Source organism: Cyprinus carpio, chromosome B4, assembly GCF_018340385.1.
Source record: "Cyprinus carpio isolate SPL01 chromosome B4, ASM1834038v1, whole genome shotgun sequence".
NCBI lineage: Eukaryota > Metazoa > Chordata > Actinopteri > Cypriniformes > Cyprinidae > Cyprinus > Cyprinus carpio.
Genome location: NC_056600.1, coordinates 35,162,121 through 35,234,209, shown reverse-complemented (window position 1 = coordinate 35,234,209; position 72,089 = coordinate 35,162,121). Strand labels below are relative to the sequence as shown.

At 40.5% G+C, this 72,089-nt stretch overlaps 1 protein-coding gene across 2 annotated transcripts; it reads left to right on the top strand.

Annotated features, from left to right (window-relative positions):
- The first annotated feature begins 45,466 nt into the window (after nucleotides 1-45,466).
- Nucleotides 45,467-50,647, top strand: LOC122137090 (gastrula zinc finger protein XlCGF7.1-like). 2 transcript variants are annotated; one of them, XM_042722528.1, is made up of 3 exons: nucleotides 45,467-45,559; nucleotides 46,184-46,343; nucleotides 48,938-50,647. In XM_042722528.1, exons 2-3 carry the CDS (start codon nucleotides 46,256-46,258, stop codon nucleotides 49,732-49,734), a joined length of 885 nt encoding a protein of 294 aa, XP_042578462.1. In that variant the 5' UTR covers nucleotides 45,467-45,559; nucleotides 46,184-46,255; the 3' UTR covers nucleotides 49,735-50,647. The 2 variants fall into 2 exon arrangements, with proteins under 2 accessions (XP_042578462.1, XP_042578463.1); XM_042722529.1 differs by lacking the exon at nucleotides 45,467-45,559 and adding an exon at nucleotides 45,692-45,913.
- Nucleotides 50,648-72,089: the final 21,442 nt, after the last annotated feature.

The window sequence follows — 72,089 nt, the reverse complement described above, 5'->3', positions numbered from 1 at the left end:
TCATGTGTTTCTGTCCTGAGTCTGATGTTTCTGTCTGCAGCTCCAAACTGTGTGATTATTATATCTGCTCTCATGCCTCATTTAGCATCACATCATCCTTAATCACGTGTTTTTCTGTTTGTTTGTTTTTTCTTTCTTTCTTTCTTTCTTTCTCTGTGTTGGCCTTTGTTGCTGTAATTCTCTGGAAGCATGTTCATTTGAATGTGGTAGAGACCTGAGGGTATGTTTGTTTCTTAATGCACACAAAAAAAGTGAAAGTGAAGTGAAAGTGACGTGACATACAGCCAAGTATGGTGACCCATACTCAGAATTTGTGCTCTGCATTTAACCCATCCAAAGTGCACACACACAGCAGTGAACACACACACTGTGAACACACACCCGGAGCAGTGGGCAGCCATTTATGAAGGTATGTCACCTTTTTACACTATGATTGATGTTATTTTGTATGGAAACTACAGTGTAAAATTAAAACACTAGGAAACACACAGAAATGAAACGTTTTATCTCTGGAAAGTTGCTGGTTATTACCAGAGCGGTCATGTAGTGATTATTTTTTACCAACAGAGGCCGCTGCGAGCTACACTGATTATTAAACACGCCGCTATTTCAGCCACGAAGAACTGAACATGGAAGAGAGCGGAACATTATTATCATCAGTTATCAAAAAACACCATTATTGGTTTCAAGGTATAGTCACATAATAACTGTTCTTAAATTAAATTAATACTGTTTGTATGTACTATATAATAGGGTCTGAAGAGGATGCTGGATTTACACAGTTTCTAAAATTAATAAAAGTTTTAATTTATTTTTTGTAATGTTTATGTGAAGTCATAATCTTGTTATAATGTAGTACTGTTTTGATTTGTTTGCTATTTGAAATGATTTGTGTTTAATATTTTTCATAGTGTGATTTTTGGTGTACTGTATTAAAACTAGTTAGTTAATTAGAATAATATATGAAACCCACAAAATCATAAAAAAACCTGCTCACTCTGTTTCAATTGATAAATAATAAGAAGCAAGGTTTTTATTATATTTTGAACACTTAAGTAGGAAATGCTGTCTTATGTTTGAATTTGTTTGTATTCTTTGTTAATTTTAGATTGCTCTGGACTAAGGTGTATTATACCCACATGTCAGGGATGGATAGACTTTTAGCTCTAAAGGGCATGGGTCTCAACATATAATCACATATTGCAAGACAAAGAAGAGAACCTAGGAACTTCCGGATATTTCTTCTGGTGAGAAAATCCTGTTCTGTATTTTCATGCCAAATTGGAATATTTTACATTATGGACTGACAAGCACAGCAACACACACTTAAGGCCAGTTTTACTAAACAGGGCAAATTAGTGCGAGAGCGCAATTCCAAAACAGCGCAGATAAGCGTGAAAATTTCTGCGGGTGATTTACTGACAACATGCAAAATAAAGAACACAGACACAACATCTAATTTACATATCAACCAATGCAATATACCAAGCGCAGCGCAAATTAGCATAGTCGCAAATTTATATTTTAATAAAGATATAAATAAGCCACAGTAGGCTACGTTGAAAAGTACTGGAGGCCAAAAAATGAAGGGGTTGCAAGATGTTCTGATAGAGCAGGTATTGTGTGACTCCTAGTTGAGGGTTCCAAGTCATCTTTTATTTCCTGAAGCAAATTAAAAATAACATTGCTTGGCAAACGATATGTTCGGACAATGTGTTCCGCTGACATTCCAAATAAAATTAATGTGTGAAAAAAAAATCCTCCTCCTTCTACCACACGATCTCTGTTCTCTGTGGTGCCTCGTCCTATAGCAACAATAATTGTAGCCATTTCAAGCGCAAAATTGTTTAAAGGGAACAAAATGTTTTTTTCACCTAAAAATTTTAATTCTGTCATTAATTTTCCTACCCTTGTGTCGATCCTCCCATATACAGCAAGGGAACTACCACAGTCAAGGCACAGAAAAGTACCAAGATGATCGACAAAATAGTCCATGTTACATCAGTGTTTCAACCATAATGTTTGTTTGTTTATTTGTGAATTTTGTAAACTAAAACAATTGCAAGCAACCTAATGTGATAAGGAAGTGATTAATAAGACAATTTCAACCAGTTATTTAATTTAATTGGGGTTTTTGCAACTTTACTACCCAATCCATTGGGTTAAAAAAAATTAAAATTCTGTCATTAATTAATCATATCATTAAAAAAAACTTCCACCACCCTTCACTTTACTTCTTTTCCTCTTCCACATGCTGCTCATTTCAAATGACAGTAAATAAATAGTAGGTAAGTATTACTTTAAATGGTTTGGAAAAATGACAAGATGTAGAAACACTACAAAGACACTGCACTAAGAGCAAATATCAATACTACACATGATAATCATGAGTGAGCAAAGACTAACCTGACTTTCAAGTTGTAAATAAATGTCCTTTCCTTCCCGGCCTATGTATATTTTATGATATTGAATATGGAACACAAGAGAAATGTTGATGTTAAATCATTTTAGGAACGATGCACTAAATAAACTGTACCAGCACATCAGTGAGCAGCAGACAGCCCACTCTGATGCTTTTCTCATCATAGCTGGGGATTTCAACCATGCAGACATAAAGAGTGTATTTCCAAGAATACACCAACACATTAACTTTCCAACAAGAGGTAAAAACATTTTAGACTTTGTTTATACCACACAGAGAGGAGCTTACAAAGCCACCCCCCTCCCCCACCTTTGTGCCTCAGACCACATCACTGTCATGCTAATGCCTGCATACAGAACGCTCATTAGAGTCACCAAACCAGTTCACAAACAAATACAAGTGTGGCCGGAAGGGTCGTCAGAGGCTCTTCAAGACTGTTTTGACATAACTGACTGTAATATGTTTAAGCAGGCTGCCACACACAATAACACCACAGACCTCCAAGAGTACTCAGAGACTGTGACTGCCTACATCACCAAGTGTATTGATGATGTAACAGTCACAAAGACCATCACTGTCCGGGCCAACCAGAAACTGTGGATGACAGGGAGGTCTACAGACTCCTGAAGACGTGGAACACTGCCTTCAGAGCTGGAGATGAGGCGGGCCTGAGGATAGCTAGGGCCAACCTATCCAGTGGCATCAGACAGGCTAAGAGACAGTACTTCAGGAGGATAGCCCATCGTTTCAGTGACAGCAGAGACACTCTGAACCTGTGGCAGGGGATACAGACCATTACGGACTACAAGCCCCCACCACGGACCTGTGACAGTAACATCTACCTGCTGAATGCCTTCTTCGCTCGCTTTGAAGAACAAAACAGCACCACTGCACAGAAGACTCCACCTCCTCCCGGTGACCAGGTGATGACACTGACCCCAGACAGTGTGAGGAGATCCTTCAGCAGGATCAATGCACGCAAAGCTCAGGGTCCTGACAACATCCCTGGGTGTGTACTGAGAGACTGTGCAGTGGAACTCACTGAAGTCTTCACAGACATTTTCAACATCTTGCTTAGTCAGGCTGTTGTTCCCACATGCTTCAAAGCTACCACCATCATTCCAGTCCCGAAGAAGCTGTCTCCATCCTGCTTCAATGACTACCGTCCTGTTGCACTTACTCCCATCCTCATGAAGTGCTTTGAACAGCTAGTCATGCACCATATCAAGTCTGAGCTCCCCCCTCCCTGGACCCCTTCCAGTTTGCATCAGTCCAACCGCTCGACCGATGATGCCATCGCAACTGCCCTCCACTCAGCACTCACACATACAGACAAAAAGGCTCATACTTTAGAATGCTGTTCATAGACTTCAGTTCAGCATTCAACACAATCATACCTCAACAGCTCATTTACAAACTTGTCCAGCTGGGACTCAACACTTTGCTGTGCAACTGGCTGTTGGACTTTCTGACTGGAAGACCTCAGGCAGTACGGGTTGGCAGCAACACATCCAGCACCATCACACTGAACACTGGGGACCCCCAAGGATGTGTGCTGAGCCCCCTCCTCTTCACTCTGCTGACCCACGACTGCACACCATCACACAACTCCAACCTCTTTATTAAGTTTTCGGATGACACGACTGTGGTGGGTCTCGTTAGCAACAGAGACGAGACAAACTACAGGAGCGAGGTGAGCCGCCTGGCCGGATGGTGTGGTGACAACAATCTCTCTCTGAACATGGAGAAGAAGAAGGAGATTGTTGTTGACTTCAGGAGAGTGCACAGTCATCATGTTCCTCTGACCATCAATGGTGCAACTGTGGAGAGAATGAGCAGCACCAAGTTCCTGGGTGTGCACATCACAGAGGACCTCTCCTGGACCGACAACACCGCAGCACTGGCCAAGAAAGCACAGCAGCGTCTCTACTTCCTACACAAACTGAGAAGAGCCAGAGCCCCGGCCCCCTTTATGTGCACCTTCTACAGAGGCACCATTGAGAGCATCCTGACTAGCTGCATGACTGTGTGGTATGGCACCTGCAACGCGTCCTGCCAGAAGACTCTGCAATGCATAGTGAGAGCAGCTGAGAAGATCATTGGTGTCTCTCTCCCCTCCCTCCAAGACATTTATGGAACCCGTCTCACTCGCAAAGCCCTCTGCATTGCAGGTGATCCCACACACCCGTCACACAGCTTCTTCAGTCTGCTGCCATCAGGGAGGAGACTGCGGAGTCTCCAGGCTAGGACCAGCAAACTGAAGGACAGCTTCATTCATCAGGCTGTCAGGAAGCTGAACTCACTCCCGAATTTGCCCCCGCTTCCCTCTTCTGACCCAGGCACCACTGAACTATGAACCCCCCCCCAGGTCCCACATCTCCAGGTCCTTCCTCTCCCCCCTCCCACTAACATACGATAACATGCACCAGTCACTTTGTGCGGCATAGGTCTGCTCACTACCTCATTCAGCATAGAACTGACATCATTCTACTACCTCTTCAGTCAGTTAAATAAAAGAACTGCTGTAACGCCACGCCAGCAGAGGGAGCCCTCGCACCGAGTACTGACTGTGTGCCGCTCCCTCTGCTTCACCTGTCATTTCCTGTTTGGTGGACATTTAAGCATGGCCTATGCCACGGTTACTTCGCGAAGTATTGCCAGCCTGTCTGCCTTACCGAGTGTTATTCCCATTGCCATTGTTTGCCTTCTTGTGTATGATATTTACCTGGTTACCCTGTTTTCTGCCTTTTGGATTGCCCACTGTTTTGTTGCCTGGATTGGACTGACTATCTGTGTATGTACCCCTGCCTGCCTCACGTTTCTGATTCACTGTCTGCTGTTTTGGATTTGTTTGCTGTGGATTTCATTAAAACACTGCACATGGATTCTAACGCTGCCTCAGCGTCCTTACAACTGCTCTCTGAGCCCTTTGTCACTTTAATCAGACTGAATAAGCTTTATCTGCACTGTTTGATCACCTCACTGGTTTGCACTATATCTGCCATGTGCCTTGTGCTGCTTTATTTAACTTTATTTTTATTATTTTTTTTACATACCCTTATTTGTATAGTAGTATTTTAGATTTTAGATGTTATCTGTATCTATCTGTATTTTTAGGCTCTAGTGTTAGTGTTATCTGTATGCACCATGGGTCTGAGAGTAACGCAATTTCAATTCTCTGTATGTATGTACTGTACATGTGGAAGAATTGACAATAAAGCAGGCTTGACTTAACTTGATTTTATTTGTCAGTTATGGTGAAAACATGCCATAAGGTCTTCAATGTACTTCAATGTGATTTATCATGCTCTGTATGGTTACCAGTAGCGCATGCTGATGACGTTCAGGAAGGGCTCCTGATCCCCAGTTAAGCCCAGCGCCGGCTCCAGCCCCAGAACTCACTCCAGTGCCGGCTCCAGCCCCAGAGCTCGCTCCAGTGCCGGCTCCAGCCCCAGAGCTCGCTCCAGTGCCGGCTCCAGCCCCAGAGCTCGCTCCAGTGCCGGCTCCAGCCCCAGAGCTCGCTCCAGTGCCTGCTCCTAGAATGTGTCCTCCAGTGCCTGCTCCTAGAATGTGCCCTCCTGTGGCCGCTCCTCCAAAATGCCCACCCTCTCACCTGCTCCTGTCATCTGGCAGCCCCTCTGCTCACCCTCAGCCCACCATCACTGTGGTGCAAGCTCCGCGGGACTGCCATCCTCCAGCGTCGCCATGCTCTGAGTCTCCTTCACCTCCGCCTCCAGCCTCCGAGGCCTGGACTCCACCACAGCCCGTTGACCCGTCGGCTCCACCATGGCTCCTAGCCTCCCTCCTCTCTGCCGTGGCCCGGGAGTCCACAAGCTCTGCCTGGCTCCCTCGTCCCTCCAGCTCCGCCTTGGTCTGGCGTCAACCATCCTGTGCCTCGGGACTCCACTCCTCCGGCTTCGACTCTTCCCTCTGTCCCTCTGGCTCCGTCAGGCTACTTCTTCCCCTCGGCTCCACTTCAGTCCTCTGTCGCTCTGGCTCCAGAGCGGCCTCCCGGATACACATCTCCGCGTCAGTCGCCGGCACCATCGGTTCCACCTAGGGCGCACCTTCCGGGAGGGGGCGAAATGTCAAGACTACGAACCTGTTTGTGTGTGTTTTCATCCCTGTGACCCAGTTTCTGTCTCCCGTGGTGTTTATTTGATTCTAGGTGTGTCTAGTTTCCTCCCTATGTGTTCCATGTCTCTGTTGATTAGTCATTCCATTCACCTGTGTTTCCCTCGTTAGCCTGTCTTTAAATATCATAGTCTTTCAATTTAGTTTTGTTTTGTCTTTGTGTTATGTTCGTTTGTCTTCCTCCTGTATTCCATGTTGGATTTACCCCGTGTTGGATTAATAAAGACTCTCTTAATTATTCTCGACTCCGTGTTCCTTCCGGCAGCGTAACGTGACAGCGCCAGGAGTGACGCAAGTGTTTTTTGCTAGTTTAAGCCTGACGCAGTTATCTTTTTATGTCCAGCGCCATGATGTTTAAAATGCAAATGTGTCCATCTGTTCATCCATGGGCGTGCTGGTCTGTAAACAAGGTTTTGCGCCATTGACGCAGGTTTTTTTTTTTTAAGGGATGCACACTGCTTGTTACATGTATTTAATTACAGTATATTATTACATATGACAACCTTTCAATTTTGAAACATTTAACTCTTGCGCCATGTTCTTTGATTTAATAAATTATGAATGCATTTTATTTATATATACGCATATAAAACATATACATGAACTAACTGAGAATTTTTCTTAGACACACCAATCCATATTAGAACTAAGCTGACCTCCAGCGTATATCTTAGGAATCAAACCCATGACCTTAATACTGTTCATCATCTGCTGCTACAGCAATGTACACAACTGACTTACGCAGCAGCCAATCAAGAGCAACAACCCGATTGACAACATTTAATGAGAATCAGTACAAAATATTTAAAAACCACCTCTAGAACGTTGCATTCATTCTTTCAACAAGTGCATTGGTCTGCGGGTGGTACAGTGTGTAGAGCAGTGCTTCCCATACTGTAGGCCGCGGTCCCCAGGTGGGCCGTAGCGGTATTGCAGGGGGGGCCGTGGTTAGGCTAAATCAAAATATTAAAATAATTAAAATATTGGAATTGTTATAAAATGTGACCCCCCCCCCCCCTTTATTAACTATGTCATCAGTGTGGGTATTGTACCAGACACTTGCATTTAATATGAAAAACAAGCTCAAATGGAGTTAACAAGGTTTTTGGCTGGTGAATGAGGAGATCTGTTTTGTCTGTCAACAGAATGGCCGCATCTGAGGCAAGTGCATGACATTATATGCTTTCATCAACTTTTACAGGTTATATAACGTTTATTGTTGCTATATGGGTGCTTAGTTTTTCTTGTTGTTTAAGACACTTGGCCAAAATCTCATGATATAAATGATTATGCGTTTATACACAGGATCTTAAAACGTACTAAGTATGGCTAGACAGCAGATAATCTACTCCGCTCTTCGAACACACAAAAACATTAGCCTTTGAAGACAGTGTTTGAGTAAAGAAAAACATCAGTTATTTATTTACCCTTGCATTGCAAAAAAAAAACAAAAAAAAAACAAACGGAGATCTGTCTCCTTCAGGCTGTGCGCTTGGATAATTTTTCACGGCACACCTGACTGGGCTAGGCAGAGGCGTCGTGCCCATTTAAAGAGAGGAGCACGTACCCCCTCAGATTTTTGAGCCAAGCTGATTTTGAATGAAGCTTCCAAAAGACAAAAAAATTGCAGATGAATATTTTCTATATTAAATACAGGTCCTTCTCAAAAAAATAGCATATTCATTATTTTCCATAATGTAATGATAAAAATTAAACTTTCATATATTTTAGATTCATTGCACACCAAATTGATATATTTCAGGTCTTTTGTTGTTTTAATACTGATGATTTTGGCATACAGCTCACGAAAACCCAAAATTCCTATCTCAAAAAATTAGCATATCATGAAAAGGTTCTCTAAACGAGCTATTAACTTAATCATCTGAATCAACTAATTAACTCTAAACACCTGCAAAAGATTCCTGAGGCTTTTCCTGGGCTTTTAAAAACTCCCAGCCTGGTTCATTACTCAAAACCGCAATCATGGGTAAGACTGCCGTCCAGAAGGCCATCATTGACACCCTCAAGCGAGAGGGTAAGACACAGAAATAAATTTCTGAATGAATAGGCTGTTCCCAGAGTGCCGTATCAAGGCACCTCAGTGGGAAGTCTGTGGGAAGGAAAAAGTGTGGCAAAAAACGCTGCAACAACGAGAAGAGGTGACCGGACCCTGAGGAAGATTGTGGAGAAGGACCGATTCCAGACCTTGGGGGACCTGCGGAAGCAGTGGACTGAGTCTGGAGTAGAAACATCCAGAGCCACTGTGCACAGGCGTGTGCTTTTGAACCAGAAACAGCGGCAGAAGCGCCTGACCTGGGCTACAGAGAAGCAGCACTGGACTGTTGCTCAGTGGTCCAAAGTACTTTTTTTGGATGAAAGCAAAATTTTGCATGTCATTCGGAAATCAAGGTGCCAGAGTCTGGAGGAAGACTGGGGAGAAGGAAATGCCAAAATGCCTGAAGTCCAGTGTCAAGTACCCACAGTCAGTGATGGTCTGGGGTGCCATGTCAGCTGCTGGTGTTGGTCCACTGTGTTTTATCAAGGGCAGGGTCAATGCAGCTAGTTATCGGGAGATTTTGGAGCACTTCATGCTTCCATCTGCTGAAAAAGCTTTATGGAGATGAAGATTTCGTTTTTTCAGCACGACCTGGCACCTGCTCACAGTGCCAAAACCACTGGTAAATGGTTTACTGACCATGGTATTACTGTGCTCAATTGGCCTGCCAACTCTCCTGACCTGAACCCCATAGAGAATCTGTGGGATATTGTGAAGAGAAAGTTGAGAGACGCAAGACCCAACGCTCTGGATGAGCTTAAGGCCGCTATCGAAGCATCCTGGGCCTCCATAACACCTCAGCAGTGCCACAGGCTGATTGCCTCCATGCCACGCCGCATTGAAGCAGTCATTTCTGCAAAAGGATTCCCGACCAAGTATTGAGTGCATAACTGAACATAATTATTTGAAGGTTGACTTTTTTTGTATTAAAAACACTTTTCTTTTATTGGTCGGATGAAATATGCTAATTTTTTGAGATAGGAATTTTGGGTTTTCATGAGCTGTATGCCAAAATCATCAGTATTAAAACAATAAAAGACCTGAAATATTTCAGTTGGTGTGCAATGAATCTAAAATATATGAAAGTTTAATTTTATCATTACATTATGGAAAATAATGAACTTTTTCACAATATGCTAATTTTTTGAGAAGGACCTGTACAGTTTGAATACAATCACACCAGTGTAATTAGATCATTCAGCGTGTCATATCATCAGCTGCTAAATTCAAATCTGCGTTCATTCCCTGGCTGGTGCTGAGCCAGATACAGATGCGTAGTTGCAGTGTTTTCTTAACTCACTTGCTGAATAACTCATTCTGCCGAATTCTCTCATCAGAAACAACAAAGTGCAAATATGTGTACAAATCTGTAAGATTTTAATTTCACTTTATAAACAGCTTAAGTGATTTTTTTATCAACTTTTTATTATTTTTAACATAGCCTATAACAAATAACCTAAAATATCCATTCAGAATAATACACAAGAACAACAACGGACATGTAATCAATTTACATATTCCAATGAGAGAAAAAAAGCTTCAGTGATTTTAATGGGAGTTTTTGAGAGTGCTCGAACTACAGTCAGTGAAAATGTTCTTTGATAATGTAACTTGCAATGTTTTTATTCGCATTAACTTGCAATGTTAAATTCAAATTAAATATAAACTCAGTCTTATTAAAAATGTTATGGCATGACATCCATATCTTTTAAGTAAACAGACAGGTTTTTTATGCATATTTCATTATGAGGTTACTTTGACCATCGTCCACTATAGATCATAATCTATAAAGGTGAGAATTAAGATATTTCATGATCCAGTTTGAAAAAAAAATAAATGCATGGAGCTTTATGTTTTTGGGGGGCCTTACCCCTCTGAAGTTTGGGAAGCTCTGGTGTAGAGGGACCTGTTAATGTTAAGCCCCTTGCAAATGTGTGTGTATATTTGCGTATGCATGCAAACTAACCTGTATGCGTGCAAATAATATTTATGCATGCAAACTAACCTGTATGCGTGCAAATAATATGTATGCATGCAAACTAACCTCATTGACAACTCTTTGCCTTGTTCAGTGAGTACACTTTGAGTTGCCTCAAACTGGAGATATATGGATATATTTACTGATGTTTACTTCATATTTCTTCAGACAGAATCATAAATTCTATTCATTTTCCACTGATTTATGTGATCTGATGATAATTATCCGCTCCCAGCGCTGTCTCTCTGTGTTTACTCTTCTCTAAAAACACACATGACATGGTCTTAGAAAATGTTTCATAAAATTCACAGTTTGTGAGATTATGTTCTGAAATATCAAAATGAAGCATTAGTAGACTTGTGGCTTTAGCTTCATTATGTTTCTAAAATCATATCCTCCATCAACATTTTTTTTATACATTTAAAAAATATGTTTAATATTTTATTTTTGTTTTCATGTTTGAGCTTAAATATCCCTATTTTCATAAAAGCCTGAGTAATTCTGATTCCTGAACAGTAAACTTTGAAGTGTCAGCTTTGTGAATATATGTTGATTATGTATCTAGTAAGAAAGACTCATGAGCAGCAACCTTTTAATTTTGGGCATGTCATTTTTGTCTCCATGCTGAAAATGGGGGGTAAGGGGTTAAATACAGGAGTGAATACTATTCCTTAAAATATCAGAGTGCAAGATTTGCACGGCGTGCATGATGCTGAGTGCGATGTGCAACATTTATTCTTATTTATTATTCTTATTTATATGTATTTTGTCTTCATTACAAATCTTGTTTGGTTTTGTATAATTGCATGTAAAAAATAATTAACTTTGTAATGCATATGCTGCAATCTTATACGCAGTCTATAGCATTTTATAATTATTTGTACAATAATATTTAACTTCAACTGCTTTGTATCTTTATTATTTAATGCAAAAGAGATTTATTAAAACAAGTTTATGAGAGTCATGCATTTGTTTAATTTTGATCAAGAACAACTAATGATCAATGATTTGGAGCGACATCGGCTGTTAGATTATTTTAAAACTTCAAATAGCCTTCATTTTACAGATTATAACTGCATCCGTCTCTGTTGTAGACTTGTGAAGATTTATTTTTAATTTAGATTACATACTGTAACCTAAAAGAAATGTGCTCAATCACTATTCATATTCAAGTGTTTATGCGAAAAATTATTAATGTGCATGCATTACAGGGAGGTGACCTCGTGATCACTTGAATTTTTTCCTGATTATAAAATAACTTAAAATTGGGGTGCCTCACATACATGAGAAATATATCAACAGAAATCTTGAAATGTCTACTTTTAAATGAACAAATTCAAAATGAAAGCAAATACTCCCTGATTATGTAATCTGTGAAGGTTGCATTTCTCTTTAAAGGCACGTACAGTATACTGTGGAGATGAGAGTCAGCACCGTGAATGTCATCTTGCAGTCGACAAGAAAACATTAGTTTATTAATAAATAATTAAAATTACTCCTTTTTCACAATTATGAGGCTACTTCTGCCTGTGCTTTGTGGCAAATTTAATGTGTGTGCTTGAGCGCGGAATTAAGGCTTATTATGGATTAGACTGTTAATTTAATATAAACGTGTGATTAGTTGAATAATGACCTAAATGAACGACTACTAGTCACTAAAAAAAAATCTTACATGGGGAGCAGCCCTATTAAATTCCTTCTAGACTTCTCTGTTAAAAGTTTTTAAAGCATTTTTCCGTGATTGCATATACAGGTGCATCTCAATAAATTAGAATGTTGTGGAAAAGTTCATTTATTTCAGTAATGAGAATAATAAATGAACTTTTTTCCACAACGTTCTAATTTATTGAGATGCACCTGTATTCTGCTTTCACAATGGAGAGATGATTTTTCATCTGAAACACAAATTTTATGTTTTTGTTTATATTTTATGTTTTGAGAATGGTCAACCCTTCTCCATTCTGCAGATATTGTTGCTTCTGGTATGTGCATTTTAAATCACAGAAACTCTACAAAATATGTTGTCTCACAAAAAACATGGGTATTTTTGGTCAAGTCCGTTTTGATTGAATGTCATGTCAGTAATGCTGGAATTGCCCAATAATGAAACTAAAAATGTCTCGGGATGTTTCTTATTAATGCAATATATTTTTACATTTGTATTGCCAAAATGACTGCAGCGTTGCCGTGTACAATTAAAACAGTGCAAAACTGAATATATTACAAAGCAGCACATTAACCCTCTGGGGTCTAAGGGGTTTTGGGGGCCAGGAGAAGTTTTGACATCCCCTGACTTTTGTGCTTTTTTCAGTTGCTTATAAACATATACATAGCTAAAGTCTAATAACATTGTAATCAGTACAAACTGGGCTACAATAATATGTAAATAACATGTATGTACATAATTGTGTTTTTGGGAAAACAATGTTTATGCGTGGTTAGTGAAAAACTAAAATTTTAAAGTCAATGAAATAAGGTCATAAAACATACAGAACATTTGTTCACAAGATTGTCAAACATGGACCTTGTAGCCTAGATTTTTTGCTTCAAAATGATGTGAAAATCATCTTGTTTACTCACTCACAGAAAACAATACACTTATTTAAAAATTTCTAAGACACTTTTTGTTTCGAACCAACCTCAAAAGCCTGCCATTTTCCTCTAATACATTAGAATGTTCAGCAGAAAACATGTGTTGGCTACATAAAACCAATGTGTGAAATTGTAGAATTATTGTTCTTTTCAAGAAAAAACCAAATTGATTCAATTGGAACCAATTGACAGTACTCTGGCCAAAATCCGCTGTTCAGTTGCGCGCTGCCTCCGCTGCCGGTGTGAAAGCAAAATAGCCGCACGCTGCTTCCGCTCTGCCTACCTGCTGCTAACGCGCTGCTTCTGCTCTGCTGCAGCTTGCGGTGTGAACCCGGCCTAACTAGTAAAATGTGTACAAGTTATATGAAAACTAATACAAGTAGTTTAATAATAAAAAAGACTTATATTTATGATCTCTGCTGGGTCTAGCTGTTTCATTCTTCTTTCTGAGGTAACCCAAATCTTAGTCCTCTCAGCACTCTTATTGAGGTGAATTATGTCTTATTCCTCTCAGTGCAGAGCGAACAGTAACATTTAAAAAACGTGAGGTACAGTCTCGTTGCTTTATTTGCTCTGATGTGGGCGGTTACCCGCCGCAAGCTTCACGTAGACGATTGTAATATCAATAGCTCGCTTGGCGCGTGGGCATTTGTCGGATTAGATATAATGAAGGAAGATGTGAAAGACTGGACATCGCGTTGTTTTCATATGGATTACTTTATCACAAAATATTTGTTTTCGATAAGACTTGCTCAGTTTAAAAGTAGACATGTCAACCTTTCTATAGATCTATCTCTCATGTCTCTGTTGAGTATTTGCTGAGTTACAGTTCAGTTCATCATGATGCATTTCTAAATGAAGATCACGCAGAACCAAGGCAGCAGACAGCGCACTCTTTTTGTTTTCTTTATTCTATAAATGAACAAAGTTTTGTTGTTATTATGTGTATACAAATAAGGGCTGTTACATAGTCAACGCGAGCAAGCAACGCAAGTGACGTGCTCCCTTTCACGCAAGCGTCACAGGCGATGCGTGTATGCAATACACCGCTCACGCAACAGGGGTAGTAGAGTCGGGTGATATTAGTAGAGTCGCGTCATGTGATATTCAGATCAAAATGGCGAGGAGTGCATTCTATTGCTGATTTTACATCGGCGGCAACAAATGCAGCGCAGAGATAGGCGGTGGTATGTTCGCCCTTTAAATCACGGGCACTTTTCTAGTCCGTTTTCACCATCGCAGTTGCAACCTCTCTCCAGGCATATTCCAATGCTATTTTATTGGAGTGTGATTTCGATGAACTAATATATAAATGTGGATGTTTACCTATAAGCTCGCATAATTTTTCCTCTTTGCCCGCCATTGTATTCAAATCTTCTTCTTCTGTAAACAAAATATACTTGAATTAATGTACAATACTTGCAATGTCGCCCCCACCAACAACGCATGGTATTGTGTGCATCGGCGCGTCACGTATCAAAAACTAGGACGACACATTTGGCTACGCACCGATGCATAATGGCGGCCGAAGCGTAGCGATGCATAGCCTTTTGGACACGTATGCATACCGATGCGTTGACTATGTAATGGCCCTAAAACTAGACCCTTTACAGATTCGATTGATCTATTGCTCTTTTCGGTACGATCAAAACTGAAAGTGTAATTTAAGTTCTTTTCAGTCTTATCAGGAGAATATGCCACAAAACGTGTATAGGCATTAGTTGACTCCAGAGGGTTTAAGAACAAAAGTTTTTATCTCTTTGGCAGATGTGCATCTCTTTCGGCCAGTTTCTTTGTCTCTCTCTCAGAGGCGTCTCATGTCTCCTGAGAAAAAACAAAACCATATTATGTTGTATGTAATACTCTATATGCCGTTGAAAAAAAATGCAAAAGCCAAACCAAACGATGCATTTGTCCTAAAACAAGCACTTTGCCTAAACCTGCTCTAGTTTAAAATGCAAGTTTAAAATGCTGATCAGACACTCTCCATATGAAAGAGCAAGAGATTCACACCTTTATTTCAACCCCCACAAGCTATACAGAACTAACCCCAAACCCCAACCCTCTCCAGCTGGACTGAATTCAGTCACACTACTATTTGCTTAGTGTAAAATGGACGCGTTCTATCTAAAACTTTTATCTAAAAAAAAACAGCGAACTGCAGAATACACACATCTATAGTAATCATTTTTATATATTATTTTATTATTATAAAAAATAAATACCCCCCCCCCTTATATCAGGATGTCTTAAATCACTTCTACCACTGGACCATGGATTAACTTGATAAACCAAACATCCCATTTCCATTGTTTCTTTGCGCACACCGTTTATTTTTCAACCTCACATAAAAATTATTAATGGAACAAAACACAACACACATTTTACATCTCCTACATGGTTAAACTCTGTATACGAAACCATATTATTTATTTATTACATTCTTTTAAAAATCGATTATTATTTAAACACTTTTTAATTAAAAGCTTACGGTGCTGCGGGCGAGGCCGCCTCTGCCCTGCATGCCATGACTATCCTGCAAATACACCAAGCCAAGACACTAAAACAAATGCATGAGGGTGGTACCAAACCTGAGGTTGATGCATGTCCTGCACTCAGCGACTGACTTTGCCCTCCGGCTGACAAAAGTCATGGTGCGGTCCATCAGGAAGGTGATGTCCACTCTGGTGGTCCAAGAGCGCCATCTCTGGCTCAACCTGGCAGAGATGAAGGACATCTACAAAGCACACTTTCTCAACACTCCCATCTCCCAGGCTGGGCTGTTCAGCAACACTGTTGAGGGCTTTTACCAGCAGTTCTCGGCAGTGGAGACGCAGACACCACCTGCCACCACTGCCCCGCGGGTTAAGCCCCAGTCTGCTCGTTGCCGTGGGTGCCCTCCTGCGTCCTCCAGAGCTGCTCTGCCTTCTGCTGAAGCAACACCTAGGCTGGCGTATTGAGCCTCTCGCAGGAGCGTGGCACCCCCCGTGTCGGACCCTAAATTGTCGAGCCGGACCCTAAATTGTCCAAGAGGGTGATGAAGTGTCCCTGGCAAGGGCAACCCAGAGATGTGGGAAGCTGCTCTTTTTCAGGAGACGGCGAAGACATCGCCCCTCCTTCCCCTGGAGGAGGGCTAGGTTGAGAATCTTCAGTTTTGTTTTATTTCTGTTCCACCACTGGTTCAAAGGCTGGCGGTAACCACATTGTCAAAGAAAGAGCAATTTCCTTTTTCTCCAGTTTCTTAGGCTCGCAGGCCTCACTCTCACCCGCGATGCCTCCTCTTGCCAGCAGCCAAGAGACTGTGGTTTGGGAGTCGCGATTTCTCTCTATGCATTTCTGGCCAGTCCCCCTGGGATGTTCTGCGTGGATGAGTTAGAATGCAACGCCTTCTGTACCATCCAGCTCTGCTCTCTGTCGCTACACAACTGCAGGTACATCGATTCCTCCTTTGGTGCCACTTGTAGTAGTAGTAGTACACGGTAGGCAATCCTGGATCTGCAAGTCTTGAATCGTGCCCTTCACAGGCTTCTTTTCAAGATGTTTATGCAGAAGCACATCATCAGATGCATCCAGCCCTAGGATTGGTTTGCAGCGGTCGACCTGAAAGATGCTTACTTTCATGTCTCGATTCTTAGTTGACACAGACCGTTTCTACAGTTTGCATTCGAAGTTCGGGCATGCCAGTACAGGGTCCTCCCCTTCGGGTTTTCTCTGTCCCCTGTGTCTTTACGAAGTTGCAGAGGGCGTCCTTGCCCCGTTATGGGAAGAGGGCATCAGGATCCTCGACTACTTCAATGTCTGGCTCATCATGGCCAGGTCACGAGAGCAGTTGTGTGATCACAGGGACCTGGTGCTCCGGCACCTTAGCCAGTTGGGCCTTCACTTCACCTGGGAAAAGAGCAAACGTTCCCCTGTGCCGAGGACCTCTTTTCTCAGTGTGGAGTTATATTCGGTGAGTATGATGGCATGTCTCACCAACGAGTGTGCCCAGTCAGTGCTGGACTGCCTGAGTTCTTTCAGAGGCAGGAGCACTGCTACAAGGCAAGCACGTGTTGGTCCGCACAGACAACATTGTGGCTGTATTGTACATCAACCTGCAGGGCCATCCCGCCCACCATCTCCTTCTCTAGAGTCAGACGCAGCTCAAATCCCTGCATGTTGTCCACATCCCGGAGGAGCTCAAATGTGCAGTCAATACACTCTCACGGCAGTTCAAATTCCCCGGAAAATGGTGACTCCATCCAGAGACGATCTGGGTGGCCACGTCAATTCGGGGAAGCCCTGGTAGACCTGTTTGCCTCCCGCGAGTCCTCGCACTGCCAGCTGTATTACTCCCTGAACGAGGCCCCCCTCAGCATAGATGCACTGGCACACAGCTGGCCTCGGGTTTTACGCAAGTATGTGTTTCCCCCAGTGAGCATTCTTGCACAAACACTGTGCAAGGTCAGGGAAGACGAGTAACAGGTCCTGCTGGTTGTGCCATACTGGCCCACCCATACCTGGTTTCCGGAACTCATGCTCTGTGCAACAGCCCCTCCCTGGCACATCCCTCTGAGGAAGGACTTCCAGGGGCTCTGCACCATGTGGCACCCACGTCCATATCTTTGGAATGTCCATTTGTGGCTCCTGGACAGTATGTGGCAGACTTAAGTGATCTGCCACAGGCAGTGAAGGACACCATCACTCAAGCTAGAGCTCCCTATATGAGGCAAGCCTATGCACTGAAGTGGAGTCTGTTCGCAAACTGGTGTGCTTCTCGCCGAGAAGACCCCCGAATATGCACAACTGGAGTGGTGCTTTCTTTCCTGAAAGGAAGGTTGGAGCGTAGGCTGTCACCCTCCACCTTGAAAGTGTATGTGGCTGATATAGCAGCACATCACAACACAGTGGACGGCCAGTCCCTGGGAAAGCACAATCTCATTGTCAGGTTCCTGAGAGGTGCCAGGAGGTTACATCCTCCTAGGTCAGCCCTGGTGACCTCCTGGGAACTCTTTATCGTCCTGGCTGAACTTCAGAGGGGTCCCTCTGAGCAGCTGGATTCAGTCAAGCTTAAATTCCTGTTTGCTAAGACAACACTCCTGACCGCACTCACTTCCATCAAGAGAGTGGGGGCCTCCAAGCATTTTCAGTAAGAAAAGAGTGCCTTGTGTTCGGTCAGGCCTACTCTCATGTTGTTCTGAGACACTGGCCTAGATATGTGCCCAAGGTTCCCACCATGCCTTTTCGCGATCAGGTGGACCTTCAAGCACTGCCCTCGGAGGAGGCAGATCCAGCCTTGGCGTTGCTATGTCCAGTAAGAGTGCTGCGCATATATGAGGACCACACCCGGAACTTCAGAAGCTCTGAGTAGTTCTTTGTCTGCTACGAAGGCTGCCTCCAAGCAGAGTTTGGCCCACTAGATACTGGATGCCATTGCCTTGGCATACCATTCCCAAGGCGAGCCGTGACCCCTGGGGTTGAGGGCTCACTCCACACATAGTGTTGCCTCCTCCTATGCGCTGGTGCACGGCGCCTCGCTGGCAGACATCTGTAGAGCTGCTGGCTGGGCAACACCTAAACCTTTGTGAGATCTTACATTCTCCGTGTTGAGCTTGTTTCTTCCTGTGTGTTGGGTAACAGTTTAGTGCAAGTGGGAAGAGCTGGCCAGTGTCATGCTTGCTGCGCCATTCCCCCTCACCTGGGGATTTGAGCTCCTTTTTCCTCTTCCAGTAAAGTTCCCCAGACAGCGAACCCTGGTTTGGTTCCTCCAGCACCCCCAACAGTCAGACTGGGTGGATCAGTACTGGGCTACGTGTCTATATGGCTTGATTTCCTTTGGGTGATCACGTATGTGTTTTTCTCCATGGTAAGGTTTCCCTCTTGGTAAACCCATGTCTTCCTTTTGACAGACCATTCTGTCAGACTCTGCTGGCAGCTGTTCCTCCCTTCTTCTAGGTAGGACCTGCCTCAGAGGCCCATTCCATATGTAGTACCGCCCCAGGCCTGGGTCAGTTCATATCAGTGTCTCCACATGTTACCTCCCTTCGGGAAGGATGTGGCCTCCGTAGCACCCTTCTCTAGAAGGCTCACTTCCCAATCAGTACTGCCATGCTGTAACAATAAATAGGAAAGACTTGAAACTCTTTCATTGAAGGTTGAAATCCCTTCTGTTTAGAAAATTCTGTGGCGAAAGGAACAGCGGCTTGGCTATCACCAGCAATGTTATAATCCCATCTGGTCCCTGTGGGTACTAAGGTCAGATAATTTTCCCTGGGGTGGTGGGAAGGTTACGACCTTTGTGTAGAATTTGTCTGACACATGGCTGCTTGTCAACATTTACAGTGCACAGGGTTGTGATGGGGTTCAGATTGTGGCGCTTTCCATGGACCCCATATGTCGTCACAGCATTATTCATAGTGACCGACAGATAGGGAACGTCTCATAACCCTCGTTCCCTGATGGAGGGAATGGAGACATTATGTTTCCATGCCAAAACCTCAAACTATCACTGGTTGCATTCGTAATCCTCGTTCCCTGATGGAGGGAACGGAGACATTATATCCCCATGCCAAAACCTCAAACTATCGCTGGTTGCCAGGGACAGGTTCTCGGCTCTTCAGCGTATAACCTGATGAGTGTATGTGTCACCTAGTGACCAACATTAAATAATTGACTCAGGTCCCAGCCACAGAAACCCAACAGACAGTCAAAGGTTGAAATACAAAATACACACTTTATTAATGGGCCAACAAGCACTAACTAATAAATACTAATATGTAAAGGAAAGTCCTCTAAGATCAAGTCTCTAAAACACTTTGAAGAGTTTAAGGTTCAGTGACTGGAGGCTTCTAGGTAGTTCGCGACAGTGGTCCTCCCTCTACAGTTTAACGGACACGTCCAAAGGATCACAGCAGTCATCAGACCCACAGGAGAACGCTACAGTACTCCAGGCAGCAAACAGCAAGCGTTGACGAAGATTCCAGCATAACCAAGGAAGTCTTCACAGCAGCACTGGGCCCAGAACCCCAAAATGGATCAGCCAGAGGCTAGAAAAGAGCACCAAAAATGACCACCAACGTCACAGATAGCAGAGGTCACACACACAGCAATGTGATAAAATCTAGTTACGGCCCTTCAGGCAACATTAGCGAGCGTTGAGGAAGGTTCGAGGACAGCCACAATCTTCAAGACAGCACCAGACACTGGAACCACAGGATGGATATTGCCAAGGCTAGAAGCAAGCAACCACAATGAACACCGACACCATAGATAACAAAGGGACACACATTCACACTGTGTGGTAATAAAAGATTACAGCCCTTCAGGAAACATTAGAGAGCGTTGAATGAAATCCAGCTGCAGTACACCGGTGTTCAAACAGAGAGGCCTAGGAACCTGGGCTTCATTTGCTGAACGGGAGAGTCCTTTGACACAATGGCAGCAGATCAACCACCACCAGGCACACCCTCTCTCCTAAAGAACCAGATTTTATCTCCTTCCACCAAAGCATGGCCAGCTGTTAACAATTAATCGCCAATTTCAAATCATCAGCAGCAAGGCAGAGGCAATAATAAGGTAACTCAACGACAGGAAGTATCGCCCAAATATGGGCAGAAAGGTGGTGCATGGTAACGAGTTCTAATAAACAGATTAAATCACATTAGCAGGGGAGGAAGCACAGTCCAAATATGGGCATAATAATAAAAAAGGAAGCAGGTTGCCAGGTTTGTCCATGAGCAGGTGTCTAAAAAGAGTCAAATAGGGCAGATTAAATAATAGCAACAAAACCCACTACAAATTTGATACACACACGATGAATAACCACAACAATTCAGAGTGCAAACGTTCATGCACACAGTAAATACCACCACACATTAAGGCCCAAATGTCTCTACTAATTAAAAAGATTCCTTTTTTAAAAAAAAAAAAGGTAAAGAGTCCACCGGTGACATATGCACCTGTCACCTATTCATACCCATATGCATGGGGAGTGGCTCAAGTATGCAAAATCCACTAGCCAAAATTCATTGGCATATTCTCTTAAAATCAGAGATGAGTGGGGCTTCTAGGTAAAACCCCATATGTCTTCACAACATAACGTCTTCGTTCTCTCCTACAGGGAACAAGGGTTACATATGTAACCGAGATGTTCTCAACTGAGAATATCTGCACAAAAAAATGCTATCAGTGTTTGCAGCGGCAATGCATTTATATTAATGCATTTCATTTCTAGCAAATTTAAATGTACTAATGCATACAGGTTGGAAGAGGTTCAGACTTTAAAATGAAATAAAGTAACATTATTAGAAACATCCATATGTAGGAGTGATATTGGATGGTTATTTTTGGTTAAGTGTTGATATAAATGATGAATTTTGTTTTATTTACAGGTGGAGCAGTGAAGGGAATAGAGGCAGTGCTCAGAGCAGAGAGGATTAAAATTTCTCAATGGTAGTGTAAAACAAAACCCTTTTTACCCTGTCAAAAACAGCTCTGTTAAAAGGTTAATTGAAAAGAATCAGTTAGTTTTTGAAGCAGACACAGTTTTCTGTGTGTCGGAGCACGTGATATATTATGTTTTATGAAATGTAGTGAAGTAAAAAGTACAACCTTATGCTTTGAAATGTAGTGAAGTAAAAATTACTCAATATAAAACTACTCCAGTAAAGTACAGATACTTGAAAAATGTAAAGCTACTCCGTAACTGTCACTCACTGTACATTTAATATTTTATATACAGCAAAATGCATATGTTCCATCCAGAGTATGTGAGCTGAGCGAGGAGTGGAGTGGCGTGATTTTGCCTGGAGTTAGGAGCGGACTTTTTGAAAGTCGGAGAGTTGAGGTTTTCACTCGCTCTGAGAACACTCCGCTACCACTCCGTCACGAGCACAAATTATGCCAACTTACGCATTGAACATAATTAGTTAGCTTGACAGATACATGGATCACATACGAAGGTTAAAATGGCGATGGACGAGTGTGGGAGGTTAAAGCATGTTGTAAGTTGTACAGTTTGTTAATCTCTGCTCAAAACTAATTTGCTGCTACATTGCTGCACATGGAAAGAGCACACAAGCTCGCACATAACATATAGATCACGTGCATACATTCAGGACTGAAGAAAAATGGAAAAGTTACAGCATATTCTTTCTGTTTCTTAAGTAACAACCCTCAGCTTCACCATAGTAGAGAGAGACATTGCACACACAAGATAAGTGAGTTAAGCAGTCATTTAATATGGACTTGGGCTAACTGTAGTGTTCCAATAAACCATGTTAAAAGTATTCTTCTAGTATTATGCATTTATTTTTCTTTTAATATTATTTCTGTACAGAAATTTGATTTTTTTTCAAGCATAGTGAAATAATTTAGCCGTGGAGCGGTGTTTCTGATCAGTGGAGCGAGGAGCAGGAAATGGTGAACCCGGAGCGGAGCTGGAGCTAGAGCTGGAGTGGAGTAATTACTGAATGCTTGTGCCTTGTCCAAATACCCACACTTGCGGTCTTGGCCACTTTAGAGCGCATGCGCGTGACAGGAAGTAAGTGTGCAAGACTGTCCAGATCTTAATAATGCCAGAGCGCAGTGCCCTTAACACACACTAAATCCACACTATCTCAATACCACTTTAGAGCGCTATTCAAGGCTTAGTGTATCCCATCATGCATCATATTCTGGAAATAAATCACGAGACTTTTGGCTAAGATCTCGCGAGAGGTCATTTAAACCTTTCCAATGCAAGTTAAATATTAAAAATAATTAGATTATGATGGAGAGAGCAGAGAGAATTAATAATAATTAGATTATGGTGGAGAGAGCAGTCGCGGTGCACCTGTGCCAGCAAATTGCCACCACTTGGAGGAATCTTCCATGTCTCCCCATCCAAAGCCTGTAAGCTGACGGCCGCTCTCGAGGCCAAACCTTACAGTGCTGTGGGCGAGGCCGCCTTTGCCCTGCATGCCATGGCTATACTGCAAGTATACCAAGCCAAGGCACTAAAACAAATGCACGAGGGGTAGTACCAATCTGAGGTTGAGCTGAGGTGCTGCGCTCAGTGACTGACTTCGGCGCAGTCCCTCGGGAAGGCGATGTCCACTGTGGCGGTCCAAGAGCGCCATCTCTGGCTCAACTTGGCAGAGATGAAGGACATCTACAAAGCGCACTTTCTCGACACTCCCATCTCCCAGGCTGGGCTGTTTGGCAACACTGTTGATGGCTTTGCCCAGCAGGTCCCTTGGGAAGGCGATGTCCACTGTGGCGGTCCAAGAGCGCCATCTCTGGCTCAACTTGGCAGAGATGAAGGACATCTACAAAGCGCACTTTCTCGACACTCCCATCTCCCAGGCTTGGCTGTTTGGTAACACTGTTGATGGCTTTGCCCAGCAGTTCTCAGCAAGTGGGAAGCAGACACCACCTGCCACCGCTGCCCCGCAGGCGAGGCCCCATCCTGCTCATCGCCGTGAGCGCCCTTCTGCGTCCTCCAGAGCAGCTCTGCCCTGTGCTGAAGCAACACCTAGGCCGGCGTGTTGAGCTTCTCACAGGAGCACGGCGCCCCCTGTGTCTCAGCCGGCACCTAAATGGTCCAAGAGGGTTACAAAGCGGACCTGACATGGGCAACCCAGAGATGTGGGAAGCTGCTCTTTCTCCTGGAGGAGGGCCGGGTGGAGAATTTTTCCGTTTTTTGCTTTATTTCTGTTCCGCCACTGGTTCAAGGTCTGGTGGTAACCACATTGTCAAAGAAAGAGCAGTTTCCTTTTCCTCCAGGTTCTCAGGCTCACGGGCTGACAGTGTGCGATGCACTGCCTCCTCACTCTCGCTCGTGATGCTCCCTCTTGCCAGCAGCCAAGAGACTGAGGTTGGGAGATGCGATGCCTCTCCACGCATTTCTGGCCAGTCCTCCTGGGGAGTTCTGCGGGGATAAGTCAGAACACGATGTCTTCTGTACCATCCAGCTCTTCTCCCTGCCGCTGCACCACCACGGGTACATTGATTGTTCCTTTGATGCCACTTGTACGGTGTCTGGGGGCATGGCTTGCGCTGCCCAACCCATCCTGCTGGCTCATTCGCACAATTAGACTCGGCTATGCGATTCAGTTCACCAGGCGACCTCCCAAGTTCAGCGGCGTTCTTGATAATTCGGTGGCAGGCTGAGAAGCTCCTGTCTTGTGTGAAGAGATTGCTGTTCTCATGGCAAAGGATGCAATTGAGCCGGTCCTTCCAGCCGAGATGAGGCAGGGGTTTTACAGCCCCTACTTCAGTGTACCCAAAAAAAGGCGGTGGTCTTCGGCCAATCCTGGATCTGCGAGTCTTGAATCGGGCCCTTCACAGGCTTCTGTTCAAGATGTTGATGCAGAAGCGTATCATCAGATGCATCCAGCCCTAGGATTGGTTTGCAGAAGTCGATCTGAAGGACACTTACTTTCATGTCTCGATTCTTCCCTGAAACAGACAGTTTCTACGGTTTGTGTTCGAGGGTTGGGGGATGGCAGTACAGGGTCCTCTCCCTTTGGGATTTCTCTGTCATCCCGTGTCTTTACAAAATTCGCAGAGGGGCACCCTTGCCCCGTTACTAGGAAGTGGGCATCAGGATCCTCAACTAATTCAACGACTGGCTCATCATGGCAGTTGTGCGATCACAGGGGGGACCTGGTGCTCCGGCACCTCAGCCATTTGGGGCTTCGGGTCAACTAGGGAAAGAGCAAAACGCTCCCCTGTGCAGAGAATCTCTTTTCTCAGTGTGAAGTTAGACTCGTTGAGTATGACGGCTAGGGTTTTCAAACAAATTATTATTTTTGATAATCCATTAATCTAACGATTATTAATTATGATTAATCAACTAATCATTGATTATTCCACCGATTAATCAGCAGAATTTTCTTAGCTTTTGCAATTAGTTAAAATATTGAGTTATACATATTCTAAAACATTTTATAAAAGTAATCACTTCAGCTTTTGAAAATCATATGTAATTACAATTATTATACAGTTTAATATATACAAATAAATATATTTGGCACAAAATGAGATAACAGACAGATAAACTCTCTCATTCACCATTTAGTTTAGCCATATGAAAAAGTCACTGAATAACATCATTCTGCCTGACATCTCCTTTTGTAAGTCACTATGGATACGAAACAAAATAGAGGTAAGTGATGAACACCTTATTTTTGGATAAACTATTTTTATTCAAGCACAACCTTCACAACATAATCTCTCTTAAAATACCTTATAGGGTTATGATAATCAAAACAGTCAAGCTTTGATCTCTGCAAACCAACCTATCACTTTAATTAAATAATATTTTTTTCCCACTAATAAAAAGATTTTATCATTACCTACCTAGCTACACACTGGAGAGCTGCTTTATAACAGAAAATCAGGTTGTAATGTAAACACTGACTCTGGTTTTTCATGTTTAATACTGTAAAGGTGCTTGATTTAAGACTATCTATTCCATAAAGTACTAACATTATATAAATAAATGTGACATGATTTCACTGGAGTACCAAACTGCAGAGCTTGTAATCAGATGTGTCTTTGACTGCTGCTTTCACACCATGGTCAGTTTTTGTTGTGTTTATTTCAATATTGAGAGCAAAGCACGCAGCATATGTTTACATAATCATCCAAACGCAACTCAGCAGCCCCAGGTTCGGCTCCTCTGCGTTTGAAGTGCTGTCTTATCCTCTTGAATTGCATCCGGGAGGGCTGAATTAAAGTCTTGCGCTACAGCACCACACTGGTCAAACTGCGTTATTGCAGGCTCTTATATTGGGTCATATGAGATAAAATGACTACTCGATAAGTAAGGAATAACTGACGATTGGCTGTTGAATTATTAGAAAAATAATGCACACCCGAGGTCTAACGGCCACTCCGCTTTATTACACCTTGGGTGTGCATTATTTTTCTAATAATTCAACAGCCCAGAGTCAATTATTGCGCTTATACTACGGTCACCACATATATAGCCTTTAAGTTGCTACACTATATAGGCTAACTGCTAAAATCATCAGGGCAGCGCTGACAACATCTTTTTGTGCAAACTGCGTGACCGTAGTGTATGTGTGCGAGCACGTGTGATTACTGTAATGAGACAGAAAAGCTTGTGCATGTATATTTATTAATTTCATTATTTATTCGTTCATTGCACTTTTCTAGTTTTTGCAATAAGAAATTAAACACAAAAGTCCTTAGGCATAGGCTATCTATATTGTTTGTTGTACCTGCAATAATAATGGGAAAAATCATGCAGCAGGCCTACCAGCTTGTATTATAAATTTTCAATTCATGCACTACAACTTAATTTATCTATACCTACATATTTTAATTTATAGAATTTAAACTTGCACTTTTCTGTTAATTGTTAAAATTAGACATAAAAAATGGCAGATCAAGTGCAGGGAGCTGTGTGTTAGCAGAGATGGTTTTTTTTCCTGTTGATCCCAGGCTTGATTTTCTGTGGTGTTTGAAAGTTGTTTGTTTCCTGAGAGGATCAGGCTCCATTGTTTTCTCTTCTTCTGCCGAAGGTGCCGGTAGATTCTCAGGCTTGTTTCACACTTGTGCCCTGTGGAACAGACATGATTTGCCCTGCCCTCCAGCCCTGCTTCAGACAGGATTTTGAACTGCGGTGCTTCTCAATGAATGGTTGTGGGTGTATCTTTGGATAACCCTTGACTGATGCCGCAGATGCGAGGAAGCATATTTCCGAGGTAGTTCACCACCCATGGGTTCGCAGGAGTACCAGAACTCTCGCCTGTCAAGCTCCTCCTGTGTCACTTTCAGAGGATGAAAGATAGAAGGATCACTTGTGTGTGGCATCAGGTGGGCAGTTTAGTGAAGTACTTTTGAAACTTTTAACTGGGCAAGGGGGTCACTTGTGTGTTGGCAACATAACCCTCGGAAGCAGTCTTTGTTGGGATCGGTGGCTTTTTGTGGTTGTTTGTTTCTGCATTATAAGACAAGCAAACATAATCACCTCCATTTTCATCTTTTTTAATAACAAATGAATCTCGATTTCCTCCACACCCCCTCCTCGCCAGGTTTAGCTGAATGTCAAACCAGTCCTTGCGAACCAGTCCGGCTGCTGTGTCTGGTGACAGATACGGAGAGTCATTGGATGACTTAAATTCCGATTGACCAATGATGTTGTTTTTGGATATGTAGCGGTTCAGTCCAGCTCTTAGGGAAATAAAACATGACACTGAAAACTGCACCAGATGCGTTTTGGACAGTGGCATAGAAAGCTCGCAGCTGGGTATTTAAAGTGTCTGCCCCTCTCTCTCTACCTCATCCAGAGACGTATTTTTGGCATTGACCAATCGTTAAACACATTAACTGCCCAAGGTGTTGTTTTTTTGGTGTTTTCTTCGTGTTTTTCTCCCTCAAGTATGTCTAGCTGTTCTTTGCTAATCGTTTTATGTCTTTTGTTGTTGCCGGCTGCCTTTGATGTCTGCTTCCGTTTATGTTGTTTTTCATCTGGACTGTCTAATACCTGCTGTGCCCAGTTGTTGAACATTTTATATTCACCTTAAATATTAAAATTTACTTTCGGAAAATCATCTGTCACGTTGTTGTTTTTGTTAGTCCTGTAATTTCCGTTATTACAGTTAACTATGCAAAGTTATATGAAACTGTAATGCGGTCAAGAGAGCTGCCTGGAACTACGTTCGCCGTGCGTTTCCCAGAAAATAATTGCACACCTCAGAACGTTCGTCAGCCAATCAGATTCAAGCATTCAATGTCCCCGTAGTATAATGTTGACTAATCATTTCAGCCCTAATGGACAGCACATCTCACCAACGAGCATGCCCAGTCAGTGCTGGACCTGTCTGAGTCCTTCAGAGGGCAGGATGGTGGTTCCACTGAAATAGTTTCAGAGGCTCCTGGTGCATATGGCATCCACAGCCGCAGTCACACCACACAGATTGCTTCATATGAGACACCACACAGATTGCTTCATATGAGACCGCTACAGCACTGGTCACACTCCCAAGTCCCGAGATGGGCATTGCACTGTGGTACATACCATTTAACCAACACCAATATATCACCGCTCATTCAGTCCCTGGTCAGACCTTGCTTTTTTATGGGCTGGGGTGCCCTAAGAACAAGTGTCCCTTCATGTCGCTGTCACAACAGATGCTTCCAGTACGGGCTGGGGCACTACATGCAATGGGCAGGCAGCCTTGGGGTCCTAGACGGGGCCTCGACTGCTTTGGCAAATCAACTAGAGTTGTTGACAGTGCATCTCGCCTTGCGGCAATTCTGGCCACTGCTACAAGGCAAGCACATGTTGGTCCGCATGGACAACACTGCGGCTGTACCATACATCAACCTGCAGGGAGGTCTATGATCATGTCGCAACTTGCCTGCCATCTCCTCCTCTGGAGTTAGACGCAGCTCAAGTCGATGTGTGCTGTCTACATCCCGAGGGGAGCTCAACCGTGCAGCCGATGTACTCTCACAGTAGCTTACCTTCCCCGGAGAATGGCAACTCTATCCTGGCCTCTGGCTTTAGTATGTGTTTCCCCCAGTGAGCCTTCTCGCACAAACACTGTGGAAAGTCAGGAAGGACAATTAACAGGTCCTGCTGGTTGCGCCATACTGGCCCACCTGGACCTGGTTTCCGGAACTCATGCTTGTCGTGACAGCCCCTCCCTGGCGCATTCCTCTGAGGAAGGACCTCCGGTTCTTTGGAATGTCCATGTGTGGCTCCTGGACAGGACACGGCAGACTTAAGTGATCTGCCACAAGCAGTGGTGGACACCATCACTCAGGCTAGAGCTCCCTCTACAAGGCAAGCCTATGCACTGAAGTGGAGTCTGTTCACAAGACCCACGAAGACGCACGTTTGGAGTAGTGCTTTCTTTCCTGCAAGAAAGGTTGAAGCGTAGGTTGTCACTCTCCACCTTGAAAGTGTATGTGGCTGATATAGCAGCACATCACAACGCAGTGGACGGCCGGTCCCTGGTAAAGCACGATCTCATCGTCAGGTTCCTGAGGGGTGCAGGAGCTTACATCCTCCTAGATCACCCCTGGTGCCCTCCTGGGATCTCTCTATCATCCTGGCTCGACCACTTCTATCAAGAGGGTTGGGGACCTTTTTGTATATGTGCATATATATATATATATATATATATATATATATAAATATATATAATATATATATATACACTCATATATATATATATATATCTATTATATATATATATATATATATATATATGTGTGTGTGTATATGACGTGACGTGACATTCAGCCAAGTATGGTGACCCATACTCAGAATTTGTGCTCTGCATTTAACCCATCCGAAGTGCACACACACAGAGCAGTGAACACACACACACTGTGAACACACACCCGGAGCAGTGGGCAGCCATTTTATGCTGCGGCGCCCGGGGAGCATTTGGGGGTTCAGTGCCTTGCTCAAGGGCACCTCAGTCGTGGTATTGAGGGTGGAGAGAGCGCTGTACATTCACTCCCCCCACCCACAATTCCTGCCGGCCCGAGATTCGAACTCACAACCCTTCGATTGGGAGTCCGACTCTCTAACCATTAGGCCACGACTTCCCACGACTTCCCTATATATACAGTAGTCAACATTTGAAGTGGATCAAAAACATTCATCAAAGTTGTCCTAAGACAAGAACGCATTTTGGTTTAAGGACAACTTTGATGAAAGCTTTTGATCAACTTTAAATGTTGACTAGCGTATATATATATTAGGGCTGTCAATCAATTAAAACATTTAATCTAATTAATTACACCCTTTTTCTGTGATTACTTGCAATTAATCACACATTTCATGAAATTAAGCATAGACCATTTATCTTGTTTCAAATGTTTATTTTTGTCATCATTTAGTATATCCAGCAAAGTAAACCAAAAGATTGAAGGGTGATTCTCAAAAATCTGTATTTTCTGCAAGCTTTTTTCAAGATAAGATGTCTTTCCAAAGAAGGACACTTAGAAACTCCAAAAGGACACCAAAGTATCAAATGATAAAAGGAGCCCATATAAGAACATGAAAAAATAAAGAAAATCTGAATTTTATGTATGTGTACAGTGCAACAGCAAAGAGCTTTTTTAAAAATTTTAGAGAAGTTAGGTTGATACCAAAACAGGACCACATGGAGATGCCCACAAAATACTCTATCTAGAGGGTTGGGGACTATTGTGTATTTGTTTTATGCTGGTTTAAATTTATTACCTTGAAAATTAAAACATTTTCCTTCATGTTTGTTTTATCATTACTGGAATCACACAAATATTAAAGAAAGCATAAATAGCTCTCTCTCTCTCTCTCTCTCTCTCTCTCTCTCTCTATATATATATATATATATATATATGTTTGCTTGTGTATAAAAGTCTTTAAAGGGACTTTGATAGTGATAGTATGTCAATTTCTAGATTATACAGGTCCTTCTCAAAAAATTAGCATATTGTGAAACTGAGCAACAGACAGCAGAGACAGCAGAGAGCGAATACGTCTTTTATTTTGGTGTGGCGACATGACGTCAGAAGGTTGCGCCGACTCCTGCATCTGTTGTGGTTTGGCTGAAGAAAGGTTTGTGTTTTTAAGTGTTTAAAAAAAATGTGAATATAACATTTGGATATATCATTGATCGTTATTTTGTGTAAGCAGCATAGCGCATTCACACACGAGTAACAGAGAAGCTGTGTCTCATGTTGTTGCTCCCTATGTAGTGAAGAAGTTGATGTAAACATGAGCTGGCACATAGTGAGGAGAGAAACAGAGCTTATTTCGAGTCAGTTTAACCGATTGATTCACAAAATGATCACAGATTTAAATCTGATTGTTGATTGATTGATTGAAACATAAACATGAGTAAAGACAACTTGTACAAACCAATGGCAAATTTGTTCATAAAAGTGTCATCTATTAAAGTATCTTTACACTATGTTCTCTTTGAAATCTGTAGTGCTAGATTTTTTGTTATTTATTTAACGTTATTTATAAGTAATCAGACCATTGGAGGCCATTAACTATCTCAGCTGACTACTGAACTAGGAAGCTGATTGAGACGCACCCAGAGATTTGGGTTTATATTACTTTCTGTTAAATATTTTCATCTCAAACAGGACAAAGTGTCCAAACACAGAAAACTCCTGTTGACACACAAAGATGGAGTTTATTAAAGAGGAGAGTGAAGACAGAAGGATTGAAGACACATGAAGATACTGAGACACAAACAGGTTGGTTTTCATTCTCAAAGCTGAACTCACTCAATTGATGCTTATTGAAATGTCCAGCTCTACAGAAACGAATGATGTTTTTTTGAAGAGTTTCATGATTAAAATATGGAACATTGCCTTTGGCTACTGCATGCTGTCTACATTTGTTCTTCATTAAAAGGGATTTGGTGAGCAAGTAAGACCGCAGGTGGCTACTAACTTTATAATGAACTGCCACTTGATAGATGATTTAAATCAAACCATCTGAAGGTTTGTGAGAGCCCTGCAGAGTTTAGCTTCAACCCTAATTAAACACACCTCGTCCAGCTAATTCTTCAGGCTTATCTGAAAGCTGCAATGGATGGGGTGTGACGATACACCAATGCTACGGTTCGGTTTAGTTCAGTTTTTGCTGTGGGGGGTAGAGTTCATGGCATGGCACCAGCAATGCTAATAATGCTTAACTGAATCTTTTATTAACTTCATACATTGGCTTCACATTCCTCTTTATTGCAGTCAGCATACCCGAGTAAACTAAAATGAAATGGATATCTTCTGTGTAGACTACTCAAAAATAACCATTCGTCTTTAGTGCAGTCAGCTTACCAGAGTAAACTAAAATAAAATAAATACTAAAAATTCATATCTGACACACAGAACTACTACTAAAAACAAAGTGATGCTCATTTCTGATGATCGGAGTTTCTGTTTAATTAGTTAAATGCTTAAGCTAATATCACCCAAAAAAAGCTCTGCAGACAGAAGTTATTCTTTCTAATGTTGTTTAGAATATGTGTTTGTTGCTTTCTTATGTTGAACATAAAAGAAGATATTTTGAAGATTGCTGGTAATCAAACAGTTGGTGGTTCCCGTTGACTTCCATAGTAGCAAAGAAAATACTATGGAAGTCAATGGGAACCACCGTTCTCACTCTGCCTAAAAGCCGTGACATCTGGTTTACATAAGGTTATATTCCCTTCTGTGATGCCAGATTAACGGTGTGTGCAAAACATCGAATGTTTGGTGAAAATCCGACTGCTTCAACTGCATTCGCAATATTTTTAGTGATAGCTGTTGTCACAGGAATAGTGGCGTTTTCGGTCAGTTTTCCACTCTGCTACAGCTCCTGTAGTATTTTCAGACAGATGATCACTTGTGTGGCTTTATAGACAGCGAGAGTCTGCAGAACAGGATTTGCAATTACCCAGTTGTCAGTAATGTAGTGCGCTGGGATCATAATGAAGGACTAAGTTGCACGGGAGGTCCACCCATCCATAGTTAAAGTAATGAATTTTGAATTGCTCAGGTCCTCTACCAGTTTGGCTTTAAATTCGCTGTAAAGTTGAGGCTGCACTTTCTAACTGAAATGCGGTCGGCTCGGTAATTCGTATCTGGGCTCCAACACACTTAGCAAAGGCATGAATCCATCGTTCTCAACAACTCAAAACTGGTGCACATCCAGGGTGTGAATTATGGATGGATGGATGGTGAATCCATCGTTCTCAACAACTCAAAGATGGTTTGATTCCCTGAAGAATGTCAAAACTAGATGTAGGGGGGGTCAGATAGAAATAGGCTAGCCTACGCATATGGAGATTTACTTGTAAATATTAATACTGACAAGCTACGCAATATCACGTTCATAATCGAAGGCGATTCATCTGTTATCATTTAACGTGATATTGCGTAGCTTGTCAGTGATCTACGGCTCTGTGAAGCGGCGCTGTGCAGACCGATCAGTGTATGACATCAAAGTACTGCATGAACTGTAGAATATAAAATTTAAAACAAAATACATCTCTTTTTAGTTGTTACTAATTACAATTTATCAAATGTTTAGGAAGAATAATTTGTTTTGTGAGATAACGTAAAGTGATACCAACCTCAACAATGGGCAGCTGTGGGAGTGAGTACTGTGATATGAATCGTGGGTGGTGTATGGTGATTTTTCGGTTCGGTTTTTTTAATATCGTTACACCCCCCCACAATGGTGGAGCAGGGTTAAAAATAATTACAGTTACATTGGGTTGCCCTGGATGTAGTAATGATCAGATGTCAAAAGCAGGTTGTTTTTGCAAATGAGAGTGAAAGAGAACAGCAGAACAAAACAACAAAAACAAGTCAAGTCTGCTTTATTGTCAGTCTTCCTCATGTAGAGCACATGCATACAGAGAACTGAAATTGCGTTACTTTCAGACCCATGGTGCATACAGATAACACTAACAGTAGAGCATAAAAATCCAGATAGATACAGATTAAATATAAAATACAACTATACAAATAAGGGCATGAGAAAAAAAATAAATAAATAAAAATAAAGTTAAATAAAGCAGCACAAGGCACATGGCAGATAGAGTGCAAACCAGTGAGGTGATCAAACAGTGCAGATAAAAAGATTGTAATGCAAAAATGCTTATTCAGTCTGATTAAAGTGACAGAGGGCTCAGAGAGCGGTTCTTTTATTTAAACTAACCGAAGAGGTAGTAGAATGATGTCAGTTCTATGCTGAATGAGGTAGTGAGCAGACCAATGCTGCACAAAGTGACTGGTGCATGTCACCGTATGTTAGTGGGAGTGGAAGGACCTGGGGATGTTGGATCTGGGGGGGAGGTTCATAGATCAGTGGTGCCTGGGGCAGAAGAGGGAAGGGGGGGCAAGTTCGGGAGCGAGTTCAGCTTCCTGACAGCCTGATGGATGAAGCTGTCCTTCAGTCTGCTGGTCCTAGCCTGGAGACTCCGCAGTCTCCTCCCTGATGGCAGCAGACTGAAGAAGCTGTGTGACGGGTGGGTGGGATCACCTGCAATGCAGAGGGCTTTGCGAGTGAGACGGGTTCCGTAAATGTCCTGGAGGGTGGGGAGAGAGACACCAATGATCTTCTCAGCTGCTCTCACTATGCGTTGAAGAGTCTTCCAGCAGAACGCGTTGCAGGTGCCCATACCACACAGTGATGCAGCTAGTCAGAATGCTCTCAATGGTACCTCTGTAGAAGGTGCACATGATGGGGGCCGGGGCTCTGGCTCTTCTCAGTTTGCAGAGGAAATAGAGATGCTGCTGTGCTTTCTTGGCTAGTGCTGCAGTGTTGTCGGTCCAGGAGAGGTCCTCTGTGACGTGCACACCCAGGAACTTGGTGCTGCTCACTCTCTCTACAGTTGCACCATTGATGGTCAGAGGAGCATGCTGAGTGTGCACTCTCCTGAAGTCAACAACAATCTCCTTCGTCTTCTCCATATTCAGAGAGAGATTGTTGTCACTGCACCATCCGGCCAGGCAGCTCACCTCGCTCCTGTAGTTTGTCTCGTCTCTGTTGCTAATGAGACCCACCACAGTCGTGTCATCCGCAAACTTAATAAAGAGGTTGGAGTTGTGTGACGGTGTGCAGTCGTGGGGTCAGCAGAGTGAAGAGGAGGGGGCTCAGCACACATCCTTGGGGGTCCCCAGTGTTCAGTGTGATGGTGCTGGATGTGTTGCTGCCAACCCGTACTGCCTGAGGTCTTCCAATCAGAAAGTCCAACAGCCAGTTGCACAGCGAAGTGTTGAGCCCCAGCTCGACTTGTTTGTGAATGAGCTGTTGAGGGATGATTGTGTTGAATGCTGAACTGAAGTCTATGAACAGAATTCTGATGTATGAGTCCTTTTTGTCTATATGTGTGAGTGCTGAGTGGAGGGCAGTGGCGATGGCGTCATCGGTTGAGTGGTTGGAACGATATGCAAACTGGAAGGGGTCCAGGGAGGGGGGAGGGCAGACTTGATATGGTGCATGACTAGCCGTTCAAAGCACTTCATGAGAAAACAAAACAATGGCATAAAAATTAACATCATATGTTATATCTGAGCGGCAACCTCGCGCTCTCTCTCGTGAAGCCAATAAGGAAGTGACTAAAACTGCAATTCATCAACTGGCCGCTTGAGGCTGGCTGCAAAAGGGAGTCAATTCCATAGACTCCCCATGTTAAAATGCCCAACTTTACAGCAGACAAAAAACATGTTTACAGCGTGGTTCAAAAAATTATTTTGGTCTATGTAGCTGATTTTGGTCTATATAGCTAATTTTGCTCTTCATGATAAACTGTGAGGGGGTGAAGGAGGGTGATTTTTAATTTTTGTTTAAATTATATTAAGCCTTAAAGTTCTGCATAATTAAGGGGGTGGCCACTTGAGTGACAGGTGGATTGCCGCTGCTGACAATGCCATTGCGCTAGGTGGGAGTGGCTTTAGTAACCAGCTCCCGCCTTTTTGCCCATTTTCGATTATCCGGGAGAGACACATGGTGACGTGCTGCCAAGATGGTGACGGCCTGCTTGCCCACTTTGCACTTCAAAGACGCTCTTCAGATATCTACGGGTGACGTCACGGACACTACGTCCATGTTTTTATACAGTCTATGGTTATACCACCCCACCACTAAAAAATCAGTGTAACACTAATTCTAAAGCTGATTACTGGCTGACAGAACAAGACAAGGCATCTCATCTTGTCCTGCGCTGATTAGAATATGCATCATGAAAGTGCATAAAAGTGGCTTGCTATCAGTAAACAATTTGTCATCTTTATGTATTCTCTCTAAATTTGTTACATTTCATCTCAGAGTAGACATGTTAAATGGGATATTTAGATCAGTCTATAACTAGATCTTCTGGCTCAAACTGCATTTAAATAATGGTTTAACAGCCAGCTTTAAGGTTTCTGGGATGTGTCCTAAAGAAGGTTAAGAATTAGCATTATTATGAAGATGTTCTCAGATAACATGTAACACTGCTTTCAGTTGCGTAGTGGACAGAAGTGTCCAATCCTGCTTCTGGAGAACAACTCTGTTGCAAAGTTTAGCTCCAACCCCAATTAAACAAGCCAGACCTGAATCAGCTAAACAATGTCTTTAGGCAACTTCTAGCAGATTTTTATTGGGGCAAGGAGGAGCTAAACTCTGTAAGACACTGTCCCTCCAGGAGCAGGTTTGGACACCCCTGTATTAGGATCTAGCATACATGTTTTTGGTTTTGATGCACTACATATGTTTTGATGTCTATTGGTTTGTGAATTATAGCTATTGGGGTTAACTTTTATTTATTTTTTTCACCGCAGACCTAATGGCACTGAAAGAGGACAAGGAAGTACTGAAGGAAACTGAAGAGAAAGATCAGTACGAGAATCTAAATGATTTCATTACTGGAGAAAAATCCCTTTGTTGCTCACAGTCTGAAAAGACTTCCACACCAGAGGAAGCTCAAAAGACAGAAAATGCAAGTAATTTCACTTGCATTGAGTGTGGAAAGGGTTTCAGATTTAAAGGAAGCCTTAAAAGGCACATGATGCTTCACTCTGGAGAGAAGCCTTTCACGTGCCTTCAGTGTGGAAAGAAGTTCAGTATACAGCAAAACCTTACTTACCACCTGAGAGTACACACTGGAGAGAGACCTTTCACCTGCGAACAGTGTGGATCAAGTTTCATTCAAAAAGTATGCCTTAAGAGGCACATGAGTTCACACGGGAGAAAAACCATTCACATGCCAACAGTGTGGAGAGCATTTCAGTCAACCTGGAAACCTTAAAATACACATGAGACTTCACACTGGAGTTCACACGGGAGAAAAAACCATTCACATGCCAACAGTGTGGAGAGCATTTCAGTCAACCTGGAAACCTTAAAATACACATGAGACTTCACACTGGAGAGAAACCTTACACATGTCCTCAGTGTGGAAAGAGCTTTGAACAGAATGGAAACCTCACAGTCCACATCAGAATTCACACTGGAGAAAAGCCTTACACATGCTCTCAGTGTGGAAAGAGTTTCGCTCAAAAAGGAGTTTGTAACAGGCACATGAGTTCACACTGGAGAGAATCCATTCACAAGCTCTCACTGTGGAAAGAGTATTGATCAACATGGAAACCTTAGCATCTGCATGAAAATTCACACTGGAGAAAACAGATAGTTTACACACCTGCCAACAGTGTAGAAAATGCTTGAAGCAAGAAGAAAACCTTAAAGAAACCATGATTGAAAAGAAGATTGACTTGAGAGGGAACTGTTTTAAATGTCATCAGCGAGGAATGAATTTTACAGACAAGAAATATCTGATAGTCATGCAGGGAACCCGGGGAGAAGTCTCCCAAAACAAATTAAATTGAATTTTACATAACCTGCATTAGGGGTGGGCGATCTTCGCAAAATATCATATGATTTTATCACAAAATCACGATCTGAATCACGATCTTCCCAACTTTGAGACATAATTATCTAGAATATCTAAGCCTATGATTTATCTTTTTGAACAATTTAAAATATTATTACATTAAACAACCAAAAAGGTCACTGCATGAATTATTGCATGAATGGTCACTGTATGAATCAAATATATATGAATTCCTATTGAAGTCATAAAGTGATTCAGTTGAGCATTCTTTTGTTGTTTGATTAACATTAGGAAGACAGCAGGATTAGGCTTTCAGACAGATCTAATACACTGACACGTGCCATATATCTTTCCCAATTTTTTTATGTTCACTTAAAGGCACAATATGCAAGTTTTTGCCACTAGAGGGCATGTATTCAAAACAAACAAAGAAACAAAGGCGTAGTTTGATGATGCCATGACTGAATGTGGAATCATATTACACAACATATTAAAGCGTCTTTGGTGTTTCCATGTTTTTTACAAAACAAAACCGGATATCAAGGGTGTATGACGTCATTGGCAAGCGACGCAACGACCAGGGATGAGCCATTATTTAAAATTGCTATTTCCCTGGATTTATTCTTTGAAATATTTGGGATAATGTAAGTACACAAGTCAGCAAAATATATAACACTCCCACATGAAAAAATACTAGGGGTGTAACTATTAACCACGAGCCGGTTGAAAATCAATTCAAATATGTGACGATTCAAATCATTTGAGATTCTAAACATCGCGATTCATTTAGGTGTGAGGAGTTTATATGAATCCAACTTGCTGTCTTTAGAAGAGTTTAGATGGTAAACTTTCTGTATAATGCATATTAAAGTTCATAAGTGCAGTGCTGCTTTGTTTACAGCGGAAACCAAGGAAACGCTTTAAGCGCCACCTGCTGGCAGAGAGTGAATCTGCGTCTCGTTCAGCTTGTCTGCTGTTTCATGCAGATATTTTTTAAGTCAAATCGTTCTGTTTTTGCTTCAGATTTCAAAATAATACAATCTAATTTAGATTAAAAACTGCTCGTGTTGCATGTATGCAGCATCTTTGTTTGGATCATGATTAAAATGCAGTGGTTGCCTCTAATTTTAAATTAAAAGAGCACAGACAAAGCCAGATTTTGCTTAAATGAAAATATTTATTTTATTGGTGTTATTTATTTGATTTGGGGCTTGTTTTCAAATTTCAATTTAGTTTTGTTATTTACATTTACATTATATTTAAATTTTGTCATTTAGCAGATGCTTTTATCCAAAGCGACTTACAAATGAGGACAATAGAAGCAATCAAAACTAACAAAAGAGCAATAATATGCAAGTGCTATATTAGTATATTATTAGTGTTTTATTTCAATTTCACAAAGAAACATGCAGCATTTTGTCCAAGCAATAATAAAAGAATCCAGTCAACACATTTAATGTATAATTTGTCTTCGAATCATGAAATCAAAATCGTGAATCAAATCATGAGTTGAGTGAATCGATAACATCCCTATTTTCAACCATACTATAGTAAAATATATTTTACTGTATTTATTATAGTATTTACAATACTTTGTTAATAAATGCTACAGCATACTGTGTAGTGAACTGATAAACTGTAATAAATACTTTAGTATACTTTAGTTTATACTATGGTAAACTGTAGTGTATTGTAGTATGATATACCCTATAGCTTTAGAGAACATATACAGTATTGCGTGAAGTAATTTGTTTATATTACTAAAGTTATGTTACCATATCAACTATAGAATTACCACAACAAATTAATTCAAGTACTTTAGTATGGTTTGAAAACACTGTAGTATTTACTATAAAATACTATAGTATTTTTTTCATGTGGGTTCTAGTGATTTTTTTTTTTTTTTTATAATGATTTTTTATTTTTATTTTTTTACATATTTGTGCCTTTAAGACTTAACTGTCTTAATGTAAATACTTGCCAAAACATACATTTGGACATATTTTCTTGTGTATATTTGACCATTTATACGCACACCTGAAACCCCAAGTATATTTTGCTTGATTCGCATTCAGCTCTTTTGCAGTTAATGCACTTTTAATAACTTTTTTAAATGACTGTACTGATCTGGACGTTAAGTTTAGGAGAGGCAAAAGAGCACTATTGTATAAAGGAATGGAAGCATGTGGCACAAAACAAAATCTAAAATTTGATTCATTGCACGTTAAAGACACATGATAGAGTTGCCTGATTTCATTTGGCCAGCCACAGTCATCTAATACGGAGTCACTGCTGTAGTTTTAACATTATTATGAGGACATAAATGATCACAATATCTGCGATTCACTTGAAAAGTAGACCATAGATGTTTTCAATCAATCAATATATATATATGATATAAAATCATCAGATCGCCCACCCCTAAGCTGGATGATGAAACTCGGTTCTTTTTCATTCTCTTGGGAGTAAAAAAAGAAGTTGGAAATACCTGAGAAGAGTGGAGTTTAGATGAATATGTGCCATGTGTTTTTCATTTGAAATCTGAAATCTTTAAGATTTGAATTCTGAAACAACTTACTCAGTTAATACATTACTATGAAAGTAATTCTTTAAAAAGGGGAAAGAAGCAGGTTTTTGGACATTTTTATATTTTAGCATCTCTGTTTATACACTGATAATTTCAAACAGTTTTCTCTGAATTTTGCTGTTTTTATTACTTTGGAATGGACCCATATAGTAGCTATATGCAGTCAGGCCAAGGCAGCTTGTAGTTATTTGTATATGAAGAGTTCAATTGCAAAAACAGACATATGCCACGTAAAAAAAAACAAATTGTGTATTTTTTGTAATTATTGCTGTGCTATTCTCCACATAAAGCACGTTCTTAACACGTTTTGTCTAACTGTTGTGGAGACTCTGTAATTGTTGTAGTGAAATCACAAACTAAAATGCATACAAACTATCACTGATGAACATTTGGTATTAATAAATGAAAAAAATACGAGGGTGGATTAGAAATGCTAACTTAGAAATTTCTTGGTTTTGTTTACCTCTAAAACATTACATGTGGAGTTACTTGCTTTTGCTAAAAACAAATTTTTAATACATAACAAAACATACTTTCAGTGAACTTTATTTCTGTAAAATATCTTTATTTATTTATTTATTATTACCTTATCAAAACAACCCAACTGCAGGTTGACTGATATTATGTTGGAATGCACTATTAAGAAAACAACAACATATTATGTTGGAATGCACTATTAAGAAAACAACAACATGATTTATTAAATTTTACAAAAATGGAGTGTTCTGTTTTTGCAAATAAACTCTTCATATAAGTAGCTCTAAACAAATATAACTTTTTATAGTGTAATTATCTGGACAGCTTTCAAACAGAAGGAAAAAAACGTTTTCCAACGCAAAGCCATATTGTTGTCGCAAACGCCTGAGGGAGCAGGCCACTATAATCAATTATCTGGACAGCTTTCAAAAACCATTTTATTCAATCTTTTTTTTCTCTTTTGCATGTCTCTGTTTTTATTACTTGTGAATGGATCCACGTGGTAGCTATATGTAGTCAGGTCAGGGCAGAGCATAGTTATTTGTATATAAGAGGCTCTAAACAAATGCAACTTTAATAGTGGAGTGAAAGCAATATTTAAGTTGCTTGGCAAGTATATAATGCTACATTTTTGAAAACTTTCAGCTGTGGGTGATTAAAAGATATTACTCCTAATATCAACCCAGAGTTTACACATTACAGTGATCATTGGGTTCAATGTTAGTTGCTTTATATGTTTTATAGAGAGGAATATTTGAATGTGTTTGTTTGTAAGCATATTTCTTTATTTGCCAGAACCAAAGAACTCTTAATTGTGCTACACAATAAAAAAAAAAAAATCAGGTAATTGTAGCCTTTCTTTAAGAAATGTCTCTGAATGTTTTTTAAGCCAAGGATCACACTTTAAATTATACACGTGAGTATGGTTATGGTGTTGTTCTATATGCACATGCAAAAGTCTTCACAGATATTGAATTATATGATGGATCAGGGTTTACAGTGGCTTACTAAATCATGTTTTCACAATGTTTTTGTTTTTTTTGTTTTTTACTAAAAGGGCATATGAGGATATAGAAGCAGATATGTTTGTCTAGGGAGGTAGTATGTGAATTTAAATATTATTATTATTTTTTTAAAACGTGAATAAAGTTAACAGTGAAATGTAATTTAGCACATTCTATCAAATTATGGTTTATTAACATCTACACCTACCACAATCCTAAACCTAGCCCTTACAGTAATGCGAATACAGTAATTATCATTGTTTAGTATGAGAAAAATTAAATACTGATGTGTGAATGCACAGTAAACCCTGGTAGGAAAACAGTCTGTGATCAACTTTCCCCAACGTGTTTGTAGCCCTACGTATATTTTTGACATTGCCAAGTTACAAACTATGAAGGAGAAAGATCATTTTCACAGATAGCTAGAATTAAAGAGAACTCAGAACAATGCACACACAACAGCGCCTCTGATGGCCGTTGAATCTCAGCTGGTCAGGGACTTGGACTTTGATGACATTGTAACTGAGTTTGATAACAGGAAAGCCAAGAAGAAGCCTTTCTAAGGGCAAGAGAGCCCCTGAGGAGGAGAGAGAAATGTTTATGGTTTCCAGCAAATAGTACCATATAATTTAACTCAGGAAAAAATGAAGTATACTTGAATGCACTAAAAACCTAGCTAGTAACTTTTTTTTTAATGCACTATAAATACACATTTACAAGTATATTTCTACTTTAGAAGTGCTTCGGTGCACTTGGAAAAAGTATACTAAATACAACTAATACTTAAACAGATTTAAGTGCATTGAAATAAAGTGTACTACCGCCGAAATATACAGAGGAGTTTTATTAGTGTATTTCTTAAAAGTGTGCTTTGAATGCTTTAAAAAGTAGTTTAATCTTAGTAGACTTTTATATAGTATTCCTAAATTTAAATTACATTGATTTTATTACAAATATTTTACTAATGTACTAGTTATAAGTACATTTTCCCAACTGTGCTACGTAACACTTAATATAAATGCACTAATTAGCACTAACACTTAAACTGATTTTAAGTGTAATCAGATAAAGTAGCAGAAGTGTTTTATAACTGCATTGCTTAAAACTGTGCTACGATCGCTTTACATAAATTGTTTGTACATGATATACCACACCTGTGCTGCATTGTTGTATCTGTGTGGGTAATCTGTGTGGTAATCATCCTTTCTATCTATAGGTGTTTACATTTGCAGTCAATTTAATCAAATGTATTATTTCTAACATTCAAATAGTTCATTATGTGTTTTTGGTGACAAACGTGCAGGTTAAATGTGTAATAAAATTCACAATTAAATAGTAAGTATGATTTTTGCACAAAGTACTTTATATTTTAATGTGGAAAAAAAAGTAGTGTTCCTGCTCACGTGGCTAATGAAATGGCTGATAAACTAGCTAAGCAAGCTCTTAAACATTCAGAAATAGAAGTATAAGTGACTTTTAGAAAGGAAGATGTTAAAGGGAAGATAAAAGAAGTCTTTAAAATGAATGGCAGGAAACATGGAGCGTGTCACATTTAAAGCCTTTCCACATGGAGTGTGAATAAGCAAAACGAATATCGGGTGCTGTATTAATGAAAAAATGAGCTGTAATAAAAAATAAAAAAAAAAAACACAGCATGAATTAGCAGAATGGGATCAATATTTCCGCGCTCGGTGTGAAAGCAACATTCAATGGTGATTCGCCTCGTGCTCAGTGTGAAATGGTCTTTATGCTCATCTTGAGTAATGATGAAAACGAGAATCTACCACATAAAGACCACAGTAATGAAAAGTGTGGGAATACTTCGAACAAAGAACGTATAAAAATACTTTGTTTGCGACCAGCCAGCTGTGTGAGTATTTATCTTCCCTTTGAATTTTGGGAGTCATTGCGTTCTTATCTGCTGTGTTTCCAACAAGAAAACCATTGACCTTGAAATATAGCATTCTCAACATGACTGTCAATGAAATGAAACCTCTTTCTGTTGCAAAGGGTGGCTTCATCACTTCACTAAGTTGATGGAGAAGAAGTATAAGGAGAGTTTTGGGAAAGTGAAAGCTTCACTCAAAGAGGTCAAAACAAGACAGATGCATGGACGAGTATTGCCTCAGAGGCATACTTAGGTGTCACCTGCCACTTGAGCTTACTTCATACATGCCACAGCTCAAAATATTGCTATCTATCCTTTATTTTGTCCTTTTGGTGCTACTGATGAGTGTGGATCTTCTGAGCTCCATGAAGGAAGACCTGTCTGCACTCCAGGAACTCACCAGGAATGCCACAGTGATTTTCTCTGGCATCACTGAGAGGTGTGTGTGGTGGGAAGAAGGCCGGAAGATGAACAAAGCCAGGAGGTTCATCAACAGTGCCATGGCAAAATCCATGACTGACACTGGTGGAGTGTTCCTCGATAACACAGAAGAGAGGTGGACTCTTCAGGTGGGGTGGGGTTTATTTGTCAGAGAAGGGAAATTATATTTTTTGCAAATGCAAATAAATAAAAACTATATATCTACTGAGCATGAGTGTCTCGTTCTTTCTCAGTGAGGTGCATATATGGTTAAATAAATGTGCATTAATTTGAATTAATAGAGTAAACTGCAATATTGCAGATTTTCCTCAACACAAGTCTGTGAACATTGCTCATAGTGAGAGTGTGGTGCTATTGGCTGTACAATCAAAGCTGGCTGCTGATTGGCTGAAATATCCTTAGCAGCTGCTAAGAGAAGTTCCACTGTTCTCTTGAGAGAGGAAACCAGAAAAAGGGCGATGCACAGACGATGCACACTTCAAACACGCAGTCTCAGAAACAAAACAAAAAATGAAAAGAAAGGCTGCACAACAGAGAAAATAACTACCCGTGTACTATATGCTGTAAGGGGAGTGGGTTGCATGTAGCCAGAGCACAATGGGGTTTTTGAAGATGAAGGTTTTGTTTATCTGTTCTTACCCACACACACACACACACACACACACACATTTAGAAGCACACAGCAAATAAGTGCAGTATTATACTAATACACAGTACTTCTGTTGAAGTGCTTCAGTGCATTTCTGGTCAAATGTTTTCATTCACATCTTTTGTAGGCTTCTTCAGTTAAAGTTTCTTCATTCTTGAAATGTTAAAGTGTTTGAGTACACGTCATTAACAATCCACTAGAGTGTCTGTTTTTATCTGTTTTTTATAAAAACGTGTCCCAGTTTACCAGATGCACCTTAAAATGATGAGAACTGATTTTTATTCTTCAGTCATCTTTAAATATCTGTACATAAAAAAAAAAACATGCATATTCCTTCTAAAGCCATACTTGGAGATACAAGAGACCTTGAGCATCTGTTAAAACGTTAATAGTGTAGGTACAATAGATTTAATGGTATGAATTATTGGATTTATCTTTTTTTTTTTTTTTTTAATAACTGCTTCCAACCCAACCAAAGAGCCCCTTAAGGGATTATTTCACAAGGTCCTTAATCAGCAAGCAGTGCTTCTAGATGTCTTCTATAATCAAATAAATAAATTGACAAATTAATCAACAAAAAATAATATGTATGCACATGGTGCAATGTTTTTGCATGCAAATATTATTTTGTCCTTTAGGCATTCAAGTTAATGGGATAAAGCATAAAACAATTTTTTGGGGGGGCACTGCATATATTTTTGGGGTATTTTAATTAACTAAATATCAACTTAACATTAGAAAAATACACTTTTTTTTTCTTTAACCTGTGAATTTGACATTATCTGCATTTTAATCTAATTTAGATCTGGTACAAATCGTTGCACCAAATCATTACAGTTTTTTAAAGGCAAAATCTTACACTCTTGTAGTTCTTAATATTTTGCTCACATCACTGGACAACATCCATCACCAATAATTCAACTCTTTTATCAGCGCGCGATAAGGACTTTTATTTTGGTCTGCCGATGTGACGTGACGCCATAATGCTGCGTCACGCTCCTGCATCAGCGCTGAAGAAGGGTTTGTGTTTTAAAGCATTTTGTTAATCCATCATGTGTTAATCCATGTGTACCGTTCAGTCAATTCTATAGTTTTACAAGCGACGCAGAAAGAATTATCGAGTGCAACATTGCAGTTTACTCTGTTTAATTAATATTATCATGATGTTATTTAACATTATGCGCTTCGTGAGTAACAGAAAAAGTGCGTCTCATTTCGTTCCCTGTATCGTGAATCTGTTTCGTGTGAATACAAATTCAGACACTGCAATAGTGATACGGAGCTTTTTCGAACCAATTGATTCACAAAATGATTCAGTGAATCGATTCACTTGAATCACCGCGCGCTGACGAGACATTGCTGCTCCAAACAAGTGTAGATAAGTTTTACAAACCAGCTTTTTAGATGAAAGTGTAATATATAATATAGTTGAAAATAAATAAATACCACATATAAGCCACAACTAAATACAAAATGTGTGTACAATGTGTTCTTTTGTTTAGTTGTAGTGCTACTGCGTTTTTTTTATTTAATCATTAACTCTTCACTCCCTTACTAGTGAACTGACTACTGAAATAGGGAGCTGATTGAGATGCACTCAGATATTTAATTAGGGTTTTTGTTTTCTCTTATAATGTTGAACAGCACAAAGTGTCCAAACACACAGAAAAACTCCTGCTGAAGCGACTGAGATATATGTAACACACTGTTATAAAGATGGAGTTTATTAAAGAGGAGAGTGAAGATGTAAGGATTGAAGAAACATTCAGAGTCAAACATGAAGAAGATACTGAGGAACAAACAGGTTGGTTTTCCTTCTGTTTTTAAGATGAACTCATTCATCTGATCCTTATTAAAAGGTCCAGCTCTACAGAAATGAATATTTTTGAAGAATGTCATAGAACTGTTGTAAAGACAGATGTAAATTAAAGCATCGTTGGAGGACTAAATTCAGTCAAATACTTTAACAGTTTTGTTAAAGTGTAAAACCGAATTTATCCAATGAATGCAACACTTTCACTTACCTAATCTCAGGTGGATGTCTTTAACGCACAAATGAAAAACTACATGAATGCAGCGACCTTTAAATGAAACTTTCTTTAGTTGAAAAAATCAGACTGATGACCAAATCAGTCACCAGGTCTAATGGTGCCCACCAATTATGACAATCTGGCGCCGGGCCTGCTCCGCTGACTAGTTAAGTTGTGCAGTGTTTTCAGTTTGTGAGGAAATATAAACCTAAGTGTCATTAGCATAACAGTGAGCGTAAATAATAATGTCCCTTAGGGGGATAAATATAAGGAGAAAAGCAGAGGACCCAATACTGAGCCCTGTGGCACTCCATACTTTGAGACATCTCATCAAACACAAGTGGTAGCGGTTGGATAGATGGGACCTAAACTGTGCTAATGCTTGTGTACAAATCCCAACATAATAATCAAACTATCCAAGATAATGTCATGGTCTATGTTGATCTAATTGCACTAGAAGAGACATGTAGTTGTGATGAGATGCCAAAAGCAGGTAATTGCTCAGCACAGTTTCTGTGCTTTGATGAGGCTTAAAGGGATAGTGAAGATTTTGATGCTCTGAGCATTATTACATTTCTAATGAAATTCTGCATGCACATCAGAGTTGTCAGGTGTAGGAATAAGCTAAGGCATGGATGTTGAACAGAGGGCTCTGTAGCACCCCCTTTTGACTAGGGCTGAACGATATGGACAAAATTTCATATCTCGAATTTAATGCCAGATATCTCGATATCGATACAATACGGCCGACACCCTCCCCACTCCCCCTTTCCCCACCCCTCTCGGGGTCATATATATAGTTATATATATATATATATATATATATATATATATAAACTATATATATATATAAATACAGAATCTGAATTAAAATGTGTTTTAAGCCTACATTTCAAAATTTTGTGTCAGAAAATGTATTGTTTTTAAGCCTTTCGCACGTACGATCACACAGGTGTAATCAGTCTAGGCTGGTCCCTGGAGCGTACGATCAAGTGCATCACATGATCAACTGCTAAATTCAAATGTTGCATTTAGCCAGGGACAGGCGCGCTCAGAACTGTCATATATCACAACTTTTCAGTGTTTTCAACCACATACTGTTTATTTTAGGTTTCAAACATATAAATTCACATAAGTACTAAAAAAAAACAATAAATTTAGAGTTTGTAAAATACACACTGATGTCTATGGAAGAGGTAATAATAATCCTTTCCATTATAATTCGACATATTTTATTCATATCAGATACACATTGTGTAAGTAACTTAACTTCAATGTTTACTCTATTCTATTCCCAATTCACCAGCCACTTACTTTTAAGTATTTCGGGAGAAGTGGATGAATTCATGTGTTGTAAACATAGAGGTTGTAAATCCAACAGATCCGATTCTCTGAACTGCGTCTGCGGCACAAACTAACATGGCGGCGCCCATCGCGCATACAGCTCAACTAAGGCGATCGTTATAAAGGTGTTTAAACAACAATATGCTTCCACTTGCATGTATTTGACAATCGGAATATCAGATATTTCATGCCATAGCTAACACATTTGTGAATATTCTAATTAATAAAGGAAAAATTACATAAAAGCAAATCATCATTCATTCAGCGCTGTTGCTGCTGCGGTGTGTCACGTGACAAGCAATGACGCGTCACCATGGAAATGCCGCCCCCCCTCTCACAATATAGTTCCCACGTCCCTGGTTGTGTGTGAGCGCTGGCTTTAGCGGTGCATTCAAGGGCACTCGTAAAACTGATGTTTGTTGTGACTGCCAGAGTTGTATGCAGGGCGAGCGCGGAGAGGGGAAATCTACATCGTCTATATCGTTGCTTTTTTCGATAGTAATATCTTGAAAGTTCATATCTAGATATAGATACGATAACGATATATCGTTCAGCCCTACTTTTGACTAAATTATTGATTGACTAAATCAGTGTTACCTATAATCACCAAATGCTGTATGTTTACTGTTCTCATGAACTTTAAAAATTGCAGCCATTAATTAAATAACTAGTGCATGCTGTGAACTTTTAAACACTCCTAGGAGGGAAATCAGACTTGAGCTGTATGATTGGTTGAGGATGTTGATTATGTGGGTGTGGCTACAGTGAGTCATGGTCACAGTGCCACCAACTGGTAACGGGAAGTGTGTCACATACAACAGGCTTTGAAAAAATTCTTTATTACCTAAATCACTTCAAACTTCGAATAATAATTGGGTGTTTTTGAGTGTTTCAACATGCCTAAAATTCCATGCAATTTGACACGTATGCATGATGCATGACATGATGCATTTAAATGTTTTGATGTTTCTTACTTTGTGCCATTAAACCAGGATTAACATGAATTGGTCTATTTTTGCCTTAGACCAGATGGTGCTGAAAGAGGAGTATCAAGAACTGAATGAAACAGAAGAGAAAGATCTTGATTTTATGACCTCTCAGAAAAGTGCTCTGGAGACTGGAACTAGAGGTAGTTTCATCTGCCAGCAGTGTGGAAAGTGTTACAATCAGAAAGGAAACCTTAAAGTTCACATGAGAGTTCACACTGGAGAGAAGCCTTTCACCTGCCAACAGTGTGGAAGAAGTTTCCCACGAAAAGAAAGTCTTAAGTCTCATATTCGAATTCACACGGGAGAGAAGCCGTTCACATGTGATAAGTGTGGAAAGAGTTTCTCTCATAAAGGACCCCTTCATACTCACATGATTGTTCACGCCGGAGAGAAACCTTTCACCTGCAAACTGTGTGGAATAATGCTCAATCGAAAAGGAAATCTGAAGACTCACATGAGAGTTCACACTGGAGAGAGGCCGTTCACATGTGATCGGTGTGGAAAGAGTTTCACGCGTAACGAAAGCCTTAATTACCACATGGGGACTCACTTAAGAGAGAACAGTTTTATATGCCATCACTGTGGAATAAGCTGTACAAATAAAGCAAACCTCAAGACTCACATGAAAGTTCACACTGGAGAGAAGCCTTACACGTGTCTTCAGTGTGAGAAGAGTTTCAAATATCAAAAAGATCTGAAAAGGCATTTACAAACTCATTCTGCCAAGAAAACGCAGTGTTCTGAGTGTGGCAAGAGGTTTAGAAAAAGTAGCAATTTCAAAAATCACTTTTGCCTTCAATCTGGTGAAAGAAGGGTAGCCGTGGATTCTTGAAAAGCCTGCAAAAGCATTACGTTCACTTTCAACAAATCCATGAGAAGTATCAAATAACAAATAAACAGTTTGCAAAGGTCTCAATTTTTTGGAACCCATGCAAGAGACACTTAAGGCAAACATTTTTGATTAGCTGCAGATTGTCATGGTCACTTATTTACATGCTAACAAAGATGCTAGATTTGGGGTGTTTAGGTGGACAAGAAGTAATTGTGAAATGTAAATTTAGCAGTAATTGACCTGAAAGTATTTTTCCTGACTCTGAGCTTGTGAAAACTTTGACAAGTAGATGAGACAAAACTGCCTTGTTATATACTTTTACTATTGACCAGGGCTGCGTTTCCCAAAAGCCCCGTAAGCCTAAATTGATTGTAGCTCCATTGGTGGCAATGGGTCTATGATCAACTTAGGCTTACGGTGCTTTTGGGAAATGCAGCCTTGGTCTTTTCATGATCAGATTAGAAAAACGCATGAAGTGAACAGGGGCCTCATTTATAACCATTGTGTACAAAAACAGCCCCGAAAGATGCGTATGCCACTTTTTGCGTAAAAGGTGGGATTTATAAAAACAAACTTGACTGGAAAATTTGAGCACATGCACGAAAACTCTGCGTACAAACTCTTTTTCCTGGAGTGAGAAAATTCATTAAGTAAGAACTCTCTTTTCATGTCGATATATATACATTACATATTCCACTCTGATATGGAGATAAGGACTGAAATTACGCAGAACTTAAACATTTGTAGTAAATTTTTCCTCTTTTATTGACAGTGAGGAGTGCTATAGGTGCACAATAATTCATCTTTAAACTGATCTTCAGATCTCATGTTATGAGAAAATACTTTTTAGTGAAAACAATGATCAATGATGCGCACTTACTTCGATATTATGGTGGACACTGCTGGATTCAGTGGTCGAACGGTCCATTGTTAGGACCAACTCTGGAAGGTACAGGAAATTCATTACCTCATCTGTGAACATGATTCGTGAATATCATATCAGATCACATCATCTCTTAATACCCATCGGTTCCACCGCTCTTCACAGCGTCATCAAGCTTTGCCTTTGTTATTGTTTTGAACATGCGACCCTCTAGCGGTGAAAAACTTATTTGGAAAGGCATGGATAATGACTTCAAGAACGAATAACGGATAACGAATAATTCTGCCTGAATATTCGGCTGAGGCTGCAGCACAGTCTGGTGTTTGCTAGATTCCTAGGTGAGCCAGGGGATCAGCACAATATTTTACACAGACCTCTAAATTCACTCAGTGTGTGTGTGAAGAGAATGAATGTAAACTTTATGAATGAAAAGAGCTCAAATCAAACACTGCATTGCTGTTGCCTGTTGCCTCTCAGAAATCAGAGCTTTTGTCAAGAGTAGGCCTAATATTACCTAAAATATTACATCATACATGTTCTGCTATTTGTGTATATATAAAAGGCAATGATTTAAACCTTATAGGCTATGATATGATAGATGAATGAATAAGCACAGCGCGATTGGCAATCAAATAGCCTCGTTCTGTCTCGCCGCGTCTCCGTCTCTCAAAAACTAAACCAGCTCTCTGTTAAGAGTATAGGCTAATAAACTTAAATACAGAAACATTTTCTACTAGGCCTTCATGTTTGCTTCCTTAACTTTTACTGGTTTACATTTGTTTAGTGAAGTTCAAAAAAGACTTGTTTAAATAGTTCTGCATAATGAAATGTTAGCCTTGAATTAATTCATTTACTTAAATGTTTGTCATGGAATCTTCCTACTTGTATGATTAAAAGTATTTTTTAGAAATTATTAATTTTATATTTTAGAACACTGAATAGGGCAAATAGTCTAAATATTTTTTCCATACTCTATTCTCTTTATTTCCCCATACGTTTTTCAGACCTGCAAATTACTTAAGTGAAATGCTTTTTTAAATGCAGGAACCGGTGAGCCAAAGGAATTCATGTTGTTTTACATAATCCTTTAAAATTACAACACAGTAACAAGTGTGTGAAGTAGCTAAATGAGTTTATGAATGAAATAAGCGCAAATAAAATAGCAGTGTTGCAGTTGCCTTTTTCCTTGCATTTCCTGAAAATGACTTCAAAATCAATTTCCATATTTCTAAATTGCATAGGAACACTTACTGTTTTAATTTAGATCCTTAAATATCTATTTATTGGATCACGAAAGGTCCCCAAGCAGGGACTCAAACTCACGTTGCTCGAAGCACAACTGCAATACATCTTGTTGCACTGCCTACACAAAGATCGGCTCCGAATGTTAGAAGATGTTTAAATAGGCTAAATGTTATAATCATAAAAATATATATTATTTTAGTTAAACACTGCATATTTTTTCAGTGATAACTACAAAAAAGATAGGCTGTAAAACCACTGTACATAACAGTCTTATCAAATACTGTAGGAAGTTCTGGTTCAAGCTCCGCCTACCTTGTGTTGCCATCCCAAAGAGGTTCAAAATCACTCTCACGGACTTTTTCCTGGACTGCTCCCAGCTGGTGGAATGACCTCCCGATCTCAATTCGAACAGCTGAGTCTTTACTCATTTTCAAAAAACATCTAAAGACTCATCTTTTTCGCCTGCACTTAATTAACTAATACTAGTACTTACCTTTTTTTTCTTTTTCTTTTCTATCATATGCCAAAAAAAATAACCCTGGCTACGTGTTCTGTACTAGACTAACTGAGACTTGTCATAGCACTTGTATACCGTTGTTGTTTTCTCGTTGATCTGATTGTTTCTACTGTTCTCATTTGTAAGTTGCTTTGGATAAAAGCGTCTGCTAAATGATTAAATGTAAATGTAAATGTACTTCCAGTTTTATCCGAATACACATATAGACACGAATAATTTTGTGACTGATACAGATACAAATACAGATACACATACTGGCTTCGCTGCACACCCCTAATATATATATATATATATATATAGATATATATATATATATATATATATATATATGTGTGTGTGTGTGTGTATTGGATGCAATATATCATTTGACACCCCTATTCAGATTGTTTTCAATTTGTTCCATGGGTTTTGAGAAAGTGACAAATTTACGATTATTTACCTAGCATTGCCAAACTGTATAATTGGTCGGATGAAATATGCTAATTTTTTGAGATAGGAATTTTGGGTTTTCATGAGCTGTATGCCAAAATCATCAGTATTAAAACAATAAAAGACCTGAAATATTTCAGTTGGTGTGCAATGAATCTAAAATATATGAAAGTTTAATTTTTATCATTACATTATGGAAAATAATGAACTTTTATCACAATATGCTAATTTTTTGAGCAGGACCTGTAACAGGATAAGTGTACTTATTTTTACAAATGTGATATGTTAAACTGTGTATTGAAATCAGGACTTGTATTTTCAATAATAGATCAAACCAAAGGTAAAAGTAACCTGATGTGCGTTATTTCCAAGGGAGATGTAGGTGAATTTTTTGAAGATGTATTTTTTGATATTTTTGAGTGTAGCATGATATATTTTGTTGGTAATCCATGTAAAATTTTCATTGTAGGGATGAGTTTGAGCCCTTTTTGGCTGCATTTGAGCAAAATACAAGTGGTCTGATTAAGGCGTTGCATGAGTTGCCCAGAGTGGAAACTTGAGGGATGACTCTGTGCATATTCCATTTTTGCATCAGTGGTGGAGGACGCCAATAGCTGGGTTTCCATCACCCTGCCTTTATGCACAGTTTTTCTTAATTCGCAAAAATGTTTTTACACTTACTTGAGGTGGTTTTTGACTTGTGCGAAAAAGGGTTAATGCGAATAATGGGAGATGAAAATGCATTTTGCGACATGACGTGACATACAGTGCGCGCACGCCCATGACTGACACACCGCGCGCACAGTACTGACAAGAAAGGAATTTTTTTTTTTTTCTGAGTTGTTAAACTTTGTATTTCATAAGGAGTTATGCAAGTGAAATAATGACACAGACTGGCTACACCATCTCATCTGCCACAGATACCGTATCAGGATAGCGCATTCGTCTGACGCACTTTTCACTTCAACTGTGTCTGACAGGAGAGTGAGTCTTACAATTTAATAAATAAATAGGTTGATAAAATGTATAAAACAAAGTTCTTGACCCCTGTAAAGACGCTTGTTAAAGCCATCTTAATTTAGCCTTAATTGTCTTTTTGAATTGAGTAGAATATGTAAAATTTATTGAGATTGTGATTGCCATATAAATTTTTGTCCTTGAGCTGAACCTCTAGTGTTGCATAGCGGTCACTGCACCTAAATAATACCTGTAGGGTCCTGCTTAAAGGGATGTAGTAGTCAGCCTAAGATGCCTGTCAGTTAATGCAAACAATTGTTCAACCGCATGGCGGTAGGTTGCTTTGTGAGAGAGGAAACAGCAAATGGAAATAAATGGATTATACTTACCTGAAGCGTGTTGACTTGATGGATCAGAGGCAGATCTACGGGGTGGCAAAGGGTGGCAGCTGCCACCCCTGGGATACAGTCTTGCCACCCCTGTTGCCGCCCCATTTATAAATCAGATAATATTTTTTAAGTATATTTTATGTTCATAGGCCAAGGAGACCCGCACCAAACTCCTCTCAAACAGAAATCGCCGATTTAGAATCCCCTCCCCCTCACAGTCACAATGGTTTCACACATCACCAGTACTGCAGTGACCCCCGCGAAATTTCACCAGTCAGTGGCAGGAGGGCAGCACAGTGCATCTGTCTGCTGTACGCAGCGTCTCGGGGAAGAGAGGCTGATAAGCAGTTGGCAGTGAGTTTAGAGGTAAGTTTGACACCAAGTCGAAAAAGTCCATACCCTTACCAAAAAGTAGTATACTTCAAGTTTATTTTATTAAGTATACTTAAGTAAAGTTAAAGTATATTTAGACTTTTTGTAAGTATAAGTCGAGTTACTTAAATGTCATTTTAAGTATATTTCTAAGGAGTACATAAAGTCCATTTCTGAGAAGTACATAAAAAGTAAACTAAAAGCATACTTTCTTATTTTTAGTAAGTATACCAATAGAACACTTGAATAAACTTCTTTTTCGTAAGGGTGAGCAGACAGTTAACCCTGCAACAACCACATTGTTACGTTATTTACATCCGCAATACTTTGTTGTCTCATCTAATTTTTCTATGATCGCCAGGTCAGATAAGGGTCTACCCTTAGTCTAGCTCTTTGTGTGTGTTTCAACTACTGCTTTCACTAAATGGGCATGCATCCACTTTCCCAGCATCTATGACTATCCAATTTTTAAAAATGGTCGACATGCCAAATTAAACTAGGATATCTAAGCGGTGTCATAAGCTGGTGATGCACAAGACACAAGCACAGAATTGGAATTGTACGACATGGTTTTAACCAACATGCTATTTTTTTACGTTTGACAAACTGCAGGTCAGATTAGGATGCAAAATTAAAAGGTTTGGCATAGCCAAGTTCTTTCAACCCAAGAAAAAAAGGGGGGAACTGGACACAGGTGGAGAAAACAGGGAGAGAAAAAGGGAGACTGGAGAGAAGTTAGACAAAGATGAGCAGCACAAGAGACTGGAGCAGACCGTGGGCCAGAAGCAGACCAAGGTTCAGGAGCAGCAGGAGACGCTAAGGCGGACTGAGGGCCAGAAGCAGTGCGAGGGGCAGTGGGAGGGTGGGGGGGTGGGGTAGGTATCTGGGTCAGAGAGAAATGTAGAATGATAGAGAGGGCAAATCAGTGAAGAGTGTAAAAGTGAAACTGGAGAGATGGCTAGGAGCAGCGAATGTCAAGCTGGCCCTCATGGTATGTTGAATCACTGCTGTAATAAAGACATGTCCAACTCTAGGCGGCAAAATTAAAACTGATCTTGTTTAGATAAATGCAACAAAAATTGTAACATGTTGTCAGTGCTGTGATTGTGTTGTTTTGTTTTCTCTTCTCAGATATATCAAAGCTGAAGGCAGATGATCTGAGACAACCTGTGTTAAAGGTATTTCCCAAAACCATTCAGGGAGGGGCAAGGAGGAGCTTCCAAGGACAGTGGTATGAGGAATATCCTTGGTTGGAATATTCAGTGGCCATGGACGCTGTGTATTGCTTTGCATGCTGGCATTTTTCGTCTAGCAAAACTGTTTATACCTCTTCTGAGGGATACAAAAACTGGTGCAAGGCCACTTTTAAAGATGGTGGCTTTAGTGTACATTCCAAATCTGAGGCACATTTGAATCAAAAGATGATGAAATGCAACATATCAGTATTAGGCATGATGAATGATGAGAATCGCAAACAGATAAAAGAGAATCAACAATACATAAAGACTATAGGTCAGGTATTGCGTCTTACTGCAATACAAAATATAGCTCAGCGTGGACATAATGAAAATGATGAGTCTAGGAACAGAGGCAATTTCCTTGAGATTTTGCACGTAGTAGGAGATCATGATTCTTTTATTCAAGAAAGACTATCAGAAGGCCCCCGCAATGCGATGTATACTTCCAAAGATATCCAAAACGAAATATTACAAATCCTGGAAGGGATGGTCCAGGAGGACATACTAAAAGAAGTCAAATCTAGTCAGTACTTCTCTGTTACATCTGATGAAACAAAAGATCTCAAAAGGGAGCAATTGTCCATAGTCTTAAGGTATTATTATGAGGGAGCCATACGGGAGGGCTTCTTAGGCTTTTGGGAAGCAGAACATTTGGATGTCAGCTCCTTAGCTAACAAAATCATCTCTTCTTTGGAGCAGTATGGCCTTGAATACAAGGAGAATTTTGTGGGCCAAGGGTACGATGGCGCTGCAGTTATGAGTGGCCGGTGCTCAGGGGTGCAGACAAGAGTTAAACAGGTGGCCAAATATGCTTTTTATGTCCACTGCAATGCTCATTGCTTAAATTTGGTCATTGTTGATTGCGTCAAAAATTTGTATGTGTTTTCTTTCCGGCTGTTATGTCCATCAAAAGTGGATGGAAGTACAAGCGGAGATGTTTAGTGGGCCCCCCTAGAGAACTTCAAAGCCTCAGCGACACCAGATGGGCCTATCGCAGCATTGCCTGTAGGAACCTTTTTGATAGACTATCTGCAGTACTCTAAGTGTTGGATGACATATCAAATGAGGTTGATCCTGAAAGATCTACAAAGGCCCGAGGGTTAATGTTTCAAATTGACCTGAACTTCATTGGGCTACTTGCCATATTTAGACAGGTGCTTGGTGACGCAAAGTTTTGTGTCTGAGCTGCTACAGTCCCCAAACTTGGATCTCCTCAGAGCTGTAGACTTAATTGATACCCTCAGGGAGACCTTTAAAGAGCAGGTTGAGAGGCTTTTTGCAAGGAGTAAAAGAGATGGAAAAAATTGCCCTTCATCTTTGATTGAACTGCTAGGTTATTTGGACCCTTTTAAAGAGGTGTTTTATGAGATGCATCGTTTATGCAAGATTGCAGCTGTTCTACCAGTTACCACAGCTGGATGTGAGCGCAGTTTTTCCACTCTAAATCTTGTAAAAAATCATCTGCGCTCAACTATGCTAACTGAGAGATTGTCCCATTTAGCTGTGCTCAGCATTGAGAGTGACCGTGCAAAAGCAGTTGACTTAAACAAGTTTGTTCAACGCTTTGCTAGCGTTCATGGAAACCGCCGTCTGCAATTGATTTAACCTGTACAGTTTAATAGTCATGTGCAGTAAAATAAAAATTGCATTAGGTTATAATTTTATCAAGTTAGTGTTTTTCATTTCAAGATGTACTTTTTCGTATGTTTTCTGCATACAGTATGGAGCCTCACAAATGGCTGGCATCCATAAACGTTTATCTTGGGCTGAAATGTTAAAGTTAAGTTAAAGTTAAAGTTAATATGAATTCCATAGTTCCTGTGGATTTTGAGGTCTTGCCTCAGAAAATTGTGTTTTTGATGTTTGCCCTCAAGTGATCAGCAGTTTAAAGTGATCAGCAGTTTAGAGAGAGTGTGTGTGTGTGTGTGTGTATGTGTGTGTGAGAGAGAGAGATTACAAATGACATTCTTATGTACATTTTAAATTGTTGTATGTTATATTGTAATAAATCCAAAAAATTATGTTTGACTAAAAAGGTACTTCACTGAGTCTTTATTGAATCAGAGGGAAATGTTTTGACAGTCATGGTTATCATTGCAACAATCCTGCATTATAATCTTGTTTCAATACAGATAACCTAAATCTGTTGATGGCTTATGTTGTATGACTAAATCTGTCCATATTTCCTCAAAACTCACTAGAAGACATCATTTGAGGGGTCTTTGTTTTTTTTTTGTTTTGTGGGGATAATACCCAACAACCCAAGAATTGTTTTTTTTTCACAGTACAATTTAAGTATAGATTACACAGACTGTTGATAGTGATTACACAGAGAAAGGGTCCACAATTCACAAATTAAGACCCACACCATACAAAAAACCTAGCGACATCTCTGATTTGACTCCCACTCTGTGTAATGTAGTGTAGAGAACAAAACACATTCAATGAAAACTATAGCATTTTAAATTATGAATAATGTCCATGTCCCCCCTCCTGAAACCTCATGCCTCCCCTTTGCCATCCCAGGAAAAAATCTCTAGATCCGCCACTGTGATGGATACTGGAAGGCACAAGTTGAACAATTCCTTTGATTCACTGGAAACTAAATTTGTGAGTAATTCCTTTAGAAGTCTTTACTTGATGAAGAACTTGATTGAACTGTGCAAAAGGAGCAATGTTGGCGACAGCAGCAAGAATTTGTGAATTGTTGGATTTGAATGGATTTGAAATCATGGAAGAGGAAGATACTTTGGCACAGTTAGTTGGAAGTCGTAGAGGCAAGCTGGGTGAATGAACACGGAAAATGAATGAGATAAAGGAACTGTAAAACAAATGGAAGTCTAGACTATGTGAAAACACTGACAGAGAAATTTAATGTTGCTCTGCAGGACTTAAATGATGTTCACAGTCAAGTGCAAGCAATGTTGTCAAAGGAGGAATTGGATGAAGACAATAAGAACTGGTTTAATCCAAAGATAGAGTGTTTCCAGGATGTTTTATTTGAGACTGAAATGTGGTTAAAAGATCAAGTGGATCAAAATCCAGTTGAAAGGAACATTGGGACACAACTTTAAAGTACTGTTGCACCTGATGATAGTATATCCGTAGTCTCAAAGAACAAATCTAAATCAAACACCTCACAAGTTTCAAGTCACACATGTTGTTCAAGTCGAACATCAGGATCTTCTGTGAAATCTACTGCATCATCTGCACGTATGAAAGCTGAGGCAAAGAAAGCAGCGTTGATGGCACGTGCTGCTTCCTTGGCAAAGAAACATGCTTTATAGTTAGAAGAAGCTAAAATAAGAGAAATGAAAGAGAAATTGAAAGTTGAAACTGATTTGGCTGCCTCAGAGGCTGAAATCAGTGTGTTTAAGAATTATGAAAGATTACCTCAAGATAGTCAAGATAATCCAGTTGATGGGATGGATATGATGAATACTCAACTTGAAGAACAGCGAAAGCCTTTTCGGGTATCCATTACTAGTGAGCATGAGCGATCTCCTGTAAATTATGCACCTATATATGTTGTTCCAAAAACTCCTCTTCAAAGATCTATGCAAAGTAAGCAATTATTGCAACCGATGAGTGCAATATCTAGATCAATTCAAGATCAAGTTGATAGTGCAACCACAAATCAACTAATGAATGACATTTCAGCAAATGAAAATATTCTTTCACACCATACTGAAACAACGGACCGATCTGACTGAAATGTTACTTAAACAACAAAACATGGCTCTCTTGCCAACAAGAGAAGTGCCTGTTTATAATGGAGATCATTTGAGTTTTATTCCTTTCATGCAAGCTTTTGAGTACAACATTGAGAATAAAACAAAAAAGTTTACATCTGGACAAGCCAGAGACCTAGTCTGGAGTTGTATGCATATGGATTCCAGTAGTGGCTATAAGCACGTAAAACGCCTACTGCAGGAGAATTTTGGGGATGACCTAAGAGTGACAAATGCATATATTGAGAAAATTCAACTGTGGCCAAACATCTAGGCTGAAGATTGTCAAGCCTTGCGCATTTACGCATCATATTCTGTTTTAATATGATGCGTGAGTAACTACCCTATAAAATTAAGGAAAAATGGAGAACTGCTGCAAATACTGAATCAAGATTTCCCACAAAAGGAAGGAACAATAGTAGGAAAAGCTTTGCAACAACAGTATCACCTGTAGCCATTCAAACTCCTTTTACAGGCAGCATAGAGGATACTAGAAGGACAGCAACTTCAAATATCCTGTATACATCATGTCCATATTGTACAGGGGATCATGAACTAACCAGTTGTCAACACCTCAGTTTTTAATGAAAAGAAGGTGGAATTTCTGAAAAGAAATGGATTTTGTTTTGGATGTCTTTTGTTTTGGATGTTTTGGACGGATTTTGTTTTGGATGTCTTGTAAGGGGACATTTAAGTAAAAGTTGCAAAAAAAGGATGACATGAAATTTGCCAATGCAAACATCCTACTTTTCTGCACATATCTGTGGACAACAAAGAGAAAAGCAGTTCTCACCATCCAACAAATTTCCAAGATGGATTCAAAGCTGTCCAGGTATTTTCAGTAGATAAGCATGTTAATAGTGCTCTTGTTTCACTCAAATCAGGTAAAGATACTGGGGTCGGTAAAGATGGCTCACTAGCAATAGTACCAGTGCAGATTAAAGTGTCAACTGGAAACAAATCGATATCCACGTATGCCTTCTTAGATCCAGGTAGCTCAGCTACATTTTGCACAAAGAGAAGATGGTCTTCAGACCACAAAGAATTTGATGAGACAACTGAACGCAGTGGGAAGAAAAACAGAAAATCCTACTTAGAACGATGTCTCAAGAAGAGCCTGTTTCCACCTATGAGATTACCAATCTGGAGGTAGGGGATATAAATGGTAATAATTTAATTTCCTTACCAAAAGTTTACACCCAAGATGCAATTCCAGTTTCAAAAGAAAATATTGTTTCAGCAGTTGATGTTAAGAAATGGCCTTGTCTAAAGGACGTGGAGATCAAGGAAATTGATGCAGAGGTAGAAGTCTTGATTGGAGTTAATATTCCAAAGGCAATGGAACCTTGGCAGATCATTAATAGTGAAGGTAATGGCCCATATGCAGTACGTACCTTACTTGGGTGGGTAATTAATGGTCCAATTAATCTGGCTGAAGATGAAAAAACAAGCCAAACAAAAGTGACTGTAAATAGAATTTCAGTAGCAAAGATTGAAGAACTTTTCCTCAAACAATATAATCAAGAGTTTCCTGAAACATATTATGAGGAAAAAAAGGAAATGTCTCAGGATGACAAAAAATTCATGGAAATAGTCTCCAATCAAGTTGTACAAATAGACAGTCATTATTCATTACCGCTTACATTTCGCATTGATGATGTAAAGATGCCAAATAACAGAGAGATGGCATTCCAGCAAGTTAAAGGTCTTGTAAAAAGAATAAAACATGATGAAAATTATCATAGAGAGTACACAGATTTCATAGAGAAATTACCTGCAGAGCAACTGCATGTTGATGAGGGAAAGGTCTAGTACATACTACACCATGGTGTTTACCATAAGCGTAAGAAAACTTTACGTGTGGTATTTGATTGTTCATCACCATTCAAAAATATATCCTTGAATAGAGAATTACTCCAAGGACCAGATTTAACAAATAATCTCCTAGGAGTACTCATCAGATTTCGTAAATAGAGCATTGCTTTTATGGCAGATGTACAAGCAATGTTCCACCAGGTGAGAGTTCATGAAGAACATACAAATTTCCTCAGATTCTTATGGTGGCCAAATGGAAATCTTGATTCAAATCTTGAAGATTATCGCATGAAGGTGCACATCTTTGGTGCAGTTTCATCACCAAGTTGTGCGAATTTTGCACTGCAAAAAACAGCCCAAGACAATCAACATAATTACAGTAACACAATTTCTATGTCGATGATTGTTTGAAATCTGTGTCCCCAGAAAGCCAAGCCATTAGTTTATACAAAGAACTCAATGATATCTGTTTCACTAGTTCACGCTTACATATTAGCTGAGGTATGGAATGCGTATGAGGTATGAACCTAGAGTACCCCCCCAAAAAGCAATTGAACAAAGGACAGCCGGCAGATTAAGGAGGGCCCCCCCCCCAAAAAAAATAACATTGTGAGTACAGACGGGGGCTAATTTTTTATTTTTCCTGAGAAGTCAGCTGGTTGGCAGGCCTGAAGAGCCTACGTACTCCGGTGGGAGCGACTTAAGTGTTGGAAGGGTAGGCCCTACTGGCTGCTGGTACTGGACTGCGTGGTTTGGGGCGCCCGGTCGGTATGGCTCGAGCTGATGCTCAACGGGAGCTCACAGCGTTGGAACGGGTGAGCCCTACCGGCCGATGAGGAGTAGCAGTGTGATTGTATAGCCCCACCTGGAGGGCCCGAGTTGCCTCGACTGGAATAGGTCACTGTGTCGGCGTACGGGCCCTACAGGCTGACAAGCCTCTGCTATTCAGTGGGCGAAGGGCAAATGGCTGACCGATAGGGCCCATGAAGCCTCCGACTGGAGATTAAGACTCAGGACAACGGACGTCTGGGTCCTCTCAGTTTTGGCAGATAAAAAGCTTGGGCTAACCAACAAGGAGGACTCTTGCGACATCCGACGGGAGATTAAGACTCACGGCATCGGATGAATGAGACTCGCTTGCAGGCGGCAAGTATAGAAACCCGACCGGGAGAACTCTCGCCAGACGTCTGAAGGGAGCACACGCATCAGACGGATAAGCCTCTCCGGCCGGGGAGAGTGAAAGGAAATCCCGACTGGGAGGGCTCTCGCGGCATCCGATGGGGTATCATACTCAGAACATCGAACAGGTAAGGGAGCACATGCATCGAACGGGTAAGCCTCTCCGGATGTAAGACGGAAAAGGTAAAATTGAGTTGCCAGGAGGCTCTCGCCAGCATCTAACAGGGACTTCCTGTTCACTGTATCGGCTGGGTAAGCCTCGCAGGCTGTAGAATGGAAAAGGTAAGTTTGTGTGGCCGTGAAACTCTCGTCGACGTCTAATGGGAGTTCGCTACTCATGGCATAAGACGGGTAAGCCTCGACGAACCATATATGGAAAAGGTGGTTTTGTGTGGCTGTGAGGCTCTCGCCGATGTCCGATGGGGGGCTTGATACTCGCGGCATCGGACGGCTTGCATATTGGGTAGATCAGTTTGGCGACCGAAAAACATGTAAAGGTAATGGTTGTCTGGCCAGGAGGCTCTCGCCGGCGTCCGATGGGAGCACGCATCGAACAGGTAAGCCTCGCTGGCTGAAGGATGGAAAAAGTAAGGTTGTCTAGCCAGGAGGCTCTCACCAACGTCTGATAGGAGCTCAAGCTCCCAGCATCAAACGGGTAAGCCTCTCTGGCTGAAGGACGGAAAAGGTTGTCTAGCCAGGAGGCTTTCACCTACATCCGATGGGAGCTCCAACTCCATGCATCGAACAGGTAAGCCTTGCTGGCCGAAAGACGGAAAAGGTAAGGTTGTCTAATCGGGAGGCTCTCACCAACATCCGATGGAGGCTCCAACTCCAGGAATCAAATGGGTAAACCTCTCTGGGCGTAAGACAGAACAGCAATGTAGAGTAGCCGGCGACTCTCACCCACGTCCAAAGGGAGCTCAAGCTCCTGGCAACGAACGGGTAAGCCTTGCTGGCCGCAGAATAGAAATGGTAAGGTTGTCTAGCCAGGAGGCTCTCGCCGGCATCCGGTGGGAGTTTAATACTTGCGACACCAGATGGGTAAGTCTCTCCGACCATGAGAGGGGAAAGTTAAGGTTGTTTAGTTGTGAAGCTTTCGCTGGTGTTCGGCGAGAGCAGGACAGTGTGGGTGGCAGGGCTGTATTTGATGGCCAGTTCAACCAAGCGCTTACCTGGGCTGCGGGGTCTGGATTTAAAGTTCCGTGCAACGGGGCCGAGATCGGCTTCCTGTGTTGTTTAAATGGAAGCCGTGGTGAGAGGCTGGGCTGCGGCCGATGTCGCATGCACTTTTGCAGCGGCTGGATCCGGGGTGCGGCCCAGGCTTGCTGATGGCCTGTTGCCGTGGCTTGATAGACGCTGGGAGCTAGGCCTTGCGCCAAAGGAGGACGGTGGAGTACAGCGAGGTGTATCTGTAAGTTTCCCTTTCTTTTTACCCTTCTTAGGTATAGGGGTAGACTGGGGAGTGAGGTTATTAGTTTGCAGATTCGTATACAAGTCATATAATTCTGCTTTATTCAACTTGCTTGAAGGCTGGATGTCAGATATGGACAGTGCTTGCCTCAGACACGACACTGTCCACTTTTCTTTTGGCGGTATCGTAGGCCTGGCTGAGCGGTAAGAGGACGCCGGGGAGTCGACCGGGGTTCTCGCTGGAGGTGGCGAGGGTAGGCCTAGGAATCTTGGGAGGCGAGTGGCTGCTGCTCGCGCCGCACCACGCCCGCGGGTTGACGCCTGGAGCTCAATTGGAATGCCACGCCGAGGAGTGGCTTTAGGCCCAGCTGGCTGCGGCGATGGGACTGGAGAAGAACTGGATAGGTCTCCGGACGAAGAATCTCGGCTTTGAGACGTGCTATTCGAGCGGACCAAGATGCTGATAAACCATCAATGGATAGAGATAAGTCAGCGGTATTTATACTGTGGTATTGATTACTTGATTGTGGTCCACCTGTGTTGATTAGACTAAGTATCTGACGCGCTCCTCCCGAACCTTGTTAATAAAACATAATTTAAAGGGAGGATTCAAGCTTACCAAATGGACAAGTAACAGCAAAAGTGTAATCATGTCAATACCAGTAGATGACAGAGGAGAGCTTGTAAAAGAATTAGATCTGGACAAAAAGGGCCCACAAATTGAAAGTGCATTGGGTATCTGGTGGAATATAGAGAATGACACATTTAATTTCAAAATTGCTGTAAACAATAAGCCAATGACAAGAAGAGGAATTCTCTCCATGCTAAGTTCTATTTATGATCCACTAGGATTCCTAGCTCCTAGTTGGAGGTCGTCTCAGTAAATTAGCTGTCAGTTACACAACAACAACCAACTATCTTATCTAAAGATTCTCATGTTGCAAATCTTATCATGAGACACATTCATCAAAATACAGGTCACTGTGGAAGAAATTACATGGTATCAAAACTTCGCCAGCGATTTTGGATAGCTTGTGCCAGTGCCTTAGCCTGAAAAACCATTAATTGTTTTTCTTCTGCAGACGTCATCAAGGAAGAACAGGAGAACAGAAAAAGGCTTCTTTGCCAGTTGAACGCATCACACCAGACTTACCACCATTCACTTATGCAGGCATTGATTATTTTGGACCCATAGAGGTTTAATATCTAGTGCCATTCATCTTGAAGTCTCCAGTTCTTTAGACACAGACTCATGCATCAACGCTATATGAAGATTCATTTGCAGAAGAGGCCCAGTAGATAGTATAAAATCAGATCAAGGAACGAATTTCATCAGTAGTCAAAGAGAACTGTCAGAAAGCCTCAAAAGTCTAAATTATGACAAAATTCATGACGCGCTAGTGATGGAAGGAGTGAAATGGGAATTCAATCCACCCTCCGCTCCACATTTTGGAGGAGTTTGGGAAAGACCATGGATGATGGACTATCTACAGTGTTCTGCGAAGTCGAAGCAATCATGAATTACCGACCGTTAACTACAGTTTCAAACAATCCAAATGATTTGGAACCTCTAACGCCTAACCACCTACTACACATGAAAGCACGACCTGTTATGCCACCTGCCGTTTTTGAGAAAAGTGACTTATATCTGCAAAGAAGATGGAAACAGGTGCAGTATATTTCAGTCTTTTTTTTTTGTAAACGGTGGATTAGAGAATATCTTCCTAGCATACAAGTGAGAACAAAATGGACCTCAACAAAAAGAAACTTCCAACCTAATGATCTGGGGTGTATTCCAGAAAGCAGGGTTAACTTACCGTGAACTAAACCCTGAACTCTCGGTTGATTAACCCCAAACTTGCTTACTCTGGGTATGTCAGTTCCAAAACACCTGTGAGGAGTTAGTTTAATCAACCTCCTATTGGTAACCCAGAGTTAATATGCGCGAATATGAAGACTATAAGCCCATTATAACTAAAAAAAAAAGCAATACTGCTGCATCATCAAAAGAAAGAGAGTTGGCTTGGCAAAAAATAACAGTAAATGCGTGAGTTTATAAAATTATAAATGGGCTATTTTCCCCTTTCATTGTGATGCAAAAATTCTTTGGGGCATATAGTAAAAATAGACAAGTATTTACTTGTTGACCTCCATACATTTCTTAATATTACATTAGAAATCCAAATAATTGGCTAGTAATATGTTGGCTTCTTCTTTTATCAGGTGTAATCCTTCTGGAGCCAGAAGAAGTGTGATCCAAGTCAAGAAGAAGCACACTTCCTCTGTTTAAATCTAGATTAAAAACACACCTCTTTGGCCAAGCATTCAAATTATGCATCTCATAATTTTGGACTGCAGTTATATCTGATAAAATGCGCATTATTATTCTTTAGCTTGGGTTAAACTAATTAATTTTACTTGGCTGGAACAGCAGCTACGCTAATTATGTCTCTATTTGTTTCTCTGTTTTGCCACGGGATTTACATCCCGTGGTAACTAGGATTTACATAAGCTCCAGTCTGGATCCAGAACACCTGAGAAGAGATGATGCCAACCCCTCAGAGGACCTCAGATGATGCTAACCCAGAGACAACATACAGAACTACCACATTTTGCTATAAGTTTGATTGCATAATTGCTGTAAATAGTGTTAATCGTCTGTTTGTTTATGTCTTTAATTGATTTTTCTGAACATTTCTGCCGTATGCACATAAACTGACAGTCACCACTGATAAGCTACTTCTAAATATTGTAGAAACTTAATTTTCTGTAAAGTTGCTTTGCAATGATTTGTATCGTAAAAAGCACTATACAAATAAACTTCTGTAAGGGAAACAGGTAAATTTAGCTCAAAGGGAATCTTTTAAGATTTTAAAGGGAATTTGAACAAAATCACTGTTTCACGGCTGATCACTGAAAAGGCCAGCGATTCATTGAACGAGCCAAATCCTGCACTGGATATTAATATCCAAAGTATAGTGAAAACACTATTAATTAGCACAGTAACAAGATCGGCAGTTTAAGACATTAACTTGTAAGCACGAAACACAAGATACTTCTCTTTTCAATATGAATAAGGCTTTATTAGATAAATCTAAGACATATAAACTAATCTAACACATAAGCACACGTACTCACACATTCACACAAGTTGCAGGAGGATAGAAAGTTAGGAAAGAATGGGTTTAAGAATGAAAATGTGAAATCCCAAGTTTACAGCAATACATGAAATTGCATAGACATGAACAACCATTTATCACTTAATTAACCCTTGCACTGAGTTCCTCAATGAGGTTAAAATTATATTAGATAACACCAATACAGATCAGAGTCTGGAGGTAAAGTTACTTGCGTTGCCTGTGTACAGGGGCTTCCCTTTATTGTCCTTGAAAAGGGGGTTTCCCGAGGTTGCTGATTGGCTGGAAGTTCAGTAGTCGTTGAAGTGACGTCTTGGGAAGCCCGTGGTTGGGTGTAGGCTGACGATGCGGAGTTGTGGGCTGGTTGAAGTTTCAGACGGGCACTCGAGGTCAGACTCGGAGGCATGGCGTTATAAAACTTAACTCAGAACACGAAACTCTCAAACGGAAAAGAAAAGAAACTAAAGTAAAAGAACAGAAGTAAAGTTTGACAAGACTAGGTGGTGTTTCTTCTCATCGTGGCGAAGTAGCAGCAGGCGTGCAGGACGAAGCACGCTGGAACCGCGCTCAAAGAACGCTAAAAAAAAATGGACTAAAAGCCAAAGCTAAAAAAAAATACCAGATGGGGGCAGTATGCCTCAATAAAGTGAATTGGTCTACTCTAGAGTAACAAACGAGAAACGGCATAGTCTCTATGCTCCGCCCCTACCTTCACAACAACCCTAGAGCCATAGCCGAAGCCTAAAAGGACGTTTTGCCTCCAGAGGAACGTTGGGTGATGTCAAGTGATTTTGAAACATGACATCTTCAAGCTACTCCCCTTCACCTTTACCAGTGAATATGTTCATATTCGTTTTGTTCATATTACATTTTGAGTTGTATATACACATTACTTGAATTAAATTAATTTGACAGACAGCATTCTGTCAACATCATTGGTCAACATCAGACAGCTGATGTTGACCAAGCTAGCACCAACCAACGTAACCAGAGCTGCCAACTCTCAAGCATTCACCTTGAGACACACGCAATTGACTCTTTTCACACGCTTTCACGCCACACATCAATTTAGTTAAAAATGATAAAGTATTCTTAGCTGCACATATTCAAGTGAAAATAGGGACAACATCTATTTAGAGTGTTACGTATGCTGCCCGCCTGATGCTAATTTAGCAGCATATATCAAGTTTGATTTTCATTAGCAAAAACTTGACCGCTCTGAATATATTGAGTGAGTGCGCGCGTGGCCGGGGCGCTCTCTCTCTCTCTCTCTCGGGTTCATTATCATCGAAGACATTTCAAGCTTCTTAGGTAATGTTACATTTTAGCATCAGCTTGGTAGAGACGGGCTTTGGTAGATAACAGGTGAAAACCGGATCGGATCTGTGGGTAAGTTATAGCTAGCTAATTATCAAACGCAGCTACGGTTAGCCATCGCTAACATTAGCATGTTTATTGAACAGCCTTCGATACATTTCTATGTTATAACTTCCCGAAAAAAATATGCAAACATATAAAACAAACTTCTAGCGAAATACTAACAGCATCTTACTTACCAATCCAAAAGAAATGTTGCAAGTTCGGAGTCGAACCTCATTTCTTTCAAGTCCATCAGTTGTCTCCAGCGATGGAAAGCAGTGCCGATGTTTACTCTGGTTTGGCTCCTTTTCTTATCGGATTTGATTTGTGAATCCGAGCGCGGCTGTTTCCCTGTAGCGGGTGGTGGTGGTAGGTGTCTCTTGCCAAGGGCTTCAGCCATCCTTCCGCTCTCTTCCCTGAACTGAAATGAAGTAGTGGGCTGTACTTTCCACACAATTGACATCAGGTTCAAGTACGCCCACAAGCCGTGCGAGTTATTCGTGTATTGCAGGTTGGCTGGTGGTTATGTTGCCCGCATACCGCCTCCCATGGCCGAAATTGGTATTACGACACCTGTCGGGCCATGGCTAGTAATGCTAATGCTAATTAAGGTTGATATCTCTGCAGCACTATAACTTGACATTTTTTTAATGACATCATCGCCCTTATTTCTTCTCATTCTTTTGATGCGTGTAGGTCATTTTTTGGATATTTTTACCTCAATTTTTACACATGGCACCTTTAAACTACAAGCAAAAGCTAAAAGCAGGCTAAAAAGCAAAATTTGATGGTGTCTTGAGTATTTAAACTGGCCTTTTGGCCACACCTCAAATGTTGTCTTGACCAGTTAGATATTGTCTTTGCTCGGGGTGTTGCGATGTTTGTCCCACCCATTCATAAATCATATGTTATCTTATCAAGCACATGGTCCGAATTTTCCTGCTCTTGCAGGGTATAATTTGGACATGATTCCTATAACAAGAATATGATATATTTGACAAATAACTGATGGTCAGAAATGTTTCAAGCAAGCGGACTGAAACACATACATACTAAACATGAATATGAATACTTAAGCTATCCAATAGTTATTAAAAGACATACACAATAAGTGATTAGAAACATGATAGTCAAATGTGTGGGTTACATATAAATGAATATCAGTCCATTGCTTAACTCCATATTCATTTATAAGTCCTTTTGAGTTCATTAAAAGACAGTTCTTGTGCCATTCTCTGACATAAAGATGTTCTGTGGGGACCAGAGGTTAAAAGGTCCCCTTAGGAATTTCAGTCTAGTTCTGCTAGGTGGGGGGAAGTCAATCCAACGATCTTGTTTACTCTCATGGCTTTACATGTGAGGGTCAGATTGTCCATCTCTTTGATTACTTGCCCCAAATTTGACAATCTCTTTTTCGAATTGAAATTGTCAATAATTGTTCTAATGGTGTTAATGTTGAAAGCTGTTCTGTGAAAGAGTTGGTTGGTTATCTTGCTTCAGACTGTGGTGCTAGGAGTTGATTTACAACATCCTGTTGCCTTTCTGAGGAATTCGGCTCCTCATGTTTTAACCATGCTCACGATCGAATCTTTAATTTGTCTGGTTCGGGTCTGATACGCTACAACTATGTTTGCGGCTCACGAGGAGAAATCAAAGCGCACACCACTAAGAAACTCAGCATCCTGAGGTAAAAATTAAAAAATTTAAAGTTTTTATATTTAAAATGCAGTTAGTTAGGCAACATCACTCAACGTTTTCACCATTACGACTGTTTAATAGTTCTATAAACAGTTAAATAAGCAAATAATATTAGGTCACTTTTTAGGCGGAACCACGCATCTCACAGCAACCAGCCGATTCATTGCTTAATGATTCAGTGTTTTTGAACGAATCGGTTGAGTCAAAGTTTACTTAGCCCATGTATAAACATCTGATGAATCTGCCGTTTGAACGAATCGTTTGAATTAACGACTCAATGACTCACTCATTAAACGCTCACTACTGTCACCTACTGGCCTTTTAATTTCATTGCAAAGTATAATTTCCACCACCATATCTTGTTTGTATATTCAAAAATATTTAAAATAATTGCTCCTAGTTGGGGAATTTTAATATTTGTTTCAAAATTATTCAGCAGAGAACACGAAGTGTGCAGTGTGGATTGCTTTGCAATAATTAAATTCAATTAAATTAAATAATTAACAAAAGAGAAAGTAACTATTCTTTTTTAAATATAATTGTTGACATGACCCTAATTCCACTATGCCTTTTTTTAGAAGATGCACACACTTATCGGTCTCCCTTTCTGAGGAGCGGTGGTGTAGGGCGACCAAGGCGGGACGTATCTGTTGACCAGCTCAACTTTCTACTGTCCCTAAATTTTACTGCTCGCCAGGTTGGAGACATTCTAGGCGTGTCCTTTTCAACAATTAATAATCGTCTCAGGTAAGAAAAATGTTACTTATTATAGTTTTTATTTATTAATTTGTCTTTCTAGACTGATGCAGTGTGCATACAGTGTTTTTGTTTGGAAACTATAAATGTACTGTAATAAATTCTTTTTATCTTTTATACAAATGAGTGTCAAAGTTATGAGGATAATTGCCATGTTGTTAAATATGCAGATGACACAGTTTTCCTAATCTTCCTATTGATGGATCCTTACATCCTCACATGCAAATAGTTTTTTAAAAAAAAAAAATTTCATTTATAATCATTTATCTACATAATCATTTTATAATCATTAGTCATTTATTTTATTATCATTTATCTACATAATCATTTTTTAAGTATTTTTTTATATTTTTATTCATTTATTATGTTTCTATATTTTAATTTTCTTAAATTTTTCAATGCTTTTTTTATTGTTGTTATCTCATGGTTGTATTCATGAACTGTTTTTTTCTGTATGAATAGAGATAGATATTTCTTATTAATTTATCATGTTGCTTCTGTGTGTGAGGTATAACAGTGCATGTTGAATTTGTGCTGGTCAGACGAAGTTTGAGCATTGTATAACAGTGCATGTTGAATTTGTGCTGGTCAGACGAAGTTTGAGCATTAAGATGTATCCTCGATTGACATACCTAACCCTATCTAAACAACAGCTCTGGTGTTGCTACGGGGAGATCTCTTGATCTCCCTCCTTGACAGCTCCTTCAGCAAGCTTTAAACGGACGCCAGCAAGCGGTGGCCCCTGGTGGTGACAAGCATATCAGAGACTTAGATATATAAAGGCTAGGCCTTTTTCCTGATCTAGCCGAGTATCCCTTTAAAGGAATCTTTCCTGATTGGCCAAGCCTTCAGAACCTGCAGACACCCCGGGCCTCGATGAGGCCGGTATTTCCGTTGAAGTTGGGTTATGTCCGCTTTAGGCCTTTGGCCGTAAGGGGTACTGTCAGAGGACAGACGTCTAAACGTCCCAGGGGCAACTCCCATGGGAATGGGTCACAAGGAGGTAAGCAGTTGGTACTTGATCCAGTGGTCGCCATGTATCTATTCGTTCTAGGGATTTTTTAACTTCTGCTTTTATCCTCCCCTTCCTAATTCCCCTGTAACCACCAGCTCTCCACCTGATCGAGGTTAGGTGCACATAACAGTCTCCCTGCAGCATGGCTATGTTCATAGCGTGGGTATGGTCCGGACTGCTCCCCTCCAGCGCGTATAAAATAACCCTTTCCCTAGAGGTGAGCAG

Excerpts from the sequence above, each read along its gene's own strand:
- LOC122137090 (XM_042722528.1), top strand. The coding sequence starts at position 46,256 with ATGGAGTTTATTAAAGAGGAGAGTGAAGATGTAAGGATTGAAGAAACA. Across the intron at positions 46,344-48,937 it reads AGATACTGAGGAACAAACAG|ACCAGATGGTGCTGAAAGAG; the intron begins GTTGGTTTTCCT and ends TTTTTGCCTTAG.